Source organism: Agelaius tricolor, unplaced genomic scaffold (genome assembly GCF_023055355.1).
Source record: "Agelaius tricolor isolate 1412-34295 unplaced genomic scaffold, bAgeTri1.0.p SCAF_4, whole genome shotgun sequence".
Lineage (NCBI taxonomy): Eukaryota > Metazoa > Chordata > Aves > Passeriformes > Icteridae > Agelaius > Agelaius tricolor.
This window is the reverse complement of record NW_027269264.1, coordinates 47,966,082-48,024,212: the sequence shown is the minus strand read 5'-3', so window position 1 is coordinate 48,024,212 and position 58,131 is coordinate 47,966,082. Positions and strand designations below refer to the sequence as shown.

Here is a 58,131-nt window from a genome sequence, read left to right as displayed (position 1 = left end):
TATGAGATACATAAATATAAAGATATGGAAAATAGGTATTTAATGTATAATATAATAATATAATAAATATTATTTATTATATTATTATATTATAAATTACATTATAAATAAATAATATAATGTATAAGTAAAATATATAATAATATATTATATATAATAATATATTAATAAATAGAGCATTGGTTTTAATGGGTTGTTTGTTTGGTATTTTAATTCGTTGGGTTTTTTTGATTTTTTTTTTTTTTCTAACTGGACCCTGTTTACCAAGAGCTCTGAGTCACTCTGAAAGTGACTTTAGCTTTCATTATTTTCCACACCCCCAGTTCTTGCATCCCTTCCTATTGTGACTCGGTGACAATATGGTGCAGCATAAGAAGCAGTAGCAGATGGACAATCCTGATCCCCAGAGGATCTGGATCACTCACACAAATGTTTGCTGATTGTTCCTCTTCTGGTTTTTGAGGCCTGCTGATTATTCACAGTCCACTTACTGTGCAACATTCTGATTTTTTTTTCATCTTTCTGGGTTTTTTGTTAATTAAAATGTCTTACTGTACCAACTCAAATGCCAAACCAAAGCTGAAGGATATAGCATCACTGTTATTTTTATCAAATTAACGTTTGCTCAAAGAAGAGATACAACAATAGCACTACAAGATGTGTTTCCTGGAAATGTCATTTCTGAGTTGTAATTAAACATTTATTCACTTAGTCCTCTCTGAGGAACTTGGATATTTTCCTGAGGATTACAGTCCAGATGACAGTCATGTAATTAACCTGGGTCATTCCCTTTGCCTTCTTTTAACATAGTCACTGTATTAACTTTTTTCCTGTTCTTTGGAGCTCACAAGGTTTTATTGAGAGCCATATTTAGAGATCAAAAAGAGGTTCCAAAAAGATATTTCAAAAACCTGTATGCAAGCTATCCTGGCTTACTGATACAAATTACTTAGCTGTGGTGCTGCAGTTTAATTATTTTTTCATGTACTGTTACTGGAAAGAATTTAATCTTTGTCAAGCCTGACAATATTTACCTATTCTCCCAGAATGTAAAGCTATTTTTTAAACATTTTCTGACAGGAATGTTAACAATTCTTACATTTCACTTTAGTAATATCATTGGTATAATTTGCCTTGTGCCTACATTCAATTCACATTCAAGCACGAATTTTCTCTAATTACTTTAATTCTTGTCTTAAAGCAATTTTATCATCTCCATTTTTATCAATAGAATGCACTGTTTGGGCTGTTACATTTATTTTCACTTTCCCACTAGATTACTGTGGCATTTAAGTACATTTTCATTTTGTCCTGATTGCATTTTAAAGGTTAACTAATGGAATGTCCATTATCAGCTCATAATTTTTTCTTTTGTTTTTTTTTGTCTTTTTTATCCTTTCCTGAAGGGCCTCGAAGGACTCATCATTACTTCAGTTTTGTGAAAATCAGTCTTTTAAAATAGTTGGTTTAATAGTCTTTAAAAAGTTGCTAATTGTATTATTGATTTGCCTTCTTTTCTGTATTTCGTTAAAAAAGCTAACAAATTAGGATCACTAATGGGTTAATAACTTTTGGTTGATCAATTTAGTTTTTATTATGTTGAGGTGTCCAGTGAAGTTCCTTATACTTAACAGTCACTTTTTTCACCTAGAAACTCAGATGTTTGCACAAATTGAATAGTGTCATTTCAAACAAATGTATTTCTTTATTAATTTCAATTCTGACTCATTACCTGATGGACATATACTAAGAAGTTCAGCGTGAATCAAATCAAGAACACAAATACTTGAATTTTGAGCCAATTAATTTTTTTTTTTACACCATTGCAACATTGATATACAAAACCAAAATCTGAATGAAAAGGATAGCAAACAAGACATATTTCAGCATATGATTTTGTTGGTGTTGATCCTTTCTACACAGCAGAGAGCTGGTGTGCCAGAGAGAGCACTCTGGATACTCACCTAGGAGATCTTTGTCACGACCTTCATATGTGTGATTTATTTTACAGTGCCAAGCAGTATTTGAAAAATATTTCTGAGTCCTGCATGGCTTTATCAGGAGTTCAGAAGGCTGTAATCCCCATCACCATGGTTGGCTGTTGATTGTTTGGGTTGCCACTGGGCACCTTGTTGGGTACAGACTCCCCTTCCTCCCCCATCCCAATGCCCGTGTTATCCAGAGAGCTGAGGCCCAAAATCTTCAAAACACTCTGTTAAGAAGTAATAATACGAAAGTACAGGCTGTGGTCTATAAATAGTTTTGTTCCTCTTGCAGTAAATTGACATTGTAATGCATCCTAGTTTATCCTTAAGCCCATCTCTGGCAGAATGCAGTAGTCTTCTGAAGTAGATAGGATATTTTTAATCACTGCTAGCCACCTGGGAGGTTGAAATAAAAGGGAGAAGAGCAAAGCCATGGATCTGAGAGTGTTACTTTCTGCTGTGCTAGTTGCAGTTGCCATGATTTGCTTCTCCATGGGAGCAGGGATTACCTCAATGATGTCAGCAGGAAAAGTGAGTGGAAAACTGATTCCAAGTGTGTGTTGGGACAGCAGGTCCCAAAAAAGTAACTTTATTTAACACCTGAGGTAGGAGCTCACAATCTTGTAACTACAAACAAATGTTTCACAACTTGAACGTCAGGAGCATGACACACATCTGTTTGAAGCGAGAAATTGCAGACACCTCAGCTTAACAGAGGTACCAGGCTCTGGAGCTTCAGATGCAAAGGGTGTATCCTACTGCTCCTGCCACAGTACTATCACAAGACATAGGTGGGCAGATTTTCTCCTGAAGAACAGTTAGATTAATAGGATGCGCATGTTTTGAAGCTGACAGCAAGAGAACAGGAGTTGTTTTCCAGAAGAAGGCTGCTGGCTCTGTTATGGCTCCACTATCCAGCAGTTTCACCAGTCAAGCTTGTTTACATTCCTGCCTGTATCTTCCATTCCCTCCCAGTGAAAGTTTGACACTCCCACTTAGGCCAGTAAAAGCACGTGTCAGGTGGAGCCATGGCCTGAATCCATGTGAGAATCAGACTTAAAAAGAACAGCCAAGAAAAAGGCCATGTTCCCCTGTATGGTTTCAGGGATCTATTGACAGGACAGTCTCATATATAGGCACAGGATCATTGCTGAAGGAGCACTGTGCTGGATACAAAGTATGGAAACCCAAGGACCAGGACCAAATGTGATAGGAATTCCTTAAGGCCAAAAAGTCTTCAATATAATGCTGATTACAGACATGCTTCTTGAGTGCTAGACTAGACATTAATGCCAGCAAATACTTGAAAACAAACTATTGTGAGATATGTTCTATCCAATATTATCAGTGTGATCTTCAAGAACAGGATTTTCACTGCCAAGAAGAATTAAGATGCTGAAAGGTACAGAGTGATGAAAGAAGGAGAAGATCAGAGATAAGAGACAAGACAAGTGAGCAGGCTTGTGTGTGATACTGTATGTGGGAAGAAACCAGAGTCAATGGTCAGCTGACCATAGAAGTTGTGTCTGGTACACAGTGATCATGTCATATTGTCTCTTTCAGACATTATTCTCTATTTCAGCTGCACCTGTTTTACTTTTGCTGTTTTTTTGGTTACTAATAAATCCTTCAGTAGACAGGGTGGACCACCTGGACTTTTCTTCTTGGTTTTAGGAATGGGTTTTCCAACACTAACAGCAAATTATTCTAAGTAAAAAAACCACTTACTGATGACTCTTTCTAGCTGTACAACAAACTCTAATTTCACTTTAAATGCCCAACTGCTTGGACGTTGTTTAATTTGTTAATTTATAAAGTCAAAATTTGCCAGTGTAACTTTTCCAATACCCATTTTTTATGCTTCTCCCTTAGGATGATTCAAGGACAATGTTCTAGGCTTCTCAGAAATTTGTGTATGTAATTACTACTTTCAGCAGCATAAATGCCAGTATTGAACACTGAGCTCATATAAAATCGGATGCAGCCACTCAGTAATAAAATTTATCTTCAAAGAACTTTGAGTTAAAAACCAGCACATGCTGCTTTTAGGTTTTTTATCTGCAATTACAATAATTTGTGGATTTTTAGAAAAAGAATGACTGGCATTTTAGGAAGACCAAAGGTAGACATGAGAAAGTGCTGTGCGCATTTGCTCATTTAAAAAGCATTCTTTAATTTTGAGTATTTCCAGATACTCTCATTTTCTTATCTCCAGGAGAGTTGAAATGATTGCTAGTTCCTGAAATCTTTGTATTGTAATAGCATCTTCCTTCTTGTATCTGAGTGAAATTCTTTGGCAGCAAGGATCTGTACTGGTTATTTTACTATTACAATTACAGAAGTGAAATCATAATGACAAAATTATTAGTCAAAGTGCTGTTTGTAATTGAGAAGTCTTTTCATTTCTACACAGGGGTCCTGTTCAACCAGCATTCCTAGGAAAAATGTGCAGTTTTCTTGACAGATTTTCATTGTGCAAAATGAGCCCTATGAAATCTTCACCAAAACTGTCTTTGGTATTTCGGCAAAATTGAAAATGTTTAATGCAGTGAATTTTTTACAAGTTCAGCTTTGAAAAATCTTTACTTCACATCCTAATGCAACAAATGCTTTACTATCTGCGCCTTGTAACGTAGAAAAATACTCATCAACTGATTAAAAAATACATCAAGCCAGATGGCGCAAAGAAAATGTTTCCACAGAGTTGTAATTTACAAGATAAATAGTGATTAGAGCAGCATTCATGTTGTCTAAATAGAGAGTACTTGTGTGCATTCGGAGTGTGTGTAGAAAAAACGTCGAATACTCTTGGTAGGTTTACACCCTCTGGTTATGACCGAAGACCCATGCAGAGAGAGTCAAACAATGAGTGGTAATTTTAGAACTGTAAATATGAGGCAAACAGAACCATGGGGTCAGTGAGGGAGAACAGTACAGATTCCAGGAACTAGCAGTCACATTAACTCAGAAAAGGTGTGTGAGCAGCTGGGAAATAGAGGAAAAATCTAGAAGCATTTGGTAGCAGCCATCTCTGAGCCTCTCTAAAATTGTTGTAAGGGAGATAAAGCTGCATTTCCAAGTTACCTTTCTCCTGAGAAATCAGCCAAGTGCATTGCACTCTCTGTGCTGCTCCTGGCAGAGGTGGCACACCCTGCTTGTGTGGGGTGGTTTGTAGTCCTGATGGCAGACAGGAGGTTGTGATCACAGGGAATGCCAGAAGGTTTTTAAGTCTGGCACAGATGTCAATACCTTCTGTAGTGCCTTCTACCCAGGGAGCAGAAAACACCGATAAACATTTGTAGATTAAGTGTACTGGCAGCTCTGGAAGCATGTCTAGTTAGTTTGCTGAAGTTAGCTTTGAAAATGTGGGAGAATAAAATCCAAATCAAGCCCTAGGGAGCACTCTGTCTCGCCCTCTTGCTGTGAACTGCTTCACATGGTTGACTCTGACAATGGGAGAAAATTCCAGATGTTTTTTGGAGGGGATGTACTTGCCCTTAGCTGGGGAAGTTCAGAAGTGAGGCTCAGCATCAGAGCACTCCACAGCACTGTCACCTTCCTGTGCTGACCTGTAATCCAGGTGCCTCTGCAGACTGCAAGGTAGAGAGCTTCAGAGTATTATCCTGTGAACTGATCCCCAAAGGATTAAAACAAGTCAAACATGGATTGATATTTTGGGGGGTTATTTCTGTGCTGGATCATATCTATGAAAAAACATCTATCTTCTGTACTGTAAAATGGTATTATTGCTATATCATTGTATGGGATGATTTTTAAAGCAATTTCACTGGCAAGCACTTAACCATCTATGCAAATATATAAATCTGCTGCAAAAGAGCTGCTATTCAAACAGAAATGTCTTCATTGGGGATCTGCAAAGAATTTTCTAAGTGAATCTAGACTGCAGACCACATTCCTAATTAAAATTGGCCTGATAATTTGAATGGTTGGCACAAAGGCTGTTTAGGACATTAACTGCATAATAGAGATTGATGAGCATTTTAGCATTGTTTCTAAGGTTAGCCAGTTATTAAAAATTTATTGCTGTTCAGTTGAATAAGTACATTTTCATAAGTTTTGATTGCATTTAAGAGTTCATTAATGAGCTACAAATGTGTAAGGACTCCTGCTATGTACTAATATAGCACCAAACATTAGGCTACATTTACAGAACTAAGTAAAGATCACATTATCACAGGATATTCTGTGTTGGAAGGGACCCACAAGGACCATCAAGTGAATGGCCCATATGGAGATCAAACCCACAACCCTGGCATTATTAACACCATGCTCTAACCAACTGAGCTCATCTCAGGATTGAGAAGTACAATATTTAACTATGAGACACAGAGTGAGGTGATTCTAGAATGTCTCCTGTTTTTTAAAATTAGTATTTGTAGCTATCACAGTGAATTCAAACAGAGCAGAGACCTGACTAGTAGTCAGAAAACTCAGAAAAAAGGTAGTTTTGCCATCAGCCTTGTATCTCCATAGAATGCTCATGTTTCTGCCTGTTAGTGTATTTTTTTCTCTCCCTGAAAACTAGATTGAGGAAGAAGATAGGGAACTGGAAACTTCACTGTTGAAGGCAAAGAGAGCTGAAACAACACCAGAAATACAAACAAAGCTGGAAAGGTTACAGGACTCTTTTTCTAGGGATGCTGGTATGGGGAAGGAGGACTCCCTATCCAGAAGCCTCACTGGCTGCAAAGTGAACTGGCAGCTTGGTGCATTTCCCTGCATGCCCAGACATGCAGCAGCAGTGAGCCTGACAAAAACAGTCTTGAAAAACTTGATGAGAGAGTGGTTCCCCAAAACTCTTTCCTGTATCTGGGAGGAAAAGGAAAGGAAGTGTGAAAAAGTGCTTGCATCACTTGTTCAGTTTGGTGCGCTGGTGTCTCACAGAGGGCCATTTACTGCGGGATCATTGTATTTATTTTTTTCTAAAGGTACTAAGTTCTTGCAAATGCTACCTTGATCTGGCCAGAAGAAGCTTTCCTTTGCTCTTGAATCCACTTACATTAAAACTCCAAGCCAGAACAATGGTATCTGTCTGCCTCAGAGCCTCAGGCTTAGAGCAGCAGCAGAGTGTGGCAGGTGACCCTCAGATCACTTTCCTGTGCAGCTTCAGGGCTGGATACACAACACAGCCTCCCAAAAATCTGCCTCCTACAGCTCCTGGGGGCAGTGGGATGCTCACAGCAATAAGCTACATGAGTGGAGCCAGGATTAGACCTTCAGGGCTCGAATGACTTCCCCTGGGAGGAGAGATGGAAAAGGATTGCAGCTAAATTATCACTGGTTTCAAGTTAAGATGGAAGTTGGAAACAAAATCTTAGTGGAGAAACTCAGCTGATAACTGGTAATAAAAATACATCCAGCAGCCTAAAAAGGTGGCCCTGGTGTGGTGCAGGAACCTCCAAATAACAGGAATGCATCTGTGAGGGAGGCCCTTGGCTGCAGCAGAGGAATGAGAAGAGCTGCACAGTGTATCAGTGTTTTCACCTGCATAGACAGTAAATCAAGATCTCTGACTGGTTTACAAGGCATCTTTGGAAGAAAAAATTATATATATATCTTTCTGCTCTTGCTGAGGTACAACAAATGATATCTGAGCTTTCCATATTTAACACAGACTATGTCACACTGATGAGTCAGTCATCTGCATCAAGGTGTCCTACTTTGGTATGTATGGCCTTTTCTCACTAAGTGCTTTCCCTAATATTTACTTAGGTACCAGCTTAATTCTCTTTGCTAAGGGATAAAACAGTGGTTTTAATTAACATCTGTTTACTACACAGTTAAGCCCTTCAGAAAGAAAATTTTAGAAAACCGCAACCCAAGCAACAAATGCAGAAGCAGAATAAATACATGAGCAGAAGACACAAGATTTTACTGGCCTTAATGGTCAAAACACACCTGTGGCTGAAACCCAGCAAGGTGATCTCACACTGCTCAGAGCAGGAGAGCAGGACCAGACACTGTGCCAAAGCAAAGAAAGCACTCCTTATCCTGGAAGCATGGTCCCACTCTGAAACACAGCTCTGCAAAAAAAACCCAAAACCAAACAATTCCAAACCCAAAATTAGGACTTTCCCTCTTCTTTAAATCAAATGTATTCTGTTTCCCTCCATGCAAACTCACCCTGGAACTGGAGAACCACCTTGGCCCATTTTATCATCAGTCATAAACATCCTGCAGCCAAAACCAAAGCATTACTTACATCTGCATGACCCCAAGTTTATAATTTGCCCTCAGATATGAATGTCACGTTTGGATATGTGTTTGTTCATCATTATTAACACTAGGCTAATACAAAGTGCTAAGTGTTTCTGACATCCTGTTTTATGACTATTTTTGATGCTTTGCAAGGCCATGTTGCTCTTAGCTATACTACTGCAAAGGAAGTAAAACTTCAGTAAATGGTTTTTATGAAGCTGTGCTTGAAGCAGACTGTAGCAGGGACTTCATTTTGCCATTAACATGAGGAAATATAGCATAGAATATGAAGGACCAACACTGTTTAGGGAAGAAGATTACATTTTTACCACTTTCATTTGGCATGTTTGTTTTGGAAAGTTGTTGTTGCACAGAAATTTGAAAATACATAGACAGATAAAATTATTTCAAGGTAGACTTTTTGCTATGGCTCTTTAGCCCAGCTGACAAAAGTAAAAAAAAAAAAAAATCAAATTCCTAATTCTCCTTCATCTGCCAGTTTCCCTTCTGCAGGAAGACTGGGCAGTTGGCCAGCTTAGTGTCCAATAGGTTACTTCAGTTAGGAATAAAGCTTCTTTGATGCAGTTTGGTTTATTTACAAAAATGTAAGAAGCCCTGCTGCTTTGAGCACAGGATAAATCAAACAGCTGGGTACAGCTTCTTTAACACAGCTCTTTGAGCCAGCACCTGACCCAAGCACCATTTTGAAAGGCTTCTCCTCTACCAGTTCTCCACAGAGCAGTCCTTCTCCTCATGCTCCTCACTGCCATCAGATACATCTCAAAAATCTGATAGAACTGGCCCACCAAAGTAGCCATTGAGTGGTGGCACAGCTACTCCCTGCCCCATGTGAGGCAGACTGCTTAGACTGCCACAGCTCATCAGTGAGGATTGGCCCAGGGAGACCTTCGGAGGCTTGGGAGACCTGAATCAGTGGGTGATTCTTACTGAGCAAGCTCATCCTGCAAGCGTGGCTGCCCGTACTGGCGGACCAACAGTTAAACAAATTGAACAAATAATAGAGACATATGAAATACGTGGTCAACACCTCTTAAACTCAGCTGTTGGAATCCAAAATGCAGGGAATTCTCAGAACTTTGAGCCTGTAAGCTAAAGCCTAGAATTAAAAACAGGATTTGATTTGAGACCTTGGAAAAGGCTTCCAAACTTAGGTACTAGAAGCAAGAATGTGGATTTATGGTTTGAAGCAGAGACATGTTGAATTAAGGAGAAGAAGGTTTAGAATTTTGGAGTTTAGGATATAGAAAAAATAAAAGTAGTTACAAAGGTAAACAAGAAGTTTAGAATGCAGTACTGTAGGTTTGTGTATTATACATGATTGACTAAGAAAGCTTACACTGTAACATGAGTCTGTAAGATGAAATATTGAAGCATTGAGTCAAAAACATAAATATCCTTTTTAACAGCGTTTTATTGGTCAATAAATCCTTAAAATGTCTTACAGCTAAGGGTCTTTTGACCTTCTGAGCCATACAGTAAGAATGTGGGCCAAACTTACCCTTCCTGTCTATGTAAAAGATAAAAAAATTAAATTACTTCATCTAAAAAACTCAGATATCTCTAACTCATTCAAAATTCCTTCAAAAATCTCCATACTCAGCCATACCTAAAGGGACTGAAAATCCTGCTATAAATGTTTTCAAAAAGCTCACACAGTTGAAGAGATGCTGTTAAGGGGTGAAGTTGTGTTTAAGTGTTTGGACACTGCCTGCCAAGGCCACTCTGTCACTCCTCTCCTCAACAGGGCAGGGGTAGAACATAAAATTAAAGGTTTGTGGGTTGGGATAAGGACAGGGAGAGGTCACTCACCAGTTACCACCACTGGTGATGGTAAATGGATTAATACCCACAGATGTTAATTTAACTTACTGCCAATTAAATCAGAGTTGATTAACAAGAAGTAAGAATGAATCTTAAAAAGGCTTCTCCTTTTTAAGGAGGGCATGCCCCCCTCTTTTCCAAGGCTCAGCTTCATTCATGGTTTCCCTGCCTCAGCTTCATTCATGGTTTCACTCCCCCCATGACACAAGGGGACAGGGAATTGAGGATGAAATCAGTTCATCACATTTTGTCCCTGCTGCTCCTTTATCACTGGGAGGACTCTTCAGACTCTTCCACTGCTCCAGTGTGGGGTTCCTTCCAGTGAGACAGTCCTCCATGGACTTCTCCAAGGTCCTTCCCAGAGACTGCTGGAACATTCTTCATGGAATGTTCCAGCACAGGTCTCTCCACAAGGTGCAGTCCCTCAGGAACAGGCTGCTCCACTGTGGGCCCACACTGGGCTCCACTGTGGGCTCCACTGTGGGCTCCACTGTGGGCTCCACTGTGGGCCCACAGCTCCTGCCAGGAGCCTGCTCCAGTGAGGGCTGCTCTCTGCACAGGCCACAGCTCCTGCCAGGAGCCTGCTCCAGCACGGGCTTCCCATGGGGTCACAGCCTCCTTCAGGCACACCCACCTGCTCTGCTGTGGCTCCTCCAGGGGCTGCAGGTGGATCTCTGCTCCCCCCTGGGCCTGCAGGGCCTGCAGGGGCACAGCCGACCAGTGTGTCTTTTCCCCCACCTGTCCATGGAAAGAGTTAATTCTTCTTTCCTTTCTTCAGTTCAGGTGTATTAAAGAATTCCTTTTCAGTCCTATGATTACATTTACCTTTTTTCAACTCTAGTTTGGCACGTTCGGGTGTTATTTTACTGACTAAATGTAACTTTTCAAAAGAAATTTCTTGGCAGGAAACACCGATTTACAATGCTTCCCTAACAAATGCAAAGATGTCAGTCAACTTTTCCCTCCTTCGTGTGTTGCAGATGAGGAGACATTTTCCTTCTGAGGCTGGAGCTGAAAGGCAGCAAGCTGTATATTAATAACTGAGAGGGAAAATGTCCAAGGAGGAGAAGGATGTCCATCAACGTAGACAAAATATTAATGTCTACAACCAGCACAAGAAATACTATTACTACTTTAATAAGACCGAAAGATTATAAAAAAAGTTTATGTTCAGTCATTTCCTGCTGCCTAAATCATTCTGGACCCCTGGTAATTGTATTTCAGCTGTTTCTAGCATTCATTATTGCCTGCAGAACTCCAGACATTTGCCATATTCATGCAGCCTCTACTTAATTCCAAGTCATTGAGTAATGGTTTTACTATTACTGTATTTCTTTTCTCTAACTTGCCCTTTTTATCATCATTTCTGCCAGACAGCTATTCAGCTGCAATTTGAATCATAAAAAGGACCATTGCTTTCAGAACAACATTAGGCAGATAAATTTTCATGGAAAATTAGAGAAAGTACTAAATTCTACAACTGAGAGAGATAATGGGCAGATTATAGACAGAGCAGATCACCTGCATTAAACCTAAATACAATTGAGAAGTAAGTAAGTGAAATATGCTAAAGGAGTGTGGGGGAGTAACCAGCCAGCTCACCTATGTGTGGCTGAAGCTCTGAAGAGAACAGCAGGAACGCACCAGGAATCCAAAACCACCTTCTGAGCAATGGCTGTTTTTAGATTACAAGTCAGAACACGATATTTGCTTTTCAGCAGCTGCCCTCAATCACTGCTTGCTCACAGCCCAGGCAGCAAAATGGTATTTAAGACTCTGCCAGCCCAACCAAAGCACAGCCTAAGGAACTACAGGCCTGAAGAGCATCAGAACGTGTTTGATGGCCATAAGCTGAGTTCACTGGGTTTGCTCACCTTACTTACAGGTGAGATCCAATGCAGCTTTAAATCATCCTGTAAGGCTTCTACAGGCAACCCCAAAACACAGCTGGTTTGGATTGTGCTTCTTTCTTCCCTGTCTTTTTGTTTTCCCTCAGAAGTGTTACATAGTTGGAGTTGGCCATGCGTGCTGTTTACAGCATTTCAGCTCGCTGCACATTAGAGGTGGTTCCCAGGATTTATCTCTTTTCCAGCACTACAGCAGCTGGAGAGTGACTTTTCCAGCACCTGTGGTTCCACCTTTCACCTCATCTGCTCTGACTGGGGGCTGCCAAGTCAGAGGGGCATCCTCAAACTGTCTGCTCCTCTTGTTTCCCCCTGCATCCCCACAGGGTGATTTGGATCAAGGAGCTGATCTGATGGAAAGCTAATCCACAAAAGGAAAACACTGATTTCCATAAAATCTGATAGCAAGCAGCAGCATGAGGGCACTGCTGGGCAGTGATTAGCAGGACTCCCTCTGGCAGCTCCTTGCATTTGCTGCAGATCGGGTGTAACCCAGCAGCAAACCTGCTGGGAGAACAGACCATTGTTCTGCTGTCACTTGTGCAGGCACCATCACAACAAAGCCCTGAATTTACAGGAGATATGCTGCCCTAGAAATCATTTTTCTTTCATGCAGTTTTTGTTTGTGAAAAAGTGCTGTGCAGGAGGATTTTACTCACTCTAAATAATAACAATAATAAAATAATAATAATGACAATAATAACAATAAAATAAAAATACAACTTCCCGAACAACCATCCTCTGTATTGCCAGCAAAGTAAGAGACCTTGTACTGTGAGAACTGCTTAAGTCATCTGTAGTACTTCTCATCTGGCTTTCAAATATTCCCACCACCTCCTGCAAAAGGAAAAGCTAAGTGCAGCTGGTGGGTATAAAACCAGTATTTTCCAAAGTTAAATGAACAACCATCAGAAAAGGAAGACATATTTTCTAACGGTGAATCCACTGTGGAAAGTCTGGGATGGGAAACTGGAAAATACAGTAAGTGGCTTGTAGGAAACTAACTGGGTTCATGTGTACAGTGAACTCAAGGAGGGTGGTGAGGAGCATTGTGTTTTGATTTATGAATTGGGGTCAGAGTGAGAGTGGAAATATATTCTTGCATCACCAAAACATAAAGCAAGGGCACTTACACCCTCTACATGAAATTAGCATCTCTGTCATCACATTCATGCATAAACATACTTTCAATTAATGTCTCTGAAACAAAAGGAAATTAGTCCCACTGATTGCAAAGTGAGCCCACAGAGTTCTGACTTTTAAAAGTCTTAAGAAGACTTGAAGGTTTACACTCTATTAGCAAAACTGTACATTATTTCTAGTAGCATTAGCTGTTCTTAATTGGAAATTTTCTTCAAACAGCAATAAAGTTTGTAAGTTTCAGAACTTGTAGAAATATCAGCTGGTTTCCAGGAAATAAACTGAATTTTGGCTTCTACAGTATAATGAAAATTTTATTTCAGGACCCAGAAACAGACAAAATGCAAGATTAAAAAAAATTGAAGAGAAAACTGGGATACCTGACTTGACTGTAAATGAGCAGATTTTCCTATTTGAGAGAAGCATTGCTTTCAGCTTGAGAACTTCAGATTTGGATCAAGCCTGAGCTGCAGGTACAGAGGTTTCTGTTGCATTCTCCTACCCTGATTTCCTTACTAACAACACCAGGCATCTAATCAACGTTTCATCCATCACCAGCTTTGAAAACCAGTAAATAATTTTGATGGCATTTGACAAAAAAATTATTTCATAAGTTGGTAGATTCCAACAGGCAATCTGGAGGCTACATGACCAGGCCATGTCAAATCATGAGCATTACCTGGCCCCCCAGAACCTGAGTCACAGCTTTTGAATTGTCCAGCAAATCGGCAGTGGTGACAAACCTATGAACTGCTGGAACAGCACATGCTTTAGGAACAGGGAGGAGATGGACGGAGACCGAAGATGTTCTGGCATGGGCAGGGGCAGGAAATGTCAGAAGAAAGGACAAAATTGAGTGGTCTGGCCATAAAGTCAAGACCACAGGAAATCAGTCTTGCTAGGTCTGCAAAATTTTTCACAAGAAAAATTTACAAATGCATTTCCTAGGCATGTCTTATTCACTTGCTTAAAGCGAGGTATAACATTAAGGTAAGTGCCTATTTGTTTTACTGGGTTGCTACATGAAAACCAGGGAAAACAAATGCTTGCTGAAAGCAGAGAAACATGCTATGATTGAACACCAGCAGGGCTCCACAGCAGCCAAACCAGGGCAGCACTGAGCATCCATGCCCCTCCAAACACTTGCCAAGATAGTAGCAGTCCTCTATTACATCTTCTCAGCCTCCACAGCACTTTTAAAGCTGTGACCCCAGTCAAATTGACCACCCAAGCAGAGGGAGCCCTTTGGGGCTCAGAACTGTGTCTAAATGTCTAGCCATGCCCTGCTAACACATGCTGAAGAACCCCATTGCCTTTGTACTTAACATGGTGGTGCCCTCCCCATGTAACTGTCTCTCCAGCTCAAGCATCAGATCTCCTTATCTTCTGTGTCCACTCCTCTCCAAGTTAAGTCTATTATCCAACCAAATTCTGTCATCCTGCAAATGCTGGCAAAAATCATTTGTCACGTTGACTTTACTACAAACCAAGAAAAAGGAAGCAAGACACCCTAAAAAGGGTTTTTTTGCCCCTTCCACTCCTCACCCTCTCCAATTTACCCTGGAAAAGCAGGTATAGTTCTATACACAGAATGCTTTTTTCAGACTCAGCTAAGCTCACTTCTCAAAACTCCTTCCTCTCCCAGAAAATTAAGTCCTTCACACAATTTTTAGAGATTTATGCAAAACCTAGCTCTTTGTGAAGGAGCACCCAGCTGTAAATACTGCATGAGGTCTCCAGGTAGTTTAGAGTGAAGGTGACCTCTGCTGTGACAAAACGAATCCATTGTAAGAAATCATCATCAGAAAGTATTCACCTGCCTCTGGAATAAATTATGCTTCTGCGCTTCAGGCACAAATGGAAAAAGCTTCAGCTGGAGCAAAAAATCAGGAGGGCAAGCTGGCTGTAAACACCTTAATGAAGTACATGTTTGCATTCCTTTATGCTACACATCAATAGCTGAGCCTTTTCAATAGTGAATGCAGCCCTAAATCAAAGCCAAGCGGTCAAAGTACAATTGCTGGTCCTTAGCAGCTGTGGGTGAGGCAGAGGCACACCTTGTGGTACAACATGACCCACAGCTATTGCTGTGTGGGGCTTCAAGAACAAAGCTGGCACAGTCCTGTAATGTTCATGGGGTTTTAATGTGTGATTTGTACTAGTGCTGCCTTTGACCAGGGGCTAGCAATTTGTAGTGTCTTGAAAAAAGTGGAATTTTAAAATCACAAGTACAAGCTGTACTCCACAGCTTACTGTGGCCACCTTAGTCCACATCAAACACACATCTGGTTTGAGAAATACCCCCCTGTGGCAACTTCAAGTGGCTTAGTGTAACAATGCAAGAACAAATTTCACCCTGGATGTGGGAGAAGTATATTGCTAAGACAACAACACTAAGCAATTATATTGCTAAGAAACAAACACTCTTTAATAATGCCCCCAATACAGACAATCAGCAGTCAATTTCTAGATCACCTTTAACTTCCCACAGCCATCCTGCTTCATTGCACTGAACTGCCCTCTCTCCTGCATTGGGGGCATCAGAAGTACAGCCAGATCAAAACTGGACAGCTTCCCCATAATAGTCTGTAAAAATCAGGATATAACCAGAAAAGCCTTGCCACTGCAGATTGTCAAGTCTGCTGTATTTAGTGCATCACTTGCAATGTGGACCTTAAACATACATTCTTATCTCACGATGAATAGTTCAAAGTATATTTTATTGACACTCTTCAAACAGCCTGGAGAGAAGTAACAATATTTAATCAAAAGAAGGAAAAAGAAGATAGAAACCTGAAAAACTGCTAGCTTGCATTCAGTGTTAAAACTTGGAGGTATAAACAAAAGCCTGGAGTATAAATATGAAGTATATTTCCAATCCTTCAGTGCAGAAAACCAGCAACAATGGTATTCACTCTACATTAGAAGTGTTTCCATGTTCAATTCCAGATATATACTTTTCTTCTATATATATTTCTGATAACTTATGTACAAATAAGATGTCCAACATCTGTTCTTTAATACAAGTATGTAATCTTCATAACTGAAACATTACAACAGTTTGATCAAAAGTATAGAAAATCATTTTAATATTTTTTTTTTATGGCAGTGTTTAAAAAACTCCACCCTTGAACCCAAATGACCTTAGAAGGACAAGTATTTCTTCACTGTAATAATACACTGCTCATTCAACATGCAAAGTGTTATTGCATACATGAGTCACATGAATTACAACTAAGTCTGAAGAAAATGTGCTGTACAGCCCATTCTAGCAAGTGCTAGCTGTAAATATCACAGAAGAAAGCATAGTACTACTGTATTTTTAAATAAAATGCTACAAACTCAAGTATTGTCCTCGCACTAAGACTTTAAGGCAATTAAGAGCTGGAAAGCTTCAGTTTGGCATAGCTGCATTAAGCTCTCCCCTTTCCCAGTTATGAGAATTTGTTTTTAGAGGGCTGCTGATGAATTGTTGCTGTATATTAATACAACTCAGTATGAAGTGATAAGTCAGTAACAAAAGTTTAATATCCCCAAGTTTCACTGAGCTGATCAAATTTAAGCAACAGTTTATCCACCAGCTAAGTTTTCCAGCATGGATTTCTAAATTGTTATGAGAACAGAGAAAAATATTCAATGTGTAACCTCTCAGTGTAACTGATTTTACGACTTCAATCCATTCTTGGGGTATTACAGAATTTAAGGGTTAAAAACAGATCTGACAGTCAAATATTCAGCTTTACAAAGGATAATTATTTGCTGTAAAAATTTGTATAAACATACACACAGTAGATCCAAGTCAACAGGCATTTCTTTATGGCTTCTTTCACTGAGGTACTGTTATTACATCCAGCAACAGGACACGAGTGTTCTATAAACACCACATTCATAAGCTGTACCACCAACTCATGACAAGTGGTAACAGACTGCAAATCCTGCCTCACTGCAGAACTACAGGAAAAGAGTCTTCCCTGCTATGTGGAGAGTCTCAGTGCAAGCTACAGAAAGCCTTAAAGGCAACGGGCATCAGTGGGGGAAAAGTTCCAATGAAAGTCTCCCTCTACTTAAAGGAGAAAACATACTCATGGCAAATTGAAATCTCATTCGTTAAAGTTAAGAGCAAACATAAAATTCCAAGGCAGCAAGGGCATGTAGAACAGCAGCCATACATTACGACTTGAAATGTGTCATTAAGCTCTTGCATCTGACCCTTGAGCTAAGTGCATGCACAGGCTCAGAGCAGCCAATCTGTGACCATGACACCACACAGACCAACACTGACAAAGGGGAAGGGGCAAGCACACGACTTCTGTTGATCCAACAGCAGACAGAAAACCCCTGCTGACCACAAGAGTATTCCTCAGCTGTCAAAAGCTGACTTGTGAGTGCACAGTTAGTTGCATCTTTCACTGTTTACATGTGGGGGGAATTTGCAAATCACAGTACTCCACTCCCAGTATGGGGAAAGGGATGTTAAGATAGCATGCTTGTTGCCATGTGCATTTATCATTCTACCTTTACAGCAGAGAGTATTCTTTTGCTGTTTTTCTTTTTTTTTTTTTTTTAACAGAGTGGCCAGGTTGTTACTACAGCCAACACTCCCATTTTTATTTCACCTATGCTAAAAATATGGTTCTGCAATAAATATTGTTAGAAATGGAAGTTCAAAACATGCTCAGTTAATTATAGCAACTACTTCTTTCCAATCAAGGATTTTTAACCCCACAAACCCATTAAACAGTTTGCAGATGCTCAAGTTCCTTATATGAAGATACAGCAAAACATTTAAAACTCAGTGCTTAGCCACATACAATCCATACTGTAATCTATATACATGTTATAACATATCCCCACTTAGATCAACAAATTCATCATCCCTCTTGACCAAGTCATCTTCATCTTCCAAGTCCTTCCAGGTGCTAGTAGGTAAAGCTGGTTTGACAGACTGTCTCTGCAGTAAAGCAAATGGAAACAAGGATGACAAACGGGCAGAATTTCTCAGCAAGGGAACAGAATGTACATCTCCAGAAACAGCCTGACTGTGTTCTTCATCCATTTTCACCTGCAGGCTTTGCACTTCCTCCATCAAGTCCAGAATCTTGGCAGCTGTAGCTATTGTTCCACCACCATGGAGCTGGGCCTCAGGAATCCATCGTAGGTAACGCTGTGCCCAGACTTTGATTTCGGGGCCGTCGATGCGCGGCAGCAGAAGACCGTGGTAGTCGACAGGTTTGCTATGCCAGCTATCATAAAACTCCCTTAAGCTGTTAGGGGGCTCATCTGAAGAATTTATGAACTTGCCAATTCTTTTACCCAGAATGTTTTTAATTAAATGATCTGTTTCCTCCCTGAAAAATCCTCTTTTCGTGGAAGGCTTTGCCTGTGTCAGTGGCAAAGAAAGTTGCCGTTGATGCTTTAAGAGAGGAAAAAAAGGCAAAATACTCAGATAATATTAATGCAATGGGACTTCAGAAAGCAGGTTTAAGAGGAAGAAAAACGAAGTTGTATTCAGGAAACTCTTGCAAGCAATAGTCACTTGATCTATATAGAAAAGCAGTGGCTGTGTTTAAATTCTTATTTTTCAGTACATCAAGTACTTTACAGAGCATACTGAGTGTTGCCAGCTTCCTTCCCTGCTAACCAAAAGTAACACCACTAAAGCAATTGTCTTTGAAAAAGCCAAACCCTTTGCTTACATTTAAGTATTGCCAGTGTCCATGTTTAGTTTAAGCTAGTTATAAATAAAGTGCTCTCTGATTTCTAGGTTTTTATCCAGTTGGTCCCTCACTGTATCTCAGATAAACGCTGTAGATCATACTGGCAGTGTCTCACAAGAGAATGCTTTATACAGGACAGAATTTACCAATGAATTGCAATTGAGAGAGGCTACTCCAAAAATTTTTCCCTGAGTTTGAGCTACATGCCAATAATGAGGTGGTCCATCCATAATCCTCCATACTCCAGACAGTTTTTTTGCTGTTGTTGGTCCCCCTCCCACTCCAAGTGCACACACACACTCCAGTTAAAATTAGGGAATCACAAACCTATGTATTTCAGTCAGGGACTCCATGGAACAACTAAATTAACTCCCTTCAAACACATCATTGCAACTCACCTGAATATTAAATCTCATGACTTACCAACAGACTTGCATAGAAGTATGAAGAAAAAGAATCCCTAACTTCATGGCTATGAACTATAAAAGAGTTATTTACAATTCTAGTGCATGCAAACTGGGTTCTTAAATCCAGGTGTGTCTGAGGTATATGTGTATTTTGTCAATTTAAAAAAAGTCTGCACCAATACTTTCACTGTGAGAACATTTGAAATAAGATGTGCAAAATATTTCTAGAACTGAAAAAACAGTTCAGCAGCACATATCTTACTTTGAACCGTGCAGTCTTCCGTTGACTTCTATCTGGTTTTGGTTTCTCTGCATAAAGAGGGTTGTTCAGGAAAGCCAGGGCCTTGGGGTCAAACTGCACAGACCAGTCCCACACAGTAAGGAATCTGAAAGGACCACTTTGTGTCTTGAGGCTTTCCCCACTCTGCCAAAACAAACAGGTCACATTTAATACTGCTAGAAGGGAATTCTGACTAAGTCAAGGTGAAATAAAGAAACTGGCTTTTTAGAAAAAAGGCCACAGAGTTGCAACAACACTTTCGCTTTCTATGTGTTCAATAACTGAACAACAGTGCAATCAGACTTTCACAGATGAAACTAAAGTTAAATATTCTCAGAAAAAAAGACATTTTGAAACTTGGACAAGAGACAGACAGTTGGATTCCTCAAACACAGGCAGCACATTACGATTCCAAACACCAAAAGCTGGAACTGCAGTCATGCAGTGCTACTGGTCTAGATTTTGCGATCAACAATTTATTTGTATGAAAGACAGTAATCTTCACTTTTTCCTTTAGTCTCTGTGCAGCCTTGCAGAGGATACTCCCATTGCTCCCAGCTTCTTAGGCTAGAGAAGAGCATGAACCAAATATAAATCAACATTCAGGAGATGTTGATTTTGGAATACAACAGAATATACTATACAAGAATTTCATAGATAACTTATTCTGCCAGACAGCTGGATATTCCTTGTAGGTTAAGGAGCTCCAATTTCACTGAAGGGCATTAAACATACAACTGCAGCTACATATTACAGGTAATGTATTCCTTCTGTCATCATAAACTCCTATGTCCTGAACTTGCCTCCCTATAGCCAAAATTGCACTTGCTCACCCTTCAAGGCAGTTCAATAAGTAAGGAAAAAGGTGCTGTTGGGAATTGCTTTTTTTTGAGTGTTCCTTGTTTGTTGGTCAAACTCATTCTCTAACACACCACATCCACAAAATACCAAACCCTTACCTTATTAGTGTCTCTTTGATGTTGAGAGTTGAAGAAGAAAGTGCTAAAAATAGGCACATAGAGGCTGTCTGACAAGACAGTTAAGTAAGTTTCTGTGAACTCAAATGCTGGAGGATACTGTTGTACCAGCTGCCAAACACAATTTAGCAGGAGCAGAAAAACAGGAGCCTAAGTAAACAAAATATTTCATCAGTTTCAGAAAAAGTTTAAATTGTTCCACCATGAAAACTATTTATTTTATAGTATCAAGTGTATCCAAATACAAATCTTAAGGCAAGAGGCCTGATTAACTACAGAACTGCTGCATGTACATTTGGCTGAAATTTGAAGAATCTGAGCTATCCTTGGCCAATTATTGACAGAAGAGATGAGCATTTTCTACTCTGAATTTAAAAGTTGCCACTATGCAGCCTTTTAAAGGTGGCAAAGCAAAACTAGTTTATATCAACTCTTGATCAGAATAAGTCAGTTTACACCTATTTGAATAGCAATCTAAACTAGTCCCAAAGCAAGACAGTAAAAAGTTGATCTCCAGATGTGACAGGAATAGGCAATTAACTCGAGTTATTTCCATGGATACTTCTACCATTTAACACAAGTCTCCAAGAGCACAGGATACATGACTTTCAAAAGATTCCAAGACTGGGAAATTTTTCATTTGTTCTCTTTAATAATAAAGCCATTGCTGGCCTCTAAACAGCAAAAACAGTGACACTGTACAAACATCAACCCATAAAACAAAACAGAAGATCCTCAGAGTAACTGGAACTTCTGGACTAACAGGTAAATCCCTCTTCACGCTGAGTAAGCTTATAAATAGTAAGTAAGGAAAGCAATTAAAAAATTTTTACCTCCTCTTTCTCACTTTTGTGTAAGTGGTTACAGCGATCCAAAAAGCTATGTCCTCCAATCACCCACTCCTTCTGAATAAGGCTCTGAAACCCTGACTTTGTTCTGCTGTATGAATCCATCATCACTTGAACCAGACTCGAGATTACACAGCACAGATCAGTAGCACTCTCTTCTACAAAGGAGAACAGAAACCACATTCTACACTGAGTCATTCCTCAAACATTATGTAAGAAAGCAAGGCATTGCCATGTTCACATAAACAAAATTGTATTTCAGGATCAGAGCAGCACAGACATTTTTGCAAGTCAGAGAAGTTAATCCATGATTCCAAATTTAAGGTTACTTACACACTTATCCTAGGAAAGTACTTTGACAATAAAACCTGCAAGCCCCAACACTTACTACTGTAACTTGCCTATGCCCTTCAGTCTCCCACAAGCACACACTGCCCCTCAGCCCAGCCATGTGTCCTTACCCTTCCTACACTCCACACCTCTTTTCAGAAGGTGTGAAACTGCCTCCTCATGCAACATACAGTCTTCACCTTTCCAAAAGGTGCCTCCAGAAAACACCTCTTGCCTGTGCTAGGTTTCTCAAATGGCAATATGTGTGAAAAACTCAACTAAATTACCAATCCAGGAGTCACTTAATGGTTAACTTGAGATTTGGTTTTACATGTGATTACTCAGTCTAGGAAAATAAACTGCTCAACATGTTTACAATAAGTATATTATTCCATGTATTTTTAATAAAGAGTCTGCAGAATATCCAACATGTATCTAGAAAATATAAAGGTTATTTTTCAAAGTTTTCATATTACCAGTCCTTTGTGTGGATATGGTTCCCATGCCCCTTAAAATACAGCAAAGGGCCTAAGAGACCTTAAATAAAATAAACTGGGAAACAGGAATGTTACCTCTTCTTTATGCAAGACTCTCCTGCCAATTTATCAGCAGCTTTTTCATTCATATCCTGGAATTGTGCTTACCATATTTTCTTTAACTACAGGAAGCATTTCCAGAAATGTAGGAGATAAAGGTGTCTTACTTGAGTGCTCTAAGAATTTTAGCAAGTCTCTACCATAATTAGACAGCTTAGTCCTATATACTGATTTGTTTAAATTCATTTTGAAGTAGATTATCTCATTAAATTCTTACCTATGAGGAGAACATTTGTATGCTGTATTTCCAGACACTCAGCAACTTCTATGGCTTTCTTCAAGACTCTCCTGTTTTGGTACAGGAAAAGTTGAGTGAAGTTTCTTATATTAGTTTCCCCTAGACAGGGTTAGAATGCCATAATTGAAACTTCACTAGTTCTTTAAAACACAATACCCATGCTCAGTTTGTGTAAACTAAGAACTGCTCAGCTTCAAGAACATTTTATCTGGCCATTAACCATGCATTTTCAGTTGCTATGATACACTATGTTATTCTGGATCAACAGCAGCCATCACACACCAAAGTATTACAATTGCTAAGAACCAGATCTTTTTCCTGGAAAGAGCCAACATCGCCATATTTATGTTCTAACATACTACATTCTACATTTCTTCCAAAATCTGCTTTCAAGAGAGAGAGGGAAGGATGAGCAATCAGCTCTTGTAAACATTCTGACAGAAGTTATACAGAGAACATTATTACACAAGGAAGACTGAGTGGAATTACAGATCACATAAAACCAGATGTAACATTGTTGGTTTCTAGATCTAAATTTTCATAAAATTAGTTATTCTTAGCAAAAGCCTGTACACAAATTTGGATTCTTGCAATATCTTAGGTCACTAAGAAAAGTGGACAGTTTATTTCTTAAGTGTGGAATTGTCAGATTCTTCTTTGTTCTATCATCCAGAACATGTGACAAAGCATTCCTACTAACTACAAAAGCCAAGAACAGGCTGACCCAGGAACCAGCTGGATCCAAGTATGGAAATGACCAGTCTCAAAACAACCTAAGGATAGGAACCCAGCCTGGCTTTTACTTTAAACTACCGGTGATCGTCATTATGTCAATGAATTTCTCAACATATATGGTCTTCACTAGAACCTTTCAATAAATACATTTAAATTCTGGATTAACAAGTTAATAACTATCAATATCTATGGATTGTTATTAAGACCAGAGGGACTGGACCTGACTGCAGAAGCACTCCATGGTAATTAGCTGATTACAGAATAAACTGACAGACAAAAGAGTTAGCACAAAGTAACATTGAAAACAAAACTCCTCAACATGCCACTAGAACAAGCCTCAAGTTAGCCAACACCATTCCAACACTTACTCACTGTGGACTGCTGAAAGAAGAAAAGAGAACTTAAGGAACAATCAGCACAAAAAGGGGACAAAACTGAGAAGACATGTCATTTTATAAATCTTTGGTGGACTAACATCTTGAACACTGCACTTCATCTCACCCTAAAGGACATTACAGAAGTAGAGAGTACAGAGAAGAATGGCAAGGCCAGTCAGAGACATAGAATAGTTTCACACAAGAAACAAACAGGATTCTTGAGTTTGGAAAGAAGGTGACAATGCAGGATGGAAATTATTGGATCTGTATTTTTAACTGGCTCTCTGGAAGAATTGTAATTGGAATGATCTGCTACTTCTCATATCCTTTAAAGTGGAACACTTAACACAAATCTGCACTGTTAAAAACACTGTCTCAAGTTGCAGAAATAAGATATATAAATGGGACCATAAGCCTGTCTTAATTTTTTTTTCCTATTGGCAGTAAAGAATTCCATTTCAAGAAACTAGCTAAAAAACCCACTACAAATGCAATTACCAACAATTTGAAACACAGAAAGCTGAAGATACAGCAAACCTGATTATTTCTAGCCAGTTTGTGCTCTCCAGTAATGAAAACCATTTCACATCAGTTGCCCAGAAGTCTGTACTGTTATCTGAAAAAAAAAAAAAGAAAAAAAAAAATAAAGCAACCAATACTAAGGAGTCAGCAAATCTCAATCACTATTAAAGTTGACACCTTATGACTAAATAAGGAAGCGAAGTAATCCTACAAACACCAGCAGAGTTTTATAGTACCACAGCCTTTTAGAAAAAGTAAGTTGAAGGTTCATGGCACTCAAACGAGGTAAATAAATCTGTTGACAAAATGGAAAAGTAATAAAGTTTAATCAGAGATGATGATCTACATAAAGCTTAACCTAAAGACACTTGATTTTGAAAATCATTACCATCAGAGCCAGAGACACCAATGGGTTTTAGAAGTAGGTTATAAAAATTTATGGAATGTAAGACTACCTGAAAAATGTTTTAAACAGTTTTTGCTGTGACTAAAAAAAAGGCATTAAAATACATAAACAGGGAGGCCAAGTTCAATACCACAAAGTCATTAAACACCTATGAAATTCACTAGGACTTTTGTTGATTTTTTCAAATGCCACCTAAGTGTCCACTGCTTTTATTTCTTTCAAAGCCAGTCAACAAATACTGGAAAGCTTTCACAAGCTGATATAATCAATTAAAACCAGAATATATTAAATTTCCTGCATGAGACAAACCTTGAAGCACAAGGCCTGCAATGGTTCTACTAGTGAGAAACCAGATACACAGAAACTTGAGGAATTGAAGCTGTTCTGGAAAGGGTGGGGGAGGAGGGAATTTTGTGTAACTGCCCACCTTCCCAGAGTCTCTCAAACACTTCCAGTGTTCGATTCCAGCACATTTACACACTACTGTGTCTGCTGTATCTTGCACCTATGCCTCAAATGCACAGGCATACACGTGTTTTATTCCTGTAGCTGTGCTGCCTCCATGCAGTACAGCTACAGGAGCAGCACCTCATCCTGTTCATTGCACAATTTAAACTCCTCTCCCAATTTCTTTCACCCTGGCCATAGAAACTAGTTCTCCACAAAAGCTTTGTTCCATTAGACATAGTTTTCACCAAATCCCATCACCCTCACAGTAAAGAATTTTTCCCCAGTACCTGATCCAAAGCTGCCCATTTTCCCTTGTCCTGTCATTTCATGCTCTCATCTAAAGTCCCTCTCCAGTTCTCTTGTAGCCTCTATAGGAAGTGGAAGGTTCCATAAGGTCTCCCTAAAGCCTTCTCTTCTGCAGGCTGAACAATCCTAATTCTGTCAGCCTTTCCTCACAGCAGAGCTGCTCCATCCCTCTGATCACCTTGGTGCCTCCTCTGGGCTCTCTCCAGCAGGTCCCTGTCCCTCCTGTGCTGGGAGCCCAGGGCTGGATGCAGTGCTCCAGGTGGGTCTCAGCAGAGCAGAGCAGAGGGGCAGAATCCCCTCCCTGCCCTGCTGCCCACGGGGCTCTGGGTGCAGCCCAGGACACGTTTGGCTCTCTGGGCTGTGAGGGCCATAGCCAGGACAAGCTGCCTATACCATATTAACGAGGCGTGTACAGGACAAAAGTTACGGTTAATGTGTTCAGACTTTAAAATATGGTAATAAGGTCATACATTTCTCTAAGATCTTAGTACTTCTGCAGAAGTTACCTGAATGTTTTTCTCAGACTGAAAGTGCATAGTGCTATACTCAGTGAGGTACAGTCTACTGTCAAAACTTATTTAACAAACTGCAAGAACACTTACTAGATGGGAGTTTCAACACATTCCCTTTTGCATGAATATAAGACAATGATGCAATTACATCATTGAAATACACAGTATTTCATGACACAGGTTAAATGACTAAATTCAAGCTTAGGTTTTTTTCCTACAGAGGGTGACTTGCCAGAAATCACATGAAAAAGTAATTACTTTTAGCTCTTAAGATTCACTGTCAATTTGACAGTGTATTCTAGACAAAATCTTCAGTGTGAAACTCAAATACCTTGTATTAGAAGTGGAGTGGAGCTTTTTTCATCTCAAGAGGTGAGGTCAAAGTGTTTCATGACAGCAAAATAGTTGGAAAGTCTCAGAAGAAAGAAGTCTGAAAGCCTAGATCATACTTTCACATGGATCCCATCTGACTGCTTTCTAAAGGACAGAATTTAAGCAGCTTCATATGTTTTGAGATGTGACTAGTGTGTAATAAAACCAAGGGCAAAAATTAATTAGCAGTCTCTACTCTTGACAGAGCCCAAAGGCTGAAAGTTTGGCCACAGAAGACTGAAAATCTTCCCCACAAACTTGATTCCAGTTAGTGTAAGCCAACTAACACATAAGACTTCATTCCTTCAAAAGTAATTTTGAGATACTGTGACAGCTTAGCAAGAGGTAGTTAAGTCAAAGAACTACAAACCTTCATTCACATCCCAGATGTAAGCACAGTCTACAATTACATATTTTAAAACCTGCTTTTGACCACCCTCAAAATCAAGGCACCAATCAAGAAAATTACTGCACTCAGGAGTCACAGCACATCATTGTTATGCTTTGCTTTAAAGTCTGACTTACCTATCAAAAACAGCTGTTTGAATCTTGTGTATGCAGTCTGGATATCTTGCAGAGATGGAAGGCTGCTTGACAAGTCATCCATCCTCAGGAGCTCATAGGGAGGTTTGCTAATTGTCTTATAGATTCTAAATCAAACCATCAAGAGATTAAAGCTTTCTGCTTCACAAGTCAAATAACGCATCAACTACTATCTGAAGACAAAGTTAATAGGCATGATTTCTCAAAGAGCTGTAATACCAGAAGATAGACACTCTGGAAAGCTAGTGACCTCCATGCATTTCTAAGTACCAACTGGAAGCTTGCCTACAGGCTTATAACACTATTTGATGCTTTTAACCATGACACCAATAAAATTACACTTGTGCCTATTTGTGCAGTTATCAATATTACAAGCACTACTTGATTTTAACTACTGTTTCTTTAGTATTTTCTTCACTAGACATACCAAAATCACTTTACTAGGAGGCTGCTAGAGCCGTATCCTAAAAGAAGAGATGGATAGAAACACCCAAAACCCCCAACAGAAGCTTACAATTTCTCTTGACTTTTGCCAACCAGATTCTGATGCCTAGCTGCTAGGTCTTCTAATGAAATACACAAGCAAAGGAAATTATTTGGGTTCAAACAAGACAATGTATCTTGCACTTCCCTATATATCTCCAGATTTTTTTGCCTTGAAGGAGAGGAAAAAATACCAGGCCAGATGATGCTTTGGCTTGGACCCAGAGCATTCCCTCTCATTCAGGTTCCAGAGCTCTGATGAACATCAATGTAGTAACTACATCTGCTGTCACACTGTCCTCTCTATTATCAAGACCTGGGAAAAGTTGCTCTAACTCATACTTCAGAAGTGAGGTCTTGTGGGCAGTTTTCCAGGCAGGACAGAGGGCTTTGCTTCCTGCAGGTTATAGCACAGAAACCTGCTTTAAGTGAGAACTACAGGAGTCCACATCAGAAACATGAGTTACCAGATCTACTGGAAGATGCATCAGATCAGAGAACTGAGGGAGAGCAATTGCTGGCCAGATACAGTACTTTTTCTAAATGACACAGCAAAGAACTTAGGCTGCAAGATCAGGCTCTGAACAGCTTTTTTAAAAATACAAAGTGCTGATTGTAAACATCTGCTCTGTGCCTGAGTTCAGACTATTACTGTAATGGCACTTGAACACACCCTGATGGCCAATTTGTAGATATATTTTAGACTCCAGTGATTAAACACCAGTACTGCACAGCAAAGAAAAACAGCAATACTGCCCCAAGTTGAAATGGCCACAGAGAAGGGATCAAAATATCAGGGGATACCTTGTTACAGCTTACTGCTAGTTTTATTTACTTTCACATCACAAAATAGCATTAAAGACAGTTCTAAGTCATATAATCTTTCCCATTTCAGGGTAGAAATATTAGAGAACCTGCAGGAAGGGCCACAACTCTTTCCTATGCAAGTATAATTAATTTTATAAACAAAAGCAGTTTTTAGAGCCCAATCAAGCTGTTTTCTGTTTGTTCTGTGTGATTAACAGGTCTCCATCTATGAGGAGCAAGAAGCCAATGTTCAATGTACAGATTGTACCCATGAGTCTGATCTAACAGGTGGCTGCTGAGAGAGAAGTTCTGTCTCAGACAAACAACAGTTTAAAAAATTAAGGTGGAAAAAGTCATTGCCGTAACAGACAGCTGTGCTCCTTCCCTTAAGTTACACTTGTTCATTTTTTAAACTGCTGAACTAAGTCAGTTCACTACCCCATGTGAAAAAGTGCTGTCTGCCTTCACACCTGAAAGCTGCAGTGGTGAATTGCTCAGGCTGCCTCAGACATTTTAGGTTACCTTATCTCAAGTTATTTAAGAACATGAACCCAGCTCTCAGAAGGTGGCAGTCTTAAAAACTCAGTTTGTAAATGCACATTTACAGACAGAGTCTACATTTCTCTTACTTGCAAAACAATTAAGCCATTAAACCCTACAAGCTCTGCTGCTGCTTTACCTAAAAAATACAGCACAGGTAGTACAGATTCCTCAGAAATATATGTGTATGCAGCTCCACAGAAAAGCCCTTTGGTGAAGTTCCAACCCTGCACAAGTGACCAGCGCCATTGGGTCAAGGGCTTTAACACATTCCACTACAGCAAACTACTTTCAGATACAGAACTTGTTTCCTGATGTGTGAAAGCTTAAAAGATATAGCATATATGGAAAAAAGAGAAGCAAGGTCCATACCAAGCAAAGTGTTGTGGACAGAATAGCTATTACTGACCCATCCAAGAAGGCTTTTTGCATTTGTGAAGTGCTGTCATCCTGTTCTTTGGGAAACGAAGACATTTTGAGAAGAGCAGCACCGTTATGGCAAGACCAACACCAAATCTGCAGAAAGACATTTATCAGATGAGAAAAATATGTAAAGTCTCCTATACAAGGTATTTGCTCAAGTGTTTGAGTGATTTCAAAATTTCTCTGTGCTTTTCCTTCATTGAATTTTTAGCATATTTAATAACACCATCAACAGAAGCAAACTCCTACACCTGCACCAAAATTACATGCCTGAGTACACTATGTTACCACTTGCAAGTTTACACAGGCACAGGGAAATATAAAATGACAGATTATGCCAAAACATTACTTTCTCAACTTCCCTCACAGGTAAAAAAAAAAAAAAAAATTGATCAAAAAGTCTATGGCCAAATTATGTTGGAATATATGCCACAGCAAAGTAGAACTTGTAAGTAACTATGTAAGTTACTTACAAGTAACTTACATACTTATATACTTACAAGTAACTTATAACAAGTTGGAATATATATTATCCATCAGTTTCTCCACTATTGGATTTTTCTAATAGCTCAGCCTTGAGATAACTCACAATACATGCACTGATAATTTTCCATGTGAACTATGCATAAAGAGTAATCAAGGCATATGAAATAATGTATTAAACACTCCACAGCTAAATCAGATTGCATGGTCACAGGTATTTCTTGTGGCAAAACAAGTCCTCCAAGCTTCTTACTTCCCTTTACACCTAATTTCCTCATGAATACTTCTTATTCCTTGAAGCTCTCAAGATGATCTGTAAACTTGCATTGAAACAGAGAGTAAGAATCATTTTCATCAGGAATATTACACAAATGAAATCAGGAAATAGAAGTTCTGCAACCAATTTACAGAAACCAAGAGGTGCACCTCAGAAGGATACAGAAACCTCACAATCATCAAGAGTGGAAAAAATTACTACACTGTCCTTCCATTACCTTCTAAAACCAATTCAATATGGCCCAGCTAATCTGACACTACCTTCACAGAAACAGTTTGGAAATAATTAGAAGAGTTCTACAAGGCCTCTGAACAGTGGACAGCTACAGATGTTATCATCTATCTGCACATCTGTAAGGCCTTTTACATGGTTACACACAACACCCTTCTCTCAAAACTGGGGAGACAGAGGTTTGATGCATGGACTTTTCAGGGATGAGGAACTGGTTGAATGGTCCCATCCAGAGAGTAGTGGTCAACTACCCAATGTCCAGATGGAGATCAGTGATGAGTGGTGTCCCTCAGGGATCTGTACTAGGGCCAGGACTATTTAATACCTTTATCAATGACACAGTCAGTGAGATTAAGCGCACTCTCAAATTTCCAGACAATACCAAGATGAGGTATTTGATAGGATGCCATCCAGAGGGACCCTGACAAGCTCAAGAAGCAGGGCCATGGGAACATCATGAGGTTTGACAAGGCCAAGTGCTGGTGCTGCACCTGGGCTGGGACAAGTCCTGGTACCAGCACAGGGTGGGCATGAACAGCCCCAGAGCAGCCCTGCCCAGAAGGGCTTGGGGGTGCTGTGGGTGAGAGGCTGCACATGGCCCAGCCATGGCACTCACAGCCCAGAGAGCCAAACGTGTCCTGGGCTGCATCCAGAGCCCCGTGGGCAGCAGGGCAGGGAGGGGATTCTGCCCCTCTGCTCTGCTGAGACCCACCTGGAGCACTGCATCCAGCCCTGGGCTCCCAGCACAGAAGGGACAGGGACCTGCTGGGGTGAGCCCAGAGCAGAGACACAAAAATGGTCACAGGGCTGCAGCACCTCTCCTGTGAGGATACACTGAAGAGCTGGGGTTGCTCAGCCTGGAGAAAGCTTTGGGGACATCTTTTTGTGGCATTTCATTACTTAAAGAGGACTTATAAGAAAGGTGGGGAAAGACTTTTTTAGTAGGTCTTGCTGTGATAGGACAAGGGGTAATGGTTTGAAACTAAAAGAGGGTAGATTTAGAACTACATATATGGAAGAAAGCTTTTACAAGGAGGGTGCTGGAACACTGGATGGAACAGGATGCCCACAAAGGTGGCAGAAGCCCCAGAAACATTCAAGGTCAGGTTGGACAGGGCTCTGCACAATCTGATGTAGAAGAAGATGCTTCGTTCATTCCAGAGGGGGTTAGACTAGATCCTGCTTAAAGGTCCAAACTATTCTACAGTTCTGTGAACGCAAGATGGAATAAAAAAATCCCAAACACTTCTGTTTCTGTGTAAGAGCCAGTATAATAGGTCTCTGATTCTCTGAGAAAAAGTCTACCACACTACTTTGACTTTTAGGCAGGACAGTACAGTACCATCTCCTCCGATTAACTTAAGAGCACAAAATGAACATGGTTTTCCTTGGCAAATTTAATGGACGCACTTACACTAAGTTAAGACCTCACAAGTGAGATTACTTTGCTCCTTGTTTCCATCTTCTCTGTCTCACTGGTTCTTGAACTAAAAGGCAGGAAGCCAGACCCAGCTTGCTACTGGTTGCAAACTAGTGTATTTAACTTTATTTTCTGTTGGACTTGTAGAACTAGTTTTTCAGTTGTGCTACCTGACTTTGTAAAAACGCCGCATCATCACAGCCACAGCACTTACCAGAACCCAAGCCAGGTAACTGAAGGTGTTCAGCTACACCTTACATGCACCATCTTCACCTCAATATCCAAATAGCACTTCAAGGCCTACATCTTGCCCCAGCCAGATGCCACTCAGCACAGTCTCATGAAAAACAGGCTGATGGACAGACAGGCTAGTAATATATGTAGGCTATGAGACATTAGTAAATGGGAACTGTGAGCAGTAAATACATATCTTGCTGTTATGCACATGTTAAATGTATTATTTTCCTACATATTACACTCTTCAGTGAAATACAGAATGTATCAAGCACTTCTCCTTCCAACATCTGTTTCCCTTCTGTAGATAACCAGGTATACATGTAAACTGTTAAAAAAAAGTTCTGAAAACAATATGCAGTAACATCTGAAATGTTAATTAAAATTCTGCCATGTCAGTGAGAGTCTTACCCTCAGCCATGCATATATACTTACAGGAATGCCTCTGCCTTCATACTTCAAGATACTCTCTTCAGAAATGCATATGGGAACAACAAAATACAAAGGCAGCCTAAGACAACAAAAAAGAGTATCTTGGTCTCAAAAGCTGAACAAAGAACAATCTCAAAGTTCCTTTTAACGATGGTGAGTGTTCTAACTCAAATTCTAACTATATATTCACCTTGCTACAATAATCTTTCCTACTAGATAATTCTATTACCCTCAAAGCTGTGCCTTTATTTTCAGCTTGAATAAGGCTTTTTTCCCAGCCTTGAGGTCTTAACTATTTTCATTGCAACACTCCCCTGCCTTCACAAAGGTGCAATTAATTCCAAGCTCTAAGACTGATTTCTAAGTCTACCTTGGTTCTCTCATGCTTTGCTGCTTCAAAAGATACCCTTGCAGTATAAAATGACTAGTTCTGTTTCCATACCTGTTAAGCAGTTCACATCCTAATTCAAAAACATCATTTAATTTATCAAGGATTTCCAGCATCAACCAACACTATTTATGTTCCCAGTTCAGAGAAGCAATGTAAGTTGGCTTGAAGTACTTAAACTCAATTTGGGTGTCCCAAGACAGAGTTCTAGAATAAATAGTTAAGGCTCTGAAACACAAATTTCCAAGGTCTGTGAAATCTTTCAAGATTTGACTATGAAACAACAGCAGAAGTATACAATGCCTTGTATACATCCTAAAGGGCTCACCACTAAATGCTACTCTGCTAAACTGGCGGCCAAGCTCAGTTAAACCTTGCTAACCTTCTCCTAAAGGCAACACAACTTAACTTCCACCAGCACATTTTGCAGATTTACTTTAAACCAGTTACTTTTTCCCCATCTAGCCCCCTCCCAAAAAAAACAGTGAAAAATCTCCAGTGCGTGTAACTTGAAATTTTACCACAGTAAAGGTACAGCACTGAGAAAGTGTCATCCTAACGAGTATGACAGAAGTGTAGGTCCCAGACACATGTATTTTCTATTCTCCACTTCTAGATATACTCAAAGCTTGATTTAACCAAGGTCCTGAATAGTTGAAGTTAACCCTGCTTGAATCAGAGGTTGTGCAGGATCACCTCCTGAGATTACAAACAAAATTATTCCCTAAATAAAAATGGAAACCATATCCTAAAAAGACTCCTAAAAACCTGTATAATCCCCAGCATCAAAGGTAGCACTGATTTTCACACATCCAAAGCTCACTATTAACCAGGGCAATCTTACTTTTCAGAGACTCTGTAGCCTTCGTTGGTGGTCACTGCTTTGTATTTCACATTCCCTTTGGTCCGCTCCAGCTCATCACGCCAGTCCTCGAGGGTTTCAAACATCACCGTTTGGTTCCTCCCATCTGTCAGACATCAATAAAATTAATTTTGCAGACTGTCAGGAGTTCTAACACAAAAGCAATCCTAAGTAAACCTGTTAGTCGCCATTAAGGTAAGCAAGCAGAACCTCTTGTGTACCAAAAATCTAGAGTCAAAGACAAAATGCCTTTGTACACCACACTGCCTCAGTCTGATTGTCAACAACAGCAATATCAGATACAGCTGTTACTAATAACTTCAGGAACAGTTTCTCCTGCAGAAATGAATAATTTGTTACAGAACTTCCACACAGCTGGGGCTGTCCTCACACCCAGCCTAAAATGCAGCAAATATCATTTTATACTAATGCAGCTGACTGGCATCTAATCCTGTAGTTTAAATGCAGAATTAACAATCATACAAAAAACCTTTCTACAAAAATTTCAGATATTGCACTTCATTTAAGGTTCGTTTTTTTTCCTCATTAATAGTTTTGCACTGAATAGAACATCTCAGGCACTCAGTAAGAGCAGAAAATTAATTACAGCAATTCAGTCTCAATACTTTCAACTTGGACTCTTCCCTGTAATTCTACTCAGCCACCTCAGAAACAGATAAGACAGCAGCTTGATTCAGCCTCAAATCTTGTACAGTAACCATATAATTTCTGGAGTAATGTCAATTGTTTTAGGCACACATCCTAATTGACTAACATTCTACAATATCAGCTAAACCTGAAAGAGCAAAGAGAGCTATAATTTCCATGGGAGATACAATGGTAACTTGAAACTTTTCACTGTAAGAAGATAAGGTAGATGAAAAATTTACAGCTCAGAACAGAACATTATTGATGAGCTCTTGGAAACAGGATTTTGGAGGTATCAAACTGTGAAAGGCATAAAAACCAATTTCTACAGTCTATTTGTCTTATCCTGTACTAATTTTATGAAGAATGACACTGAGCCACTTACTACTGAACACAGCTATTAAAATAGGAAAGAATTGTGGGACAGCACTTTGATGTTGCTTTAAAGAGTAGGCTTCTCCCAGGCTCTGCCTCTACATGGAAAAGCTTGCAGTCTTTTCCATTGTTTGTAGCTGAAACAGAACACCAGTTTCAGGTGAAGCCTGCAGGAACTACCAGAGCCAGCAATGTGCCTTCCTTGCAGCAAACAGGCAGGGTGCTCCTGGGCTGCATTTAGCAAAGCCACTGTGTACCAGCTGAATGAAGCCACCACTGCTCTCAGCTGGAGGACTGTGCCAGTGCTGGGCTCCTGTTTGAAGGCTCCTGGACCAGTGAAGGCCCTGTGTGATCATTAAAGGGCTCAAAACATCTGATATGAGGAGAGACAGAGCTGGGGTCACTCAGAAAAGAAGGCTCAGGAGGGGCCAATCTCCCTGTGTATATAAACACTGGGGGTGGAACAGGGGAGGAGAGTACAGAAGATGGATCCAGACTCAGTGACTTGACAAGAGGCAGTTATGCACAAGCTGAACTACAGCAAATCCCACATATACATAACAGTAATGTTCTCCACTACAAGGAGGGTCTAACAATGAAACTGACTCTCCAGAAAGCCTTGTGGAGTCTCAATACTTGGAGAAACTCAAAACCCAACGGGACATGACTAAGCTTGATGCAGTTAACCCTACTCTGAAGAGGGGCATATGGACAAGAACATGACTGGATAATCTCCAGAGGCTTCTTCTAACCTCAATGATCCTGAAATTCCTTGACATATTTTGGTGTTGGACTAATACCTTGCATCAAAACCTTCCTCTGTGAAGGGAATTGGTGCTGCTGGTGCATTAAGGGTCAGGTTCCTAATTCAAAACGGCACTATTATATCCACTAAAGTCTGAATTACAGAATGCCAGAAAGTACACCGACATTTTTTTGTCCTGAATTTTGCAGCCTAATGTATTATTCAGCCAAGTTTGATCAAGTGGGAAGATTATGTAATAAGTCAGATATAAAAGGAAGTCAGATGCCTTGCAAACCTATGCTTTTCTTGCAATTGCCTGGAAGAAGCATATTGGTTGCAAATAAGAGCAAAAGGGGAAATACTTTCTCATAGGATGCCACTGCAAATGCTGTAAGTTCAGAATGAAGAGCAGGAAGTCTGGTTCACAGCAGTTATACAGAAAAACCACACTGACGGAGCAAGCAAAGTATTTTCTAGATGAACCACATGAAAAGCATTTGCACATTTTAATCACAATAAGTTTTCAATCTAGGGATGCTACTTTTGCTTGGAAAATTTCTGTGCAACTTCCTGAAGGACACTAAAACCAACAGGAGACAATTTAGAGGTTTTTAGCAACATGCTTAACAATGTAAAACAAAAGAAAAATTAATCTTTTGAAGCTACCTGCCAGCAGGACAGAGCCATAAGTTGAGGACAAACTCAACTGTAGGCCTCCCAGACTGCTTAACAAACTAACTATGCAACAAACAGATCAAAAAAACCATTTACCTGTGTTGTTTGGAGCAGCTGATGCATAAGAGAACAGAAACAAACGTTTAAGCAGCTTAGGAGTCTGGCTATGATGAACTATACCACTGACGATCTAAAAAAGGACCAAAAATTAACACCCAAACACACACCAAGACTTCAGTGTAGAAAAAAAAAGGTTGTTTTATGTTTTTTTTTACCAACCCCTGCATCCAGGTCTTAAACAAAACTGATGGGTTCTGTCCTCAACAGCTGAAACCTGACTTTTTGGAAAGTTTCTATGTTTCCTGCAAGACACTGTACCTACTTTGTCTAAGTAACATTATATATGTTTAACCTCCAGAATTACTCTTATTTAAATAAAGTTAGTTGACTCTTAGTTTGGAGTAGAGACTAATTTCTCAAAAAAACCTAAAGTTATCAGGAAAGTAACATTATATTGAAGTCTAAAATAAAATGAAATTATATGTCACGAATAGAACAACTTTACAGCTTGTCTGAGTTGGAGCTAATTTCCTGTAGCACTCCCAAGTTCCAGTTTTCCTTAAAGAGCCACTGCACCTGTCTTTTAACTGCTATGCACAATGAAATGTTTAATAAAATCAATCTTCTACTTTCTGTCTTAGCTGGAAATGATCAGAAAACACTTCCAAGTTTCAGGGTGAATTTCATCCTTCCCTCATCCTCACAACACCCAACACCAAGCTAAAAATAGAAAAGCAAATTAAGTTACTATACGTACTCTTTTCACTTCCTCTTCTTTTGTGTATCTCAGGCAGAAGTTAAATACTCTAAGGTCTTTACAGTAGATAATTAACGTCTCTGGGTACTTTCTTAGCTGTCCTGTTAGAAGTTTCTTTTTCTCATCATAAACTGCAAAATTAAGAAGGAAAGTAAACATCAAAAAGGGACTTGTAATGTCGATAAAGTTGTCCTCGACTGACTTTCCAGAATTCTCAAGAAACTAATTCAAGCCCAAGTTTTCTCAAGACTAAACAAGCATCCTACAACACAGGCTGGCAAGCCTCAACCTTTTCTTTTAAAACCCATCAAATTACTTCATACAAGGTAAAAGGCAAATTTGCAGCAAACCAGCTGCTCAGTGGCTGTATCTATTCACATTCTGATAGCACACCAAGTTTAAAGTTTCAAGATATATAAAGAACAATTAAGTAGTTTTACCCAAGGGGAAGTCCCCAGACATCTGAGATCATTCTAAGTTCCTTAATTTTTTTTTTAACCACCAGGAAGTCCCCAAGGCAAACCTCTGCTCATTTCTCTTTGAGGATGTACCATTTCACAACTTCAAGTGCTGCCAGCTCAGCCACTGGACATAAAACTAAAGTGTCTCATAACCATCACTGGTCTGCCCCAGTCCACTCTTTCAGAAATCAACACCACCATTTATAAACACTCTGAATACTCATAATTAGTCCAAGAACAGGATTCTCAATAAAGCCTTCCCATACTTAAAATGATCCACCCCATTCTCATTTATCTTTTTTTAGTAATACTGGCACATCTCTAAGCCCATGCGAAGCACTTGATTTATCTGGCAATTAAAACCTCCTTTTCTATCTCCTTTAATATGGTGAAGATATCATGCATCTCATAAGACAAAGCTCCCTTAGACAAACAAAAGGAATTGTTTGAGAATTTGGTACCTGTACTGCTATTGCTCAAATGAAGTGAATATATCCATATTTATAGAAATAGTTGATACATTGGAAGATCCTTGTCTACCAAATTTAGGGACTTTTCACAGCACACTCTCTGCTTTGAACAACTGCATTTTGAAGGAATCATTTTGCCTGTTCCAGTGGACAATTAATCAAATAAATTAAAATTATTTTGACAAGCTTGAGGGATAAGACTGGGTTCTGATAAATTTCTTATCTGTCATTTCATTATTAAAGATAACTGCAGCTGCTTTTTAATAATATATTGGTTTTCTAAAAAGGATGTATTTGTACAAAGAGCATCAGCACTCTAAGTCCCCCAGGGGTAAAAAGCTGACTTACCTCCATATATTTGATCTACGCACTGCAGAGTTATGTCATTTTCTCCTACAATCTTATTCTTAAATTGTGGCTCCTAAAAACGTGAAGGAAATCACAGAAACATCACACTACAGTACCACCTTCTGCCAGGTAAAGGCTTTCCATGGACTGTTTTACTATCAGCATTACTCCTTATTCTTAGAAGCTGCATAAGGCAGGACACTGAACAACAGTTATTAAAATGCAAGTTACACAATATAGCTTTATTTAAGTCTCAGCCATGCTTAAATGTAGATACAGTTTTTACTTTTCAAATAGCCTCAAAGCATACATTTCTACTGAGCGTCACTTTTCCAACTCAAATCACTGCAGTAAACAGGAAATACAGTAGCTTCATGTAATCCAAGCCCTTTTATGACAAGTTTCCTTGCTATGGGAACCTGGCAGGAAATACAAAGTCTCTTAAAAGAACAAGTATCCCAAGAACACACTATCATTAAAATCAGATTTATGACCGGGAAAAGTGAAGACACACACACAACCCAATTACCTAATCTACTGTGTAACCAAACTTGAAGTGATTTGGAGTTCCCTTCACTTCTACCTTTCCATTCGTACAGTTAAAATTGGCATTTTTAGCAATGCCACAATTAAACAGCTTCAATATTGTTACCAAACAGCTGATGTACACTACATCAGCAAATTATATTTTACTGTGAAGAGAGTTAACCTTATTCAAGTTACTTCCAGGTCTGCAGTACTCTGAAGCAGGTAGCTAATCCTGAACTTTTGTTAAAAGAAATATAGTTGACTTGGCATGTTATAAACCCAAGGTTCAAAGCCAGGAACAGAAATTATCATGGTTATTACTAACTTTCCACAGATCACTTGAGATTTACGTCAAAAGATTCTGCAGCTTTGTGTTAATTAATTCCAGAAGGTCCAATAGTCTGTACTTGGCTGCAGAAACCTTAGTTTAATGTTTAAACTTTGTGAAATTTAACCCCAATAAACTTCTGACTACAATCAATATGTGTCAAGTCATATTATTCTCATTGTCCTTAACTGTCAAGATCACCTTGAACGTGGGAGCCACTAGAGTCTCTTTTCACTTCTAGCACCTAAATGGACTAAACTATTTCAATCCTTAAGCTCGTCAAAAGCATGTGGCACTGTGGCATTGCCATTCTCCTCTGACAGCTAAATCTGAGCACCTAAACCAAAAGAAAAAAGATTGCAATAATTTTTAAGATTTGGGGAGTTTTTAGCTTTCTCAGTGTTTGCAAGCTCAACAGTGCTAGGTTTTAAAATCTTTTCAGCAAACATTGGACTTTGAATGAAATAATTCAGAGTTTCACTGAGCCACATAAATTTTCAGAGCATTTCCGCTGAGTATTAGCTTACTCAGTCTTGTACAGCCTGAAATGATTCTGCAGATGTAGCCCAAAGTCAAATCAGGCAGATGTTTTCCACCATCAGAAACATTCACACTTCCACAAATGCTACCAAGACAGAGTCAAAAATCAGCTTTAAACAAACTGTTGATCAGTTTTCAAAACAATGGATTCTTTTAACTTAAACTTCATCAACTCACAAAATATAAAGAGTTATAAACTATGTCTAATCTAAGTGTCCACATAAATGCTTGCACTGCTGCTGCTTAAAATAGTCATTAGAGATTGAGAAAGGATCAAGCAGATGCAGACTGATTCAAGTTATTCTGCACCCATTAGCAAATTTTACACATTTATGCTCATTCTGCATCTTTATATAAGGGAAGGATTTATGCAGAGTCTGTTTAGTCATAATTAGAAGACTTGTTTTCTTACATTATCATCTGAAGCAGAATCATCATCAAGGAAAGAAATCTTAAAGTTTGTGCACACAAGTTTCCCGTAAGTGCCACGATTTGACCCATCTTCTTGCACATACTTGTACACTGTGCTGGCTTCACAAAGCAGCAGTTCACCTGTGGAGAAGAAACACTGACTTGCAACATTAACTGACATTTACAATTGAATTATTTCAATTGTAATCTCAATCGCAGCAATAACTTCCTGGCAGTTTCTCAGAACTGTATGCCTAAAGATAGTTCATCACTGTTACACAAACCCACTACGAGGCAGCTGCTGGAATCAGCTGTAATCTTAGTTGTAATCTTCCAGGTTACGAATGTCATTCCAGAAGGCCTGAATTGCAGATGTTTGGGAGTTCTGTAACCACAGGTACCTGTGTCATTTGGCCTACTCCAAATGGCAGAAAAATAGCAATCATTCGAGTGTGTAATTGAAAAAAAAAACAAAACCCAGCAAGAGGAGTTTATATAGTCAATAAACAAGTAGAAAATTATTCCAATCTTCCTTACTGTTAAACTTTAAGAATGCTGAAACATTTGAATTTGTTATTTCAAGTTCAATGTAGTTATTTTTTCATAGCTTTGACTATTTTACAGGGCCCAAGGCTATTTTGGAAGTCTCAAACACAGGTTTGCATAAATAATAGTCAATTAAGTTCTCTTGCTAGAATTCACAGGAACTGAACTTCAAATTTAACAAGTTTTAATACATGTGATCAGACAGACTCTTGGTCTTTCCTAAAAAGTGTAGGAAACCCAACAGAAGAACACTAGTTTATTGTCAACTTTTACATGTATTTGATCTTTCCTTATCCTAGAAAATATTTTTAAACAAGAAGTAATTGTAAATTACAAAAGAAAATATTAACAGTAAAAGAAACATTGGAAGGCCCAAGTAACTCACACCAGAGACAAAGCCATTAGAAGGTAAATTTCCTCTAGTTCTTGTCTTAAGTTCCAAACAAACAAAACTCACCAAACTTTAACTTCTAAGAAACAGGGCAAACTCAAGTATTGACTGTTCTCCACATGCAGCTTACCTAAGGATACTGAACTCTGTAAAAAATTTGATTTTATAGAGTTTTCGACATCGCACGCAGATAGAGATGATAAAAACATTTCAACCTGCATGGGCTGTTAAACCAAACCCTGTATTTTACTAGTTGTGACACTGATGTTACATAAGTGTTTGCTGCAGACATGAAAATATTTAAGTATTATTCATTAATCACTAATTTTTATTACTTAAATCTAGTAATATACAACAGTTACCTGGCAATAAGCGAGGATTTACTTCCTTTTCTATGGGTTCCTTTATGTGTATTTCCTAAAGAGAGAAAGAGTAATTATTACTTTGCAAAGATCATACCTTCAACACAGGCTGCAAAGAACTACACCTTCCCACTTTAATTCCTCATATCCTGGCAAATAAAAATTAAGGAAAATAGCCTCCTAAATGAAAGGAGTTTGCATCTGCAATTTGATCTTTCCACTTAATGTCAGAAGTCTATTTGCTAAGTAATTGTTTTGACATCCACAGTGTCAGTTACATGCATTTGTGAACACACAAAAAATGCACTATTTGTGCAACAGACAGAAATAAAACATTACCAATATTTTTTAAGTTCTCTCAGCACACCTAAATGGATAAGCATAAACTTAGTATTACAGCACCATCTCCCAGATCATTCATAAGCTGTTCCATGTATGACTTGCTATTCTTTCTAATGTACCCTTCAGTTTTTCAAGTTTCATCCATGACTCCCTGTTTCTGATTTTTTACACACATTTCAACCCAAGTACAAAAGTTAATTAAACAGCACTAACATGACTATATGGAAAGGTATTTCAGGATCTCGGAGCTAAGAGGTAAAACCTGGTGACAGGAGATCCTTCAGTTTGGACCCAAACTGCACAAAGCAAACATATTAAATTCTCTGTGTCCCTTATTCTAGCCTTTAGGCACTGACAGTTGGGCTAAAATCTCCAGCTAAAAGACTATTAAACTAGAGGAGATGCTACACCCTTCCTGCTCAGCCTGTTCAGAACTTCCTCCTCCAAGCCCAAATCACTTCGCATGCATTGGAGTCTTTCTGGAAAACCATTAGTTAACTGGAAACCCCCCCGGGGGCACAGCAGTAAGCAAGCTAATTTTAGTTTGTCACCAGTATCCAGTCAGTTACTGCAATTCAAGGCAAGGAATCAAAAGAAGATATAAGCAATAATAATTTTGCTGGATTAAATACAGAGAAACAAAAGCCCCTGAGAGTACAAAAATAAACAGCCTCCCCCTGCGATTCATATAAACACTTGCACTCCATATTCAGAAGACCTAGAACTAAGTTTGAAGGCTGCACAGCAAAACCACCAGGAAACCACGTCATGAGAACAGCAGAGATGTTCAAGATAGGCCAAAAAGAGAAAAAGGTTATAAAATGAAAGTAGTAGTGGTGTGAAGAAAGAAATCCATAACTACAGCAGACAGCTAATAGAGAAAACAAATCCCAGTTTGCTGCCTTTGCTGTCTAAGTGTGGATGCTGCAGAAGCAATATTATTCAAAGCTCAAGTTTGTCAAGTAAAAAGTTAGCTAAAATGCTATTATGACTTATGCTGAATACTTCTGCATTCAGAGGAGGAATATATACACCTTTTCTTGCCGCAGCATTGTCTCTTCACCAATGGTAGCTTTAAACTAAACTTTGGGTTTAAAAGTGCCTTTAATAGCTCTGCCTTATACAATCACTCTTTGTGTCCAACTACATGCAACACTGCTCAGAAAACTGCATGCCAACAATCACGCCCACGGAACAGTAACAGTTATACCAGCCAGGTGCTTTTCCAGCACCTCTGACTTTGGGAGATGCCAGAAAGAATGTAGTACCTACTGTTCTGCACACACACTGTTCGTACTTACTGCCATGACTACCACTTTAGGCTAGTGTTGGAAGAACTGAACCAAAGGAAAAAAAAATAATCTGACCCAAAAGAAGTTCTTTGAGCTCACACCCATTTGTTAAAATGTAATGAAGCTTTTATAATGGGTTTCAACAACAAATAATTTTGAACAAGTGGTTGCAAGTTTTTGGTTGCAAGTTAAAATTGGTTGTCTTCTGAATGGAGTTAGAAATTTAATCAAATTGCATCACAGCAGATTAGAGACCACAAACACTGAGATCACCTTGTAAAATCCAGTTTCACTTTCTTGAAAAAAGCCTACGCACTGAAGGGCTTATAATAGGCAGAATTCCTATAACATTCAACAGACTCCATGAGTTAAGTTTCCAGAAGAGTTCTATTTGAAATTCAACATTTACATTCCCACAGTAAATTAACAAACATATTAAAGGTGGTTTTGATACATGAAGATAGAGATAGCTAGACCTCAAACCATGAGTGCTGCTGAAGAATCCACGCTGCTGCACTCATTTTCCTAGGAAGGGTATGAAAATACATTAGATTTTACTACTGTCACATTTTGTATTTGCTCTTTTCAGTGAGAAGGTAAAGATCTGCAAGGAAAATTAACTCACCATGAGTCAGTTCAAGTTGTGTAGGAACGCACATGTAAATTCAGCTGCCATCTCTGCTCTGTTTCAGTTTTATTTTTATAACGAATATAAGTTTTGGGGCAACACAGATCTTACCACTAACTGAAGAGCCCGTTTCAATTCATTATGCTCAACACCCCTTTAATCAGTCACACGTTCACAGTCACCCACCCACTCCTTTATCCCTGGGTTTGTCTGACAACACAGTGAGGTAATTTGATTTGTAATATCAGCTGGGAAGTATATACTTGTCCTACATTTGGTTTTATTGTTAGTGCTTATTGTTAGCAGAACTGGCTCATCAGCAGGTCAGATGAGCACATAAACAAAAGAAAGGGAAGCATCAGAGACGTAAGTCTGCCCGTTTCTGCAAGCTACTGAACACATCTGGACCTCAGAAATCTTCACCCTCTGACCATTTGTTGAGCTAAGCATGCAAGTACTTTCCATTTGTGACCAATGAAAGCCATGCAAACCTCCAGACAGAGCCTTTCACCTGTAGCTCCCATGTTCTGAATGCCCCAAGCAGCATTTTGTCACTTATTTAAGACACAACATGGGAAGCCCTACTACCAGCCACACTTAAAAGCAGTCACCCACAGGACACCATGCAAATGAGGAAAATTAACTTTGTTTCTGACATTTCTGATACAAGAACCTCAGCCTCTAAAGGCTTTAGAAACTTCTAAGAGATGCTTCTCACCTGTGCACTTACCTTGTGCTATATTCCTTATTCCAGGTTCTCAAACTGTGGTAGGAAATATGGCAATGCCCTTTAATTATCAATTTTAACAGTAGAGAGACCAAATTATGCCAAAACTTCAAGCTGACATGTCACACCAAATTAATTCATAATACATCCCTCTTCTTGCTAACAGAAAACAAAAAAACTTCTTTCCTTAAGGAAAGTTCTCTTCTTGTTTTTTACCCAAATATAAGGAGCAACTGCACAGTTTGCTATACCCAGGGACTACAGTCAGCTCTCCTCCAAAAAAGTATATTTAAAGGGGTTAAAGTATTTTCCTTAAGCCATCTGGGGAGACAAGCCTTCCCCAAGTGCTGAAGGCATGAGTGAGGCAAGAGTTTAGGGCAAGAAAGTCAAGTTATGTTATATTAACAGGGTCCTTATGGTTGGAGCAGGAAAGGAATCCCAAATTACTTCTGCTTTTTGTCCTACAGTGTGACCACAACTGAAAGCAATTCCTCTTACTCCACAGGGAGGTAAACAACTGTGTACTGGAAATTACAAGTAAAGAGAGAAAAACATGCCCTGCATGCCAGAATCCAGGTGTTGATCTCTTTGGGGTTTTTTTCATCATTACTGACATACAGATATACATATATGTACCTACTGATACTGGATGTTGCTCATCAGCCCCAGCAGAGACACCATGCACACAGTCTGCTGCTTCAAACTAAACTCTGAACCTACCTCACCCCACAGTAATGCTTCCACTGATCCACAGCTGGACATTTGCACTACAGGTAATTCCACAAATGAAAAACAAGACTTACTAAATATGCTAGAAAATATGTTTGAAAGATTCAAATAATGAAGGAACAAGTGATCACTTCCAGGCTATCAAGGATACTGTTTGAAAAAGCTGACAGCTTTCAAAGGTGACAGCAAATAGTGCTGCAAGAACACTGAACACTTTGATGCTTTTATATAGTTTTACACAAGTAAGTTCTGCACAGGGAAGATCTACATCCTGGTGAGGTTTGCTATGAGCCTCTGGGTTTTTTTTTTGTGTTTACTTCACCTAAAAAGATGGGTGAGATAAAGATAAATATATACTTAAGAAAGTTATCAGTTGTCAAAGTCAAACTGTGTACCAAAAGACCTGCAAATCAGTTGTGGTGTTCCAAGTGAATACAGTGCTACTGAGTAAGTAAAATAAACTTTTGTGGAACAGTTCCACTCGAATTCCATGCAAAAGAGGAAACACCCATGCAAATGCTGAGTATCTACTTTGCATCCAGAAACAAACCACATTACATACCTGGTACTTTCTGAAGGACTCTTTGTTGGTCAAACAAGCCTATTCCCATGCTGTATGCCATACAACCCACAGCACATGCTTACTACACTTGAATAGCATTGCTGAGAATAACCTCTAACTGCTTGTTTTCCTTCCTTTCACAGCTCCCTTATCCAGAAGTCTGTTAGATCATAGCACGTGTTTTCCCCAACTGTTTCATCTCTTATCCTTTCCTCTTTCCTTACATTGTCCTGTCCATCTCCTCTGACATCAACACCTGGTTTCCCCCATGTCAGCCCAGCTGTCCACCAACTCTATTCCTTATTTCCCCCTTCAACTCCACCGCCCCAATTTTGAAGGAGGGATGTATGTTTTTAAGACTGATCACAATACCGTACTGGGATTTACAAGCCAGAAGTATTCACAGTGTTTATGAGCTAAGAACAGTGCTGGATCTGAGAGACAAAGCACACGAGGCACGAAAGTTACCCTCAGCAGTTTGTGGTGTACCCCAGATTTCAGAGACAAGCAGCATGAAGCAGAAGAACCTCTTCCAGAGCTTAAAGGCTAACACAGGAAAAAACATCCCGTAAGAATGAATATGAAGGATTTAGCTTTAAAGAATACATGCAAAAAATACCAACTTGGAGCTTGAAATCAAATTTGAAATCTAATTTTTTATGCAAATTAAGTTTTTTTGGAAAATACAATCCAGCTTGTTTGACCTGTAAATAACTTCAGTTTTCAAAGTCTGAAAGAATTAGAAATCATGAAGTAATTCACTGGTCCTTGTTTCACTGTCTCCACAGACACATATTCTAAGCCTGTGATCTGAAATGTCAAAACACTGACTTTATACCCTAGTATTCACCCCACTTCCTGCAGGGTAGCCAAGTCTGTCCTGAGGGGAAGTGTGTCATTAATATCAACATCCTACGGTCTCACTCTCAACAGACCACTGATTGATTTGCAGTTCCATACAGCAGAGCCTAACTAGGTTATATTTAGTCAGATGTTAAAAACTCTGTTTTTTCCAGATATTTTGGGGTTTCACAGCAAAAATTACTTCTGTTTCTTTAAAAAAACAGCATTTTCTTTTCACTCCTTGCCTCCATCTGGTCATATATTAACAGGAATAGAGCTCCTGATTCATTTCATATTCAAATTAGCACACATAGCAGCTTAAAGCCAACTTCATTTTATTTTTCAGAATATTGCCTACTGCGTCCCTCAGGTATCTGAAAATGGGACTAAACAAGGTGGGGCTAAACCAAAACTCAGCTCTACCTGTTAATGTCCCTATTGCAGGGCTCCCCTAACCTGGAAGCAGCAGTTTAAGGCCTTAAAACAGCTTCCCAAGCAAACCTGGACAAGACCACAGAAGCTGGAGGCTGCAAGCAAGGGAGGGCTGCAACTCACAGGACTCTACTGCTCTGAGCTGCAGAGTGGTTGATTGGAAATCTTGCCTCAGGCTCGAAGCACAAAAAGATTCAAGGCAAGGCTCTGCAAATTCATGGAGAAGTCTACCATTAACTCCAATCCTACACAGCTGAAATCTCAAGCTCATCAAGTCCCTGAACTGCTGTTTCCCACCTTCTGACATGGCCTGCCAGAGGAAGCATCACACCTGTTGACAGTAATTTTTCCCTAAGCAGCTGGAAGTTAAAATGCCTTGATGAAAGCTCCCAGTTAACCCAACTATGTTCCAGATAAAAGGAATTAGAATTTCCACTGTTTTACCATGGGAGTTAACTTGCACAGGAAACCTGAGTTCAGAAAGTTGTTTTTCTCTCACACAGCACTGTGACAGATGCTCACTTCTGCTTCCTTTAGGATATTTAATAAACATGCTTTTTCTAGACACCAAAATAGCCTCACAGGTTTCATCATATACCTAAAATTTTATTTTTAATCCTCATAAAAGCCAGTAAAGTCTTCAGTTTCCTGTGCAACCATTAAGGCAGTCAACAGCTGTCAACAGCAGTCAGACTTGCTTTACTTGCTAATCACATCAAACCTCAGTTTCACTGTGTCTTTGAAGAAACAAAAGGGACATCCATCCTATGGTAGAAGTCACATCTATAACACAAACCTCTTGCTGCCAGAGTAAATAAAATTCTTAAATTCAAGTGTAACATGGAGAGGCTTAAAAGCAGCAAGAACATGTGAAGAGTTAATGACACCAATGTCTACTGAATCAGGGTATTTCATTAAGAGCCTCATCTTCCAGTGTTACATAGCTTAGTTACTCTTCCTGCAGCCATCGGATCATATTTGAAGCATTACATCACTGCACTTAAAATCAAATTAAAGTATTCTTTATTGTTTGGTATCTTGCTGCACTATGTATATATTTACTTGTGCTCTTTTCAACCAGCCATTTTTTCTAGCAAGCTTTCGTCATACACCACACTTATTTAAATGGTGAAATGTTCTCCAGTAAGCCCAACAAGTGAAGTTGTTTCCTTCACAAAATCCAGTTCCCTGTATATTTGTATGAGGTACTTTCCAAAGATGAAAAAGTGACCTCGTCAGGGATGTATTTGCTGACTCCAGAAATACTTGTACCTATCATTTCCATCTGCTTGCACTTGGAAATACAAGAAGAGATAAAACTTTCAAAGTAAACTGATGAAACTACAAGACACAGGGTGTGAAAAACACGTAAAAACTGGATTTGCTATCACCAACTAAGGACATAAGTTTTAAATACCACAGCTGAATTTGGCCATAACAACTCTGAATGTTCTTTCAGATCAAATGCAAAATAAAACCACCAGATTCACCAAGGTCCTATCAGTGACAGACTCTGCACTAACTAACAAGATCGACAAAAATCTTTTCCTTAAGAAGTTCTCAAGAGAATTAACAATTAAGAAGAATCAGGTTGGGACAGATTACAAAGAGCTATGAGGGGAAAAATCCCAACACTGATGGCTAATAGCCATCAAATGTTTTTCCTAGAAAACAGCTGTTTACCAGGAATAAGAATGCTGGAATACAGAAAAACAATACTGACCTAATACAATGCGCTAACAAGATGACCTCAGTAAACTGAGCCTAAGGTAACTTTGTCAAACTGTCAACATAAGTTTCGACAAATAAGTGAAAGGACAACAAGCAGAACAATACCAAAGATACACAAAGAAATATACACACTCCCAAGAATTCAACACCGAGCTGTTAAGGAAGGCTATCCAGTGCTTTCCATTGGCGGGACTGAGAGCAAGGAGCTCACCGAGCAGAACGCTAAGTGATGCTGTTCAGGGACAATAAGAACAACAGGTTCGGAAAGTCCCACCTTACGGGCCGAACAGCCGCAGCCCCACACCTGGCCGCGGCTTACAGAAACAACTCCACTGACCACCCAGCTCTATTTTTTAAGCTCTTCTCCACGCCGCTCACCCTCGGGGCAGCCCAGGCAGGCTGAGCCCCGCAGCACCCGGCGGCAGCCCTGGCCCCGGCCCCGCTCCGCCCGCCCCGCGCTCCCAGCCGGGGAGCCCGAGCCGCCCGCCCGCCCGGCCCCGCACCTCCGGGCTGATGTAGGACACGAAGGACGGCTTGGACGCCCTGGCCCCGCCGCCCAACATGGCCCCGGCCCGCAGCGGCTGCGGCGGCGGCGGCGGTTCCCAACGCTCGTCCCGAGCGGGGAGGCAGCGGAAGGAGCGATCCCGCGGCAGCGCGGCGACGCCGAGCTGCATCACGGAGCCGGCACCGCCCATGCCCGCCCCCAGCCACAGCCCCGGCCGCGGCCCCGCTCGGCGCCGGCCATTTCTGGGCACCGCCTCCCAGCCTCACCCGCCCTCATGGGGCGTGGCCCGCGCCCTCAGCGGCCGCCGGGCTGTGGGGTGTCCGGGGTGCGCGGGTAATGCCCCGCAAATGTCCCGCGAATGCTCCGCATAGCTCTGCCCTCGGCCTGCGGGGCTGAGGGCAGAGCCAACAGGGCTCTGGAGCCAACGGGGATCCCCCGCCGCTCTCTCAGTTTCGGGGTAACCACGTACCTTTTTGTGTAGCTGCAGGGACCTCCCGCTCCTGGCCTGTTCCTTGACCCAGCCGTCACTTCCACAGAGTCATAACATCGCAGAATGGTTTGAGTTGTAAAGGACCTTAAAGCTCATCTGGATCCACTCTCCTGCTGTGGGCAGGGACACCTTCCACCAGGTTGCTCCAAGCCCCATCCAGCCGGGCCTTGAGCACTGCCAGGGACGTGGCATCCACAGCTTCTTTGGGCAGCCTGTGCCACTGCCTCACCTCCCTCACGGTGAAGACTTTATTCCTAGCATCGCATATAAACTCCGTTTAACTCATCTATTGCACTGTTTCTCACTCAGCTACCAAACACCTGTGTTGTATCTGCGCACACTCAAAGGCAACTCGGCATTAAGGAAAATCTAAACAAGGCATCGAGATGCAGAGTGTTACTTATGGCAGGACAAGTGCAAGAAAAATTACATAAAGCACGCTTTCCATTAAATAATCCCCAAAACACTCTAAAATGTGACTGCTGATACACCTCGAGAAGTCCTCTGCCCAGTGCCTACTTAATGTGTTACAGCCACAGCCTCCCTGGAATGTCATCTTTGAACACTGTATAATCAGAGCTGTAAATATACACCAGGTGTAACTGGTATGTAGGTTACTTTTAAAAGCCTCATTTTTATATGGACACAGAACAATGTAAATGGCCTGTGGCAATGCAGCAAGACTACCCAGCAATTCAAATGGCAAATGGTAACCCAGGTGACAATTCGTGCAGAGTTGACTTTATGGAAATATTTTTACAAAAATAAAACATACAAACATAGGACGTGAATATCAACAGCTCCTTCAAATATTAGTGATAAGCACTTTTCCTATCATTTCCCCCCACTTTTTGTTGTAATAATTCACTTTATTTACCTTGCTCCAAACCCAGACCTAGGAAAACTACAGCAGGAAGAAAAAAGATTGCACATTTATAAGACAGCATTTATGAAAGTTAAATAGAGGGACTGTTTCAATTCAGAAATAAAGTTATTTCCCTGTTTTCAGAGTCAAGGAATGAGAAGTCTTTTGGATTTAATCACCTTCTCTCTGGAAAAAAAACTCAAAACAACTCAGAGATTAGCTTTCATTAATAATTTTACAACAAAGGCTATCCTGGTATGGGATCCCATGCTGAAAAGCTCTCATGTTTCTCTCCACAGCTGCTTCCACATCATTCCTTATGTCACATCTGACCTCAGCTGCAAAGGTCAAAAGTACACCCCATGGGATTCAACTGGTGCAAATCCAGGGTGAGGGGAAATGTGGGACACCACCTCTGTGCTCTCCAGTGTATTAGGTACTTAAAGAAAGAGAATAATATATTAAAAATGTCTTTTAAAATACCTGAATTTAGAGTGTGAATAATGTGAATACCTCAGCACGCCTTGAGGTTTACAGCACACTAAAGCAAAAATCAGCTACTTACTGACATAGCATTTTTCAAAGAGGAAGGGATGTTTTGACACTAGGCCAGAGTCTTAACTCTGATCGGAAGTGCAAAAGGAGCCTTAATTCCCACACAGCACATGGGAATTCATTCTTCATCTTGTCATGAAAAAAAGCCATACATAAAAAAAAAAATCTGAGTGAACTGCTATTCTCTATCAGCAAAATACCCACGTGCTCAGCATGGGATAAACAGGCTTCATCCTGGGATTTGCTCCCCAGGATGCAAAATGTGTGGGACTGAACCCATTGCAGAAGGGATTTGAAGCCTTTTTGCTAGAATTTGGGGGCCGGATTTGGATCCCCCCTTAGTTCATCTTTTCTGGAATGGAAGAAATAAAGCTATCGCAAGTTAACTTAATTCAGGGAAGAACGTTAGCATCTGAAAGGGCCAACTGCGACCCTGACTCTGTGAACCACCAAGGGCTTCCACGTTCTTCCCTCTCCCCAGGAAGAACGATATATTCTCACTTTCTAAAATCTGGAGCATCTGTGGGGAGTACTCACAAAAGCCGACTTCAGCCCAGCCACCTCATCTCTGTAGATTCCTCCTGCAGACACTAGAGGGAAATAGGTTCCTTCTAAAGGCAATGGGGGCAGCAAGTAAATTCCTTGTTAAGAAACAGCCTCAAGAGACTGTCCAGTACTCAGAGCACCTCAGGAATTCAGCCTGGCCAGGCTGAAGTTGGCCTTTCAAAGTGCCCTCCTTCCCCCCTCTTCTATTTACACTCCCCTCATAGTCCTCTACTGCCTCTCACTTATGTATTTACATACTTACTTTTTTGTCATTTTAATACGGTCCCTCTTCAGCATTGTCATTCTGTGTTGTTCCAAATTGCTCCATGCCAATGAGGAAATAAGACAGTTCAACGATGTTCAATTATTTGGGATTATTCTCTACACTCATAAAGACTTTTAAAATAAAATTTCTACAACAAACTGAAGTTCCTGGAATGGTGTATTAATAGGATAGGTCTTCCCATGTTTCTTCTAAATGGGAAGTGTTATTCCACACTGCCAATGACTTCAATCCATTAAAAAGAAAAGGAGCTTATCAAATAATGTCATTTACTTTTGTTCAATTTTATATGTAAATCAATGACAATCATGCAAATGTAGAATAGTAAAACTTTTCAAAGCCAAGTTCTAGATTGTCTGTAGTGGGTGAAGAATATATGGCATTTAACTGTTGCCATTTCGTCCTGATACTTTTCTCTTTCTAGAAGTATAATCAAAGAATTTAATGCTGCCTGCAGGAGGGAAACTCACAGACCAGCTCTGCTCTTTCTATAAAGAGAGGTTGTTTAAGAAATTCACAGGCTATTAATTTGAATAATTCTTTGGGCTGAATTCTCAGCTGTGCCCAGGCTCGGTGGCACAGCAGCTGATGGAAGGGAGACACAAGGAGCTGTTTGCAGCTTCTCTAGCAGTTTTCTTTCAGTGATTCTCTTAACTGCAAGTGGTATCTCATATTTTCCTTTGTGGCAGTCCTCCTTGTCAGCATTTCCTTGGCTATGGGAAGTATCCTGGATAAGGATATCCTAGGCAGGATCTGGAGCACAGTTGGTGAAGATCACTGAACACAGCTCTTTGTATCACATTTCAGCTTTTCTGAGCCTGGGCCTTTGTAAATCTCAGTGCCTTGGGGAGTGCAAAGGGTGCTTGGATACTCAGGGGTGTCAGGCTGCTGTATGTTGTGGGTGCTTTGGTATAGGTAGGACAGATGTAATGAATTTTTAAAGCCGTTCATGAGTGTTGAGCAAACTTGCATGACTATGTCTAATTTCTACTCCCCATTTCCTCTTTTTGAAGAAATAGAGGGAGTCTTTGCTGTGCAGCAGAGCTGCAAAGTCACAGGTGTGCATAACTCCCATTCCAGAGTGGTAAATCAGAGGCAGGAATCTGCAGCTGTGCTCCCCTTTGAACTCTCATCATGGCTGGATCCAGGTCTGGACACTACTTTGAGTACATGCAACTCCAGTGGTGACAGAGGTAGAGAATTTGAAGTACCATCTCAAAAGAGGATCTCAAACAATTGCTATTTGTCAAGGTTTCATGATCTTTCTATTTGGAAAATCTACCTGTGTGTACAATTTGATTTTTCTTATTTTCACATTTGTGGAGGCCTTACCAGAGGAACTGCACTTAGGTATGCAAATCTGGGTATTTCTGTTGTACCCATACAGTTACTCTGACATTTCACAGAGCCTTGCAGAGGCTTGTGTGCAGCTCAGAAGGGAGGAGCTGTCCCAAAAGTGTTGGATTTACCTTGAGTATACAGAGATCTGCCATGCATACTGGGTCTGATATTTATACTGTTCAATTAAGTAACTCAGTTTAGGACTTTAGCATTTTAAGACAACACACTAAAGTGGCTGAAATCAGTATCCAAGAAATAAAGAAGACTTAAGATGAAGCTGGAAGTCAGATTACTGGGAGCTAGCAGGGAAAAAAATCAGAAATGAGGAACGTACTGAGATGTCCTCTGGGAGAAGGTCACCAAATCAGTCTACAGACAGCCAGCAGCTTCCTCTGCTTTATACAGGCTAAGAGAATTTTGTGAAAAGTCATGAATGTTAGCTTTCTAAAAATTAAGACAATTCTAAAAGAAGAAAACAACAACAAAAACCACAAAAGGGGTCCGCTCTAAGATACTACTTCTAATACTGTACTCACAGTGACATTCTCATTTTCCAGTACTTTCAGTGTCCTTCAAGAATTATTTTCTGAACTTGGTTTGGATTACAATCTGTCACCTTTGCGATGAGCCCATTTTTGAAATGTATGGTCAGAGATTGTGTAATGCTGTCCTATATAAACCTTATATGTTTTATCTTTGTTGCAGTGGCCTTTCTCTACGGGATGTTCTGTGATTAAATTTCTTAAGCAGTTTCGTACTCCTCATTGTGAGAACCTAATCACTCTGAGTAAAGGGAAAGCAGATCTACTCTAGCTCTCCTCAGCTGAAATATCTGGCTCTGATTCCTGTTCCATCCCACGTCTCAGTCCTGAGACACTATGTGCCCAGTTCCTGCAGAAGGTAGTTGAAGAGATGCAATTTTTTTCTTAAGTAAAGCCATCTGGGATGTCCCACACAGCCACACATCGTGACTCAGATGGCAAACAGCACTTCCTTCAGCGGTAGTAATACAGACCAGCACCATTTTGTGTCCATCCCTTAATTACTGAGTGTTTTTGTTCTACCAGGGCCTTCCAGAGCTAACCTTCCTAACCATTCTAACCAGGGAGGTTCATCTGCCATTTGGAACATGCAGTTCCAAAATATCCACACAGAAGAGCACAAGACCAAATTAACAGCTACACCATGGAGAGCGGGACAGAGGCATTAACTGCTGAGAACACACCATGGACCAGAGTGTTTACTTTCGCCATAGAGATGCAGCTGGGAATTACATGTCCTAAACTTGAAGATGGAAAACAAAGTATTGCTGTGAGAGTTGTGAAAACTCAGGGAACAAAGCACCTCACATCGAATAACAAAATCACCTTCTCTTAATAGCTACAAGTGAGAGAAGAGGAAGTGAGTAATTTTTTAATAACTCTAACTCACCCAGGAAAGCATGGGTGTCACAAACAAGAATACAAGGGTTAGGGAAGTTCCCTACCTGTTTTAGCTATTTTGAGGCAAACACAATTACTTGTTTGTGGGCACACACACAAACTTCTTTGTCACGTGGTGAACTTCATTCTCCAAAATGCTGTGAACAGAAATTACTTCAGACTGGGTATTTCTTATCCTTAGCAGTACACAAAGGGTGAGCCAAGCCCCATCTGCATCAGGAAAAAGCCTACACCATGGCTGGATGTGAGGCAAAATTACATCAGGGCTCTCCTCTCACCCTTGTTTCTTCTAAACCCACAGTGCAAAGGGAGGTCCAAGGATCATGAGCTCGTAAATAACAAGATCGATAAATTTAAGTGTGCCCCTTCTGATATCAAAGGATGTGAATTGACCCTTCTGTCTTGGAATGAATCCCACAAAAAAAAAAAAAAACCTTCAGCTTCCAACTGATGGCAGTCCCTAAGCTGGGTGGACGAAAAAATCTGCCAAGGTGTCCTTGGGCAGCCCTGGTTCTTTCTTCCCAAGTAACTTCTCCAAATCCAATGCCGATGAAAAGTCCGTAGGAAAGATGTCCAGCTGTCTGTAACTAACTAGGAATCTGGTCCATCTAGTTAAATAGTTGCTCTTGTGCAGGACTCTTCCTGCTGGCCATGAGGAGAAGCAAAGCAAAGCTAGTGAGACCCATCCAGTGTCCAAATTACAGGGTACAGGATGGGTCAGTTCCAGCATATCCATGGGGAGAAATATTCATTATGAGGCCTACACAGTTACCTCTTCTCTTTGGGAAGGACACCTACAGACTTGAAAGCTTTTACTGGCTGTGTCCTGGCTCTTCTGTTCTTTCCTTTATCAGTGAAAATTGTATCCAGTGCATGACTGCAGTGAGAAAATGTGCTGGTTTTAATTTGCCCACCAGGCCCTCAACTTACTCTTGGTTTTGATTTCCTAATGCAAAATGCATGTGTGTGTCAGTAATCATGGATGTCAGGTAATGAAAGAAGCGATCCAGCTCATGCTGTCATCCCCACCTCCCATACAACTGCTGCAACTAAAAAATCCAGCCCAGATAATCTGAGAAGCAGGCACAAACCTACCCCTGCAGGAAGGCTACATGCTCTTTAGCAGAAACTCATGGCAAAACACAAACATGAGTCTAGAAGCTTCTCTTTACTGTCCCTGACTTCAAAAACGCCGTTGTCTAAGCAAGGCACACTTCTATTTGGCTAAGACAAAGAAGTCTTTGAAGCAGCAAACTTTATAGAAGCAGTAAATCTTGTAAAAGAAATCTCATAAATCCATGTATTCTTCCCTGTTAGCAAATGCTTCTGATTTAATAGAATATTTTTCTTTGCAATTGCTGTGGTTTTTATATTCGGGCTCTTGGAAAGTTTCTTGACCAAACTTTCTAGAGTTAAAAGGTATCTATGCTAGAATTAAAATATTCATGCTGATATCCATATGGCAATGTCATGCCTGAATGTCAGAGGGGTATTTGGAAACATTTTTTTTGAGGATTTCAGAAATCACCTGCACTTCCAGAACTCCAGGTTTTTCTGTGGAAATAAGTTATTTTAAATTTATTTTTTCCTGGTGTGTGGGTGAAATTTGTAGAGGGACTTTTCCTCAGGGAGAATATATAAACCAGCAGAGGACTGGCAGAATTTTATTGCGTGGACTTTGTCCCAAACCATTGGTTTTAAGATCTATGTTCTCTGAATGCATCACTGTTTCTTGGAAAACAGTTCAGCCCTGGCTACTCCTGTAACAGGATCTCTGAACTGGTCCCATAGCTTGTAAATTGGCTCATCTTATGCCTTTGGATACGCTGGAGAACTTGCTGGGGACGTTAGTTAAAGCATCCAGAATCCTGATTTATGATTTACCACTGTCATGTAAGGAATGCTTATCCTGAATCTATTGCCCTGAAATCACCCCTGACAGCAGCTGCAAGAAATTTCTTCAGAAACGGATACAAGAAAGGAAAACCACTACCCCCTCACACAAGATTTTTATCTGAGGTGCCCCTCTCCTCCTGTTCTCAATAATTTGCCAGATATAGTCTTTTGACACACATTTTATCAACTCTCCCTTTTTATCAACCTCTTTCTCAGGTTGCCTTCCTCAGTGGGAATCCTTCCTTTGCAAAATTTCTTCTTTGCAGCCCTCAGTGACTCAAAATCGAGTCTCTCTTCTTCCTTCTGCTATGCCTACTCTGTCTTGTGTAATTTCTTTACACCCCTAAAGTATTTACTTCTAATTTATTCAGGATATAGTCCTGGCTGTTTCTAACCACTGCTGTCTTCTAAATCACTAGCAAATTTTATTTGGGGTTTTGCTGCCACGATGACTTAGGTGCATCGTTAAAGAATTATTTTAAAATTTTTTAAAATGCATACTTTAGCAATAGAGAGGAACGCTGTAATAGCTAAAACATCACAGTTTTCCCTTCGTGCTTGTCACAGAAAGGTGAGAACGAGCTCTGGCTTTCCAGTGGGAGCTGCTGCTGAGGACACAGCGCTCTCTGCTGCTGGGAGCGCACAGGGACACTTCAGACAGCCCTGAGGATTTGGCGCATAAAGCTGCACTTTTCTTTTTGGCTGTGGAGCATTCACTTAGGTTTGCAAGTGTGTGGGGAAGTGTCCTCACTCACTCTTTAACACTCTCCATTCACAGGCAAGGGAGCAAGGCATGGACTCCAGATGTAGTTTTGTCTGTGAAGCAGGAGAGATGCATGGAAAGTCAGTAAAAACCCTTCAGCTTTTCCTCCACCTTTTCCCACAGCTCACTTGCTGTACATGAAATGTAACATATTTAACACCTCAGTTCCACTGGCCTAAACCACTTCAGTCTTAAACTCCTTAATCACCTGGAGCTTCTTTTTTCTTCTATGTTTTTGTGGAGTGCTGCAGATGCTGCTTCAGTGGCCAGTCATGCTCTCTGATGAAATAGAGCCTTTCTCTTTGATTTTCTACACTATTTTTGGAGCTGATTGTTGTTGAGTATTGATATTTTTTTTCCTTTTTATTTTACTTTTGATTTGTAGCTCTCTAATGGCCTTCCCCATCTTATTTCTTGAGTTGGACCTATTTAATTAGTTCGGTTCTTTCTGTTGCCATTTTTCTTGTTTGGTTTTTTGGTTTTCTTCCCCTCCTGCCTTTTTTAATGGAAGGAAATTTACCAAGTTCAAATGCTGGATTCTGCACCTGGGATGGGGTGATGCCAAGCACAGGGATGAAGTGGGAGAGGAGTGGCTGGACAGCTGCAGAGGGAGTGGGGCTGGCTGGTGCTGGGCTCAGGGTGGGTCAGCAGTGCCCGGGCAGCCCCGAGGCCAAAGCCCATCCCAGAGCACGGAGCAGGGCACAGCCAAAGCCCATCCCAGAGCACGGAGCAGGGCACAGCCAAAGCCCATCCCAGAGCACCCAGCAGGGCACAGCCAAAGCCCATCCCAGAGCACCCAGCAGGGCACAGCCGGACCAGGGAGGGGTTGGGCCCGCTGGGCTCAGCCTCGGGGCGGCCTCACCTGGGGCCTGCTGGGCCCTGCAGGTGGAGAAGGAGGAGAAGGTCCTTCAGTGCATCCTGAGGAGGGAAACAAAGCCGGTGGGAAGGCTGGAAGGAACTTCCTGTGAGGAGCAACTGAGGAACTTGGGCTCGTCCAGTTTGGGGAAAGGGAGGCTGAAGGGTGACCCTGCTGCTCTCTGCAGCTTCCTGAAGAGGGGAAGGGCACAGGGAGGTGCTGAGCTCTCCCCCCTGTAATCCTGGGACAGGACAGGAGGGAGCAGTTCACAGCTGCACCAGGAGAGCTTTCCTGGCCATTAGGAGGCATTTCTATAAAGAGAGGGTGGTCAAGCACGGGAACAGCTTCCTAGGGAAGCGGTCGATGCCCAGT

General features: G+C 40.3%; 1 protein-coding gene across 1 annotated transcript; it reads right to left on the bottom strand.

Moving 5' to 3' along the window:
• Window positions 1-15,791: 15,791 nt before the first annotated feature.
• MTMR12 (myotubularin related protein 12) lies at window positions 15,792-48,894 on the bottom strand. The gene is made up of 16 exons (XM_071425588.1): window positions 48,721-48,894; window positions 40,932-40,986; window positions 39,634-39,773; window positions 37,826-37,898; window positions 36,547-36,677; window positions 35,826-35,919; window positions 33,269-33,392; window positions 32,040-32,115; window positions 28,946-29,052; window positions 26,689-26,813; window positions 24,133-24,211; window positions 22,463-22,533; window positions 21,305-21,477; window positions 20,454-20,621; window positions 19,477-19,638; window positions 15,792-18,503 (listed from the first exon to the last, which is right to left on the bottom strand). The coding sequence occupies exons 1-16, from the start codon at window positions 48,889-48,891 to the stop codon at window positions 17,928-17,930; spliced, it is 2,325 nt and encodes a 774-aa protein (XP_071281689.1). The 5' UTR covers window positions 48,892-48,894; the 3' UTR covers window positions 15,792-17,927.
• Window positions 48,895-58,131: the final 9,237 nt, after the last annotated feature.

Bases quoted from the DNA above. Each gene is read 5' to 3' on its own strand.
- MTMR12 (XM_071425588.1), bottom strand. From the start codon at position 48,891: ATGCAGCTCGGCGTCGCCGCGCTGCCGCGGGATCGCTCCTTCCGCTGC. The intron at 40,987-48,720 runs GTGCGGGGCCGG...TTCTCTCTTTAG, and splicing joins TGTCCTACATCAGCCCGGAG to GAAATACACATAAAGGAACC. The intron at 32,116-33,268 runs GTAAGATTGCCC...TTGTTGTCTTAG, and splicing joins GGCTACAGAGTCTCTGAAAA to GCTGCCTTTGTATTTTGTTG.